Source organism: Arachis ipaensis, chromosome B7, assembly GCF_059453495.1.
Source record: "Arachis ipaensis isolate K30076 ecotype BB chromosome B7, ASM5945349v1, whole genome shotgun sequence".
NCBI lineage: Eukaryota > Viridiplantae > Streptophyta > Magnoliopsida > Fabales > Fabaceae > Arachis > Arachis ipaensis.
Genome location: NC_142442.1, coordinates 5,120,896 through 5,183,156, shown reverse-complemented (window position 1 = coordinate 5,183,156; position 62,261 = coordinate 5,120,896). Strand labels below are relative to the sequence as shown.

The 62,261-nt window shown below is 36.3% G+C and overlaps 3 protein-coding genes, 1 long non-coding RNA gene and 5 pseudogenes across 8 annotated transcripts; 7 read left to right on the top strand and 2 right to left on the bottom strand.

Annotated features, from left to right (window-relative positions):
* The first annotated feature begins 13,729 nt into the window (after positions 1–13,729).
* On the top strand, positions 13,730–16,008 carry LOC107606466 (pentatricopeptide repeat-containing protein At1g71210, mitochondrial-like; annotated as a pseudogene).
* LOC107609564 (pentatricopeptide repeat-containing protein At1g15480, mitochondrial) lies at positions 13,812–24,286 on the top strand. 3 transcript variants are annotated; one of them, XM_088493842.1, is made up of 4 exons: positions 13,812–14,025; positions 22,561–22,645; positions 22,750–23,041; positions 23,237–24,286. In XM_088493842.1, exons 2-4 carry the CDS (start codon positions 22,569–22,571, stop codon positions 24,227–24,229), a joined length of 1,362 nt encoding a protein of 453 aa, XP_088349968.1. In that variant the 5' UTR covers positions 13,812–14,025; positions 22,561–22,568; the 3' UTR covers positions 24,230–24,286. The 3 variants fall into 3 exon arrangements, with proteins under 3 accessions (XP_088349968.1, XP_088349967.1, XP_088349969.1); XM_088493841.1 differs by lacking the exon at positions 13,812–14,025 and adding an exon at positions 22,439–22,493 and having other exon boundaries at positions 22,580–22,645; XM_088493843.1 differs by lacking the exon at positions 13,812–14,025 and adding an exon at positions 22,474–22,508 and having other exon boundaries at positions 22,580–22,645.
* A 53-nt stretch (positions 24,287–24,339) lies between these two features.
* Positions 24,340–25,919, top strand: LOC107606467 (putative receptor-like protein kinase At1g11050 pseudogene; annotated as a pseudogene).
* Positions 25,920–27,585: 1,666 nt separating this feature from the next.
* Positions 27,586–28,826, bottom strand: LOC107610077 (urease accessory protein F pseudogene; annotated as a pseudogene).
* Positions 28,827–29,019: 193 nt separating this feature from the next.
* Positions 29,020–29,596, bottom strand: LOC110264809 (uncharacterized; annotated as a pseudogene).
* A 9,984-nt stretch (positions 29,597–39,580) lies between these two features.
* Positions 39,581–41,788, top strand: LOC148550213 (uncharacterized). Of its 2 annotated transcripts, XR_015892281.1 has the most exons (4): positions 39,581–39,745; positions 39,837–39,886; positions 39,980–40,108; positions 41,493–41,788. It is a non-coding gene; the product is annotated as an uncharacterized LOC148550213 (long non-coding RNA). The 2 variants fall into 2 exon arrangements; XR_015892280.1 differs by lacking the exon at positions 41,493–41,788 and having other exon boundaries at positions 39,980–41,108.
* A 1,539-nt stretch (positions 41,789–43,327) lies between these two features.
* On the top strand, positions 43,328–47,177 carry LOC107608975 (uncharacterized). Its single transcript, XM_021107078.2, has 6 exons — positions 43,328–43,544; positions 45,272–45,315; positions 45,441–45,500; positions 45,590–45,652; positions 46,526–46,609; positions 47,082–47,177. Exons 1-6 carry the CDS (start codon positions 43,328–43,330, stop codon positions 47,175–47,177), a joined length of 564 nt encoding a protein of 187 aa, XP_020962737.1.
* Positions 47,178–49,584: 2,407 nt separating this feature from the next.
* LOC148550212 (Pentatricopeptide repeat (PPR) superfamily protein) lies at positions 49,585–52,698 on the top strand. The gene is made up of 2 exons (XM_088494091.1): positions 49,585–52,392; positions 52,625–52,698. Exon 1 carries the CDS (start codon positions 49,742–49,744, stop codon positions 52,349–52,351), a length of 2,610 nt encoding a protein of 869 aa, XP_088350217.1. The 5' UTR covers positions 49,585–49,741; the 3' UTR covers positions 52,352–52,392; positions 52,625–52,698.
* Positions 52,699–52,875: 177 nt separating this feature from the next.
* LOC107608974 (putative disease resistance RPP13-like protein 1) lies at positions 52,876–57,443 on the top strand (annotated as a pseudogene). Its single transcript, XR_015892342.1, has 3 exons — positions 52,876–56,605; positions 56,735–56,928; positions 57,021–57,443. The product of XR_015892342.1 is annotated as a putative disease resistance RPP13-like protein 1 (transcript).
* Positions 57,444–62,261: the final 4,818 nt, after the last annotated feature.

The window sequence follows — 62,261 nt, the reverse complement described above, 5'->3', positions numbered from 1 at the left end:
GAGAAAAGTAGGAGGGTAAGGTCCACATTAAAAGACCAAAAACCAGTGAAAACAAAATATGTAAAATAAAAACGTCTGCATGTGCTTTTTTTTTTTTACTCATGAGTTTGCATATATTTTAGATTTTCTATTTGGATAGCTCCAACTAAACTACGGAATCCCCGACAAAAAAAAAAAAAAACCTACGAAATGAACACATGTCCAAAATAAAACCTACAAAATGAACCAATAGAAGTTATAAGTCAAGCTCAAGACCAAAAAAGGAAAGTTATAATACTAGTTCTAAAAATATGATAAGATAAGACAATGATAAAAAATATAAAGGATAGAAACACAAAAATTAATATTCTTATATTTTGTTTGGTAATAAACTAGAATAAATTATAAATGTTCAATTTATTTTCATTTTTTTCATTCAAAAAATTTGGGAAGAAAAATATAATTATAAAAAATTAACAAAAATAATAAAAAAAATAAATAATAAGTTGTCTCTTAGTGTCTCTGTGTCTTTTGTGAATACAAAATATATTAATTCAGTATCTCTGCATACAATGTTTTTGTTTGTTAAATATAATTTTGCATCTTTGTGTCCCTATAACAAACACAGCTTAAGTGACAGGTGTCCAGCTAGATTATTTAGTGAATTAAAAATATTATTCGTATACTAAAATCAGCCACCAATATATTTGTGTATAATATGTGTGGTTTAATTTAATTTCAATGTATATTTATATTTTAATATATATTTAATATTGATAGTTAATTTTGGGGGTAAGTACGATTTTGGTCCCTTAAGTCTAGTGCCAGAATCGAATTCGTCCCTCTTGTTATTTTGCCATTAAAGTCGTCCTTAATGTTTTTTTTCGTATTAAAATCGTCCTTTTTATTTTTTTTGGACAAAAATACCCTCACCACTACCAACATAATTACCTCCTCCACCACCACCACCACCAACACTAACACCACCGCCACAACCTCCACCAACACCACCGCCACAACCTCCACCAACACCACCACCAACATCCCCACCCCACCACTCCCACCCCCACCCTGCACCCTCACCGCCACCCCCCCACAACTCACTGCACCGCCACACCCATCACTCCCACCTCCATGCCCACCCCCACACCGCACCCTCACCGCCACCCCACACAACCCCGACATCCCCACCCTCCCACCCCCGCCCCTACCGTGCACCCTTACCACCCCCACCCCGCACCCTCACCCTCACCCTCACCGCCACCCGTACAACCCACGGCACCACCACAACCCATCCCACTCCTCCACCCCCACCCTCACCGCCACCCCCCATCGCCAGTCCCGCCTCCCCTTCCCCCCACCCCCAAACAGAAACAGAGAAACACAAAGCCAAAGAAACAGAAACAGACAAACACAGAGAAACATAAATTCAAAGCACAAAGAACAGATCTGGTTCGAAGAAAGGCAGCGGCTGCAGCGGCGGGACGGCGAGACTGCGGCGGCGGGACGGCGGCTTCTCTTCTCTCTTCATCGTCATCATCATCAGAGTTCTGGAAGAGGCGGCGGCGACGATGAGGTCACGGCGGCGACGACGGAGGCTCCCTGGCGCCGTCCCCCTCCCCCCTTCCCCCTTCCCCTCCCCCCTTCGTATACCCTTTTCTTCCCCCACCCCCAACGCGTTTTTACGCGTTTTCTTTTTTTTTTTTAATTTTATAATTTTTATTATTAAAATAGGATAGGGGTAGTTTAGGAATAAAATAAAAAAATTTATTGAAAAGGACGATTTTAATACGAAAAAAAACATTAAGGACGATTTTAATGACAAAATAACAAGAGGGACGAATTCGATTCTGGCACTAAACTTAAGGGACCAAAATCGTACTTACCCCTTAATTTTAATATACACCTAACATAATCATAAATTATGGAAGCAAGTATTTCTACTGGAATTTGAATATTTTTTAAATAATATATAATAGTGATTAACATAAGTTGATTACAAAATCTTTTAAATTTGTCACCGATAACGTGTGTATATATATATATATATATATATATATATATATATATATATATATATATATAAAGTTTCATAATAGTTTTTTTTGAAAGGTCAATTTCAACTAATTATGTTAATAGTGCTTTTATATATACATAGAGAGAATTATAAAACCTTTTTTTGAAAAACATAAAAAAAATGTATGACTTATTTTTTGTAGTAATAGGATTTGGTTGTTTAAATAGAATTTTTTCATTTTTTTATCCTGAAAATATTGTAAGTTTTCTTTTACTTTGGTTGAAGTTCAAACATTCACAAAAATATTTATTGGATTAAATTTAATTTCTATAATTATTTTGTTTGACTTTAGTCTTTGCATCAAAGTAATGTTAAGGGATAAGTACGATTTTGGTCCCAAAAGTTTTGTGCCAGAATCGAAATCGTTCCTCTTCTAATTTTGGATTTAAAATCGTCCTTAATGTTGCATTTGTATTTAACTTCGTCTTTTCTAATTAAAATTTTTTTTTAATGACAATTCTACCCTTTTCATTTCGCGCGAAACACTTGATTTCTTCACTTGGATGAAAAACCTTTAACGTTTATAACAGCACCCTTTATTCACAACGCACACTAAACCAAATCCATTACATTGAGCCCTAACCAAGAATCGGAAAGGACCGTAGATGTTGATGGACTGAAACTGAAGAGAGGAGGCGAGATCGAGGAACTGGAAGGAAGGGACGTGAAGAGTCGCTGAAGCATTACTGATAGCGTTTGCGTAGGTATGATTTTCTTCCTTCTTTTCAGTAAGGTAGCTCTCGCTGCAGTGGTTAGTGTCGGGTTAGATTACTTAGGGTTTGGTGGTCTGTTTATCGTTGAAATGAGGCCATGTGTGTGGGGAGTAGGGATTAGCATCGGTGTGAAATAGGAAGGTACGTGTGTTTCATCTTTTATATTAATTTCTATGTGTTGTTGTACTCTGTTTCAGGGTGTTGTAGAAGACGATGGGTTATTTTAAAGTGAAGGTCTACCATGGAGGATGGTTTACGTATAAGAACGGTCCAATAGAGTATGTGGGAGGAGAAACAATGGTGATAGAAGAGATTGATGGTGATCGGTGGTCTGTATTTGAAGCGTATGCTGAGTTAAAGCAACTTGGTTACGTCAAGGAGAATATTCCATCGTTGTGGTTCAAGGATCCAGTTGTTGAAGACATGGAAAAAAATCTGAAATTGTTTAAAACTGATGCGGATTCCATTGAGATGTGTTGAATAGCAGAGTTGAGAGACCATGTAGAGTTGTATGTTGTCCATAAGGTTCAGGACGAAGAGTTGTTTCCTGATGATGGCTACATTGATGTTGGGGATAAAGATGGGATGGGTGACATTAGTGAGGGGCAAGAGCTGGTTCTGTATGGTGGAGTAGATGAGGGGCCAAAGCAATCTGAACCATTTGCTGCTTACTCTGGGGTAGAGGACGACAATGAAGTTGAGTATGACCACTCTAGTGATAGTAACAGTCTCGATTCAGAGTATAATCCATCTGGGGAAGAGGACGATCGTGAAGATGATGTGCACTTTACTGATAGTGACGATGAGCTTGATCTTGAGGTAAGTGGGTTTCAACATGTGAATGTGATGAGTAAAAAACCTAGGGTTGTGAAAAAGAATGCTGGAGCAACTGAGCAGTTTGAAGAGGATGAGGGAGGAGACAGTGATGACTTAGATTTCGATCACCAGGTTGGGGCTGATGGGTCTGATTCGGAGCATGAGAGTTTCAGATTTCCAGTTAACAAGCTTCAAAAAGATATGAGTCAATACAAATGGGAAGTTGGCACACTGTATGGATCTCGGGAGGAGTTCAAGGACACTGTAACTGCGTATGCTGTGCATACGGCAAGGTCAATCAGGTTTAGGAAGTGTGATTTGCAGAGGGTTAGGGCTGTTTGTTCGGGTGATTGTCCTTTTTGGGTGTATGCTGCAAAAATCAGAGGTGAGGAAACTTGGCAGCTATGCAGCATGAACTTGACACACACATGCACACAAGCACACAGGGTGGGGATCTTACACTCGAAATGGCTCGGCAATGCGTTTAAGAAGAAGGTTGAATCAAATCCGAAGGTGAAAATAAGGGAGTTGGTAACGAAGGCACAGAAGAAATGGAACTTGACTGTCACTAAGTCATTGGCAACTAAGATCAAGCATATTGCACTTGATCAAATTCAGGGAATCTTCCGAGAGCAGTATAAAAGAATTTATGATTATGGACAGGAGCTGATGAGGGCAAATCCAGGATCCTCAGTTTGCATACAAGTGCAGAGGTCCCCAGATCTTGATAATGAAGCACCAGCATCATCCAGGACCACTTACTGCATCTTTCAGAGGATCTATGTGTGCTTGGAAGCATGCAAGCAGAGCTTCCAGCATTGCAGGGATTTCATTGGCCTAGATGGCTACTTTTTGAAGACACCCCAGGGAGGACAACTGCTCACTGCAATTGGTTGGGATCCCAATGATCAAATGCTGCCGATTGCATATGCGGTTGTCGAGGCCGAGACGAAAGACTCATGGAGTTGGTTTCTAAGTCATCTTGCATATGATGTTGGGCTGGATAAGATGGGAAGATCTACCTTCATGTCTGACCAACAAAAAGTAAGCAAATTTTCCTAATTTTACAACATGAATGACATCCATTCAATTTTCCCTAATTACAAGTTCCTTGATTTCATGCGTGCAGGGTTTGTTGCCAACATATGAGGAGGTTATACCTGGTGTGGATAATCGATTCTGTGTGAGACACTTGTACAGCAACTTCGGAAAAAGGTTTCCAGGGTTACAATTGAAGAAACTAATGTGGAAGTGTGCTAAGGCAACTCACTGGAGGGATTGGGAGAGGCACATGGCCGAGTTGAAAGCTGTGAATCAGGAAGCCTATAGGTACCTTGGTCTAGATCTAGGTTCACCTATAACTCTAAGGTAGATACATTGGTTAATAACATGTCCGAGAGCTTTAATTCTGCCATTGTTGATGCCAGAGAGAAGCCTATAGTCACCATGTTAGAGGAAATCAGGGTTAAATGACTAGGTGGGCAGAAAATAGGGAACTTGCACATAATTATTCAAGGACAATCTTACCTAGGATTAGATTCAGGTTGGAGAAGAGATCTAGGTCAGCTGGGGATTGGCGGCCATACTGGTCTGCAGCCTCGAAGTATGAAGTGATGAACGGTTTAGACAAGTTTACGGTCGACTTAGGATCCCATGAATGTTCATGTAGAATGTGGCAGATGAGTGGCATACCCTGTGTCCATGCTATCAGTTGCATCAAGTTCAAGGGACTTGACTTAGAACCTTTTGTGGCTGGGTGTTATAAGAAAGAAGCTCACATGAGGTGCTATGACTCAATCATACATCCCTTGAATGGAGTAGATCTTTGGGAGAGAACTTCACACCCTGATGTTATGCCTCCCCCCTATCGAAAGCCTAGTCACAGGCCAATGAAAAAGAGGAGAGCAGCTGCTGGAGATGAAGAACAGAGCAGCCGCACTCACCTATCAAGGAAGGGAGAGAAACAAAGGTGCTCTCTGTGTGGTTCTGTTGGGCACAACAAAAGCAGATGCCCTAAACCTATTGAGGAGTTGGTATGATTTTTAATTTGTCTTCCTTCTATTAATTGGTTTGTCATATGTTATTGCTATCCCATTATAAAATTGTATATGTTTGTGTGGCCCAGCAGTCAAAGAACAAAGGAAAGCAGCAGAAGGGAAGCACCAAATCAAACCATCTAGCTGCCAAGGGAGGAAGGAAGACTGCCTCTTCCCATCCCAATCCCAAGCAATCTGTCAAGAGAAAAGCTATTTCAGCAACACAGCCACCATCTGCAGTCCAATCCAACAATGCAGCACTGCCAAAAGGCCTAGAGGCAGGCCCAAGAGGACTTCTAAGCCCAAGTGCTCAACCCAACCTGCTCCACAGCCCAACAAGGTTCCCAGCCCAACAAGTTCAGCACCTCCTTCATCCTCCTCACAGCAAGCCACCAGAACTCTTCCTTCATCTCAGCCTACCCTTACCACATCTTCAAGTCAACCTGTTGGTCACTTCTCTGCCAGGCTTTCTGGAGCACCTCACATTTCTCCAAAGAAACTGAAGTTAATGGCAAAGTTGCCTCCAAGAAAATGGGAAATGCTTTAGGAAAATGGAAAAATTAGCATCCTATTGTCATGATTGTATTTTGTGCATGTTGTCTTATTTTGGGTTATGTTTATGTAAACTTTGCCGGAAAAGTGCAGTATGACTTGTTAGCTCCTTTTTTTTGGTGATATTTTGCCTATGAGCATCTATGTGTTGTACTTGATTGCTGGATTGGACCAGCCAACCCTTTTGGGATTACCTCTGTGTCTAAAACACTTTTTATTATATATGTTACTATGATTTACCATATTTAGTTGAGGTTGTCTTTGATTCAATTTTGTTATATTGTTAGAAAATTAGTCAGTAATGGAAAACATGTATTTACCAAGCAGAAATCATACTCACATTACAACAACCAACCATGCATACATAATTGTCATTTATACATGTTGAGAACCATTTCAACAGAACACATTCATACCAGGTACATAATTGTCACCTAATAACTTACCATCAAAACACTTTTCACCAAACCACATTCAACAAAACCAACCCTAAAAGAATTTATCAACAACAACAACATCATCATACCCAAACACCCTTTTCATACCAGGTTCAATGGAATTACACACTTAGGCCTAGACATAGAAAAATTCTGCAGCAGCAGATACATGAACCCAGCCCACCCAACAAACCCTAACACAGCAACGACCATTAACTTCCACTCTGCCGCTTTCGTCCTTGATTTCAGGGAAGCAACCTTCTTCTTCATCCTTGCAATTTCTAGATTTTTCACCTCTGTCTCTGGCTCTGCCCAACGAAAGAAGTTGCAGCCTTCATGCACCTACACATAATCACCGTCTTCACTCTCCAGTCCTCAACCCAAATAACTCAACTCAGAAGAAAAGAAAGAAAAACAAACCCCATAGTAAACACAGCCCCAGAATCTGCGCCCATAGTTCTCCTTCGTCCCCGAGGTTCGCAGCATATTTGGGTGTAACACGAAGATATTTGGGTGCATTTTTATTCTGATAAGTTCTGCATAATTCAAAACTCTTCCTCTTCCTCCTTCTCATCTTTTGCTATTTTTTTTCTTATTAATTTTTCCTTTTTGTTTTACCTTCTCAAGTTTCTTCTTGTTTTACTCTCTTAATAAGAATAAAAACAAAAAAAATCAAACAAAGAAGAAGGGTTTGTTTGGATGAGCTCTAAGAAAAGATCTTTTTTGAATTATCTTTTTTTAAAAGATCTTGTGAAAAAGTAAAATCAATTTTATGTTTGGGTATCTCATGTAAAAAGATATTTTTATCTATAAATTATGTTTATGTATAACAATATAAAAGTACATTTTTGTTTATTTATTATATGAAAAATATCTTTTTTTTAAGGAAAACAGATCTTTTAAAAAAAGATGTAAATTACAGTTTCTCAAAAAAGATGTTTTTTTAATTTTTCTAGTGTTTTTACTTTTACTAATAAAAATTTGCCAAACACCCGAAAAAATAAAAAAAAAATCTTTTTTCATTGAAAAAAGATATTTTTTATCAAGATCATGGCGCCCAAATAAGCACGAAGAAGAAACACATAATGCTGTAAAATTACTTGGAAGAGGATGAACTTACATTCATTTAATTAAAAGAAAGAAAGAAAAATAAAGAAAAAAATGTAGCATTAGAGAAATTTTTTTTCTGTATTTGCAGCAAATTTGGATGTAACACGAAGATATTTGGGTGTATTATCATAATTTTTTTAGGAGAAAAAGATCAAACAAAAAAGAAAAAATACATAATGTTGCAAAATCAATAGAAAGAGAACGAGGAAAAAAATACAGCAACAACAACAGTAGTAAAAAAACGATGAAGATGAAACACGTGAAGAAAAAGGAAGAGAAACGCAAAGAAGAAAGAGAAGAAGAAGGAAGAGGAGGAGGAGGAACGCGAAGCTCGTTATGGAAACCATTGAGTAGCGCGCGTGTTGACACGCTCGTATGCAAGAGTGTCCTTTTTGTTGGGTTTGATTCGATTTGTATGACTTGTAAACCAAAATGACTTGTATGTGTAGCACATAAAAAAAGAGGAGACTTGACGGATTTAGCCTGCCATACCGCAGTTAGACGAGGCGGAGTGAGATTTTAGGACCGACTTACTGGGAGGGGCGGGGCAGGCTTTCGGCGGGGTGGGGGCGGATTTCCCTGCTTGCCACCCCTAGATAAACCTGGGTTGGAGAGTAAAATCACGTTTGCGTTTAGAAGAAGAAAAAACAATCAAACTAAAAAATAAAACTTTCAAAAAAACTAAACGTAAAGTTAATACTCCAAACGCTAAGCCAAATACATGCGTAATATTGAGAACTAAGTTAGGTTTGTGTAAAATTAGAGCGATTTTGTTAGGTAGTCAATGACTCTTTTAAATAATGTGAATAATGGGCTCTACAATTGATCCAATAAAATAAAAAAATACTCCACCCCAAATTACCTCTTAAATCTTAACCATATGCACCTTTAGTGAATTGAACATCTAGCTATTGTTAATTAAGGGTGTTCGCGGTGCGGTTTAGATCGGTTTTGAGTAAAAAACTCATCCGATCCGAACACTAATTTTACTTGTGGTGCGGTTTAGATTGGATGTTTTTTAAAAAAATTCCCGATCCGATCTGATCTAATTTCAAGCGGTTTGGATCGGATTGGATTTACGGTTTTATAAATTAAAAAAATTTAATACATATAACAAGTCTCAACATTAAATTTTAAATAATCAACAATAACATAATAAGTCTCAATAATATCTTAAAAAGATAACAATAACATAACAATAGAAATAAAATTATAAATTAATTAAAATAAATAAATAATATTTTAAATATAAAATATTTATTAAATAATAATAATACGAATAATATAAAAATATATAAAAAAATTAAACATATTATAAATATAATTATAAATATAATAATAAAATAATAATATTATAACATATTATACGATTTAAATTAATTATAAAAAATAGATCTACTGATGTGATCTATATCTACAAAAAATAAAATTCAATTAAATTTGAATTAGTGCCATTTGAATTGAGGAAGGAACATCCACAATGCTACGGCCACTAAAACATGGTGCACACTACAATACAGATCTAAATTTACAGAGATTCTCGTAGAGTAACTTTCCTTGCGACACGTGCATTTTGTGGAGCAACTTGGCATGCAGCGCTGGCTTAGCTAGTTGGCTAGGCATAAGCATTTTCTTTCTTAACGCAGGGGAAGGGGTACAAAGAAGGGTGTGAACCTAGGCTAAAATTTTTATATATGGATAATTTTAATGTGAAATACAAAAATATTTGATGATTTTGGTGTTCTACAGGGTTGTGGTAGTAGCACAAAACGTTACTAACGTTTTGTAATAAAAAATTTTTTTTAATCATCAAAGAACAAAACGTCACTGACGTTTTGTAATAAAAAAAATATTATTTTAATTATTAAAACACAAAACGTCGCTGACGTTTTGTTAGAAAAATATTATTTTAATTGAAGAAACACAAAACGTCATTGACGTTTTGTAAATGGCCATAGTTGTGTTCAACACACAATTTGGTTCATGATAAAGGATTTCACCTCTAGTAATACAATATTAAAAAGAAAAAGTTCTGTGAACCTACAAACAGTGGAACAATATTTTTCTTTTCTTTTTTATAGTGTAACCTAAAATTTAAAGAAAAATATTTGTTGTTTATTCTAATTCTTAGTAAAAACTTAAAAGTAGAAATAGATAAAACACTAATACTTGAACTAAATAAGTATATTAAACAAGGCTTGATTTTGTCTAAGATATTTTGTGTGATTATATGTAATTTTAAATATTTTAATTTTGAATATTTTTTTCTGTCAAGATTTTTGTTTTTTTAATTATATTATTTTTATTTAAAAAGTAAAAAAAAAACGTCACTTTATTTTAAACAAGTAACATGTTTTTAGAAAAGTCAAATTCAAAAAGGTTTTAATAAAGAGAAAATGATGCTTTTTTTTGTAAGATATTTAAATGTTCAAAAATATTATTTATACACTAAAATTAGTCATTATATATTTATATATAAATATATTATTTATTTTATTTTTAATATATATTTTATATTTTAATATGTATTTTATATTGATAACTGATCTTAGTGTACATCTAATATGATTATTAAATAATATATTCTTTTTCTATAAAAATTAAATAACATTTATTTTAGTCTCTTTGATTAAAATTCACTTTTATAACTAACATTTATATGATTAATAAAAGATTTCAAATAAAAAAATTAACTATCCAAATTTATTTAACTTTTTTTAATTACTTTGAACTTTTTACCAATTATAAAAAGTATAATTCAGAATGCACTATATTAGCTATAATTTTTATATTAATAAATTGTATTTAATGAGTTAAAAAAATAAATTAAAAAAATTCTCAATTTGTCATGTCAGTCTTATTATTAAATGTATTACCTCAATTTTTACATAATATTGGTGTATACTTGTGTATGTACCCGTGTACAAAAAATATTTAATTTTTTATTTATATCTAAAATATTTTTAATAAAAATTAATATATTTAACTTTAAATTAAGCTCAATTTATTTTTTTATTAATGTGAATACTAACCAAAAGTACATAACAAAGAAATTCACAAAATAATTAAAATAATTAAAATATATATATAATATACAATAAACTAATGTCTTAATTTTTATTAGAAAATGTGTGTACCTATTTTTTTTAACGGAAAAGCTCAGCATCCATGTATTTTTTACATGGTTGTTAACCAAGTGATTTTCTCCACATGCGCGTCCCCCACCCCTCATTCGTTTGTCATATATGTGCTACATATAACGTGCTACAATTTAAAGCTCTGCTCAACGTAAATTTTCTGCTGCAAGCCTGCAACGTAAAGAAAGAGAAAAAGAAAAAAAAATACAGCAACAACAACAACAAAAGAACGACGATAAGGAGAAAACACGTAAAGAAGAAGAAACGCGAAAAAGAAGGAGGAGAAGAAGGAGGAAGAAGAAGGCGAAGAAGAAGAAAGAAGCTCCGTGTGTAAACAAGTGTGAGAAGAAGAAGAAGAAGCGTGGGGGAGAAAAGAAGAAGAAGAAGAAGCGTGGGGGAGAAGAGAAGAAGCGTCGGGCAAGGGCGATTTCGTGTGTATTGGGCGCGTGTATTTCACGTTTCATTTAATGGTATTGGATTTTTTTAGTGTTGGGCCAACTTGATTACATAGTTACATGGATGTGTAGCATCCTTGTTTTTTTAAATAACAAAAAATTTAATCTATGTCTTCAAGTAAATAGAATTGTTTCAAACCTCTGGAATACATCACTATGAAATCAGAATATGATATCCTTTTTTTTTTGTCCAATAACCAGTCTTCTTCTCCACCGTGCTTGTTTAGCATTGTGCCTATTTGTGTCAGCCGTTATACTTAGGAGTGGCAGTGGAACGGGTAAGGGAGGATTTTCGCCCTAATCGATTTTGCTCCACCCTACAATAACCCGCATAAAATCTGTCCCACTTCTACCCATAGATAGTAAAATGTTAAACCCTAACCCGCTTTACGGGTATCCACTCCATCCCTACTCGTTCCTATAATTATTAAAATCCAACAAATAAAATTATATTTTAAAATTTATATAACTATGATTACATACATAATATAAATTAAGATAAAAATTTAAATATGATACAATATTATTAATAATTTATTTTAAATAGATTATATATATATATATATATATATATACCGGAGCAAGTATTACTTAAACTTGACCCTGTCCCGCACCGTTCCACTAAAAATTCGTCTAGAGCGGGAGTAGGGACGGGAGTGAATACCCGCGAATTCGAGTAGTGTTGTCACCCCTAATTATACTCTTAAAATTTTCTTGTTGTGATACCATTTGAATTAATCTTTTATAAAAAAAAAAACAAAACAAAATTAAATAAATCAAAATATTATCTAACTCAAAAATTATATTAATTATAGCCATTAATTATATCTTTTAAATTTTTCTATTTTATATCTGTAATTATTTTTTTATATATAAATTTATATTCTTGGATTAATTATAAATTTCAAACTTTCCTATTTTATACTTGTATTTATTTGCTATTTTAGCTTTGACGTTTGTTTTACATGTTAGAATATATTTAATGATTATTTTTATACATTTTAGAATATATTTAGTTCATATATATTCTATATTATTATAGTTAAACAGTTATGATTATTTTTTTATATATTATTATATTTTAATGTTATTATAGCACTGTTTTCCACCTACTAATGACGTGATCTCATATTCTCATTCTTCTAACATATCTTTCATGCGCTGCACAGCTCAACTATGGAGCCATCTACTTCTACTTTGTGACTTAGAAATCTGTCCCTTGTTCTTTTTGCTATGTGTCAATCTTGCTTTTATTTTATCTCTATAAAAATATTTCTGTACCATATAAATCACTTTATTAAAAATACTTTAAATATAAATAAAAAATTAAATATTTTTCGTACATTACACGAGCACATACACCAGTATTATATAAAAATTGAGGTAATACATTTAATAATAAGATTGACATGACAAATTGAGAATTTTTTTTAATTTATTTTTTTAACTCATTAAATACAATTTATTACGGTGAAAATTATAGCTAATATAGTGCACTCTGAATTATACTTTTTATAATTTGTAAAAAGTTCAAAGTAATTAAAAAAAGTTAAATAAAATTGGATAGTTAATTTTTTTATTTGAAATCTTTTATTAATCATATAAATGTTAGTTATAAAAGTGAATTTTAATCAAAGAGACTAAAATAAATGTTATTTAATTTTTATAGAAAAAAATATATCATTTAATAATCATATTAGATGTACACTAAAATTAGCTATTAATATAAAATATATGTTAAAATATAAAATATATATTGAAAGTAAAATAAATAATATATTTATATATAAATATATAATGACTAATTTTAATGACTAATTTTAGTATATAAATAATATTTTTGAATATTTAAATATCTTACAAGAGAAAAGCATCATTTTCTCTTTATTAAAACCTTTTTGAATTTGACTTTTCTAAAAACATGTTACTTGTTTAAAATAAAGTGAAGTTTTTTTTTTTACTTTTTAAATAAAAATAATATAATTAAAAAAACAAAAATCTTGACAGAAAAAAATTCAAAATTAAAATATTTAAAATTACATATGATCACACAAGATATCTTAGACAAAACCAAGCCTTGTTTAATATACTTATTTGGTTCAACTATTAGTGTTTTATCTATTTCTACTTTCAAGTTTTTACTAAGAATTAGAATAAACAACAAATATTTTTCTTTAAATTTTAGGTTTTACACTATAAAAAAAAAAAGAAAAATATTATTCCACTTGTTTGTAGGTTCACACCCTTCTTTGTACCCCCTTCTCCTGCGTTAAGAAAGAAAATCGCTTATGCCTAGCCAATTAGTTAAGCCAATTTTCTGCGCCAGCACTGCATGCCAAACTGCTCCACAAAATACACGTGTTGCAAGGAAAGCTACTCTACGAGAATCTCTGTAAATTTAGATCTGTATTGTATAATTCACCCTAAAACATATAACCAAACGCAGATCCCTCTTCTCTTCTTTCCTCGTTCACAACGACCACCCTTCTTCCTTCTCTCCTTCGTCATCTTCTTCTTCTCATAACTCCTACACCGTCTTAAGAAAAATAAACCAAAACGACGTCGCATCTTCCATCAAGGACTGGTTCAACACGCTTGACCCACTCATCACCCGAATCTTTCAGATTCTCTCTTCGACCGACTCCTCCTCCTATAACGACGACGCCGCCGTCGATGCCTCTCTCTCCGCCCTAACGCTACCCCGTCTCGACGAGTCCTTCGTCCTCACCGTACTCCACCATGGCACCGCCGCCGCACACGTCTACCCCTGTCTCCGCTTCTTCCATTGGGCCGGCCGCCAGCCCGACTTCCACCACACTCGCGGCACCTTCTCCGCCATCTTCCGAATCCTCGCTCCCGCCCCATCAGTGGAAGGCCTTGACGAATTCCTCCAATCCTTCAATCGTCGTGGCCCCGCTTTGTGTGGGAGCAATAGGTTTGGTCATGCTGTTAGGTTGGTTAGGGAGTTTGGGAATTTGGGACTGGTGCCGTTGGATCATGCTTATGGGGTTTGTATAAGGGACCTTGTGCAGGGTGGCCGGTTAAATGAGGCCTTGAAGTTTTACAGACAGAAGAAGGAAGATGAAGGATACATTCCTGGTTTGGGGAGTTACAACCTGTTGATTTACAAGCTCTTGAGGGAGAACAGACTCATCGAGGTGTATGATTTGTTTACAGACATGTCTGAGACTAATGTTCCGCCGAATACGGCTACCATGAATGCTGTGCTGTGCTTCTTTTGTAAGGCGGGGATGGCGGATGTAGCTCTTGATCTGTTCAAGTCGAGGTCAGAGTTTATGCTGTCCCCAAATCATATGGCTTATAAGCACTTGATACTTGCTTTGTGTTGGGACGGAAACGCCAAAGAAGCATTCAGTGTGTTCAAGAGCTCGATCGATCACTGTTTTATTCCAGATACAGGGACCTTTACTAGGCTTGCTAATGTTCTGTGTAGAGAGTGCATGATTGATGAGATGAAAGAGTTGCTCCATTTTGCCTTGGAATGGAAAATTATGCCTAATGCTTCCACGTATGACAACTTTATAACGGCACTGTGCCGGACAGGAAGAGTGGAAGATAGTTATTTGATACATGGGGAACTTAAAGGTGCGTCTTCTAGCAGGGCCTATGCAAATATGATAAAGGGTTTTAAAGAGTTGAACAGGGGAGATATTGCTGCTCGTCTTCTCGTTGAAATGAAGGAGAAGGGTCATAAAGTGACACCGGCTCTATGTAGAGTTGTTGTTTGTTGTTTACTTCAGATGGACAATTCAAGGTCTCGGTTTTTGAGTTTGTTTGAGATGCTGTCTCATAATGATCGTCAACATTATATTTATGATTGTTTCATTGATGCGGCTGGGCATGCCAAGCAGGCTGAGTTGGCTTGGAAAGTGTTTGAGTTGATGCAGAGGAATGGCATTCAGCCTACTTCATCTTCTCTATTTCTTATGTTGAAAGCTTATTTGGAAAGTGGAAGGACTTATGATGCTCTTAACTTCTTTAATAATGTTTGGTCCCGTGGATTGGCTACTAGAAAGTTATATAATTGCTTGGTCGTTTCTCTCTGCAAAAGCAAGAATCCTGAACCTGCGTATCTTCTCTTACAACAAATGTTAAGAGACGGTTTTCATCCAAGCATTGAATGCTATGAGAATCTTGTACTGGCGCTTTGTTCATCGAAAAGATATCATGAGGCAGTGAATCTTGTTAATGTGTATGAGAAAATGGGACGTCAATTAACCTCTTCTCTCGGTAACATACTTCTTTCTCAATCTATGTCTTCACTGGAAGTTTACAATGCCTGTGTTCGTTTAAGAGGAGTGAAAGAGGAGGGAGAAACTGATTGGTCAATGCTTAGCTTTGTGGTTGGTGCATTTTATGATCATCATAGAGTTAGCCATGTTGAGGACTTGGAGAAACTAATAGCAAAGTGCTTTCCACTTGACATTTACACTTACAATTTGTTGTTGAGAAAAGCATGTAAGAGTGATATGGGGCAGGCTTGTGAGTTGTTTGAAAGGATGCGTCGAAGGGGCTTTGAGCCCAACCGGTGGACTTATACCATCCTGGTTTATGGTTTCAAAAGGCATGGGACGAGAGACGAGGCTGAGAGGTGGTTTCAAGAAAGTAAAAGGATATTATCCAACAAAGAAACCAGAATGCTCATTTTAAGGAACAATTGATCAGTATGCGTTAGATATGCATTGGATTTAGTTTTTTTTGCAAGTTTGATGTATTGCATCTTAACCTCATTTGATGGTAATAGTCATTGCCCAAGAAATAAAAAATCAAATATGATACAAACTTGAAGCTTCAGATAGGGGATTGCTGTTCCTTCATTAATCTGCAACATCTTCATTGCATCCTTATTTGAGCATAAGCTATATTGGTTTATCTTCATTTGACAATAATTCTCTCTTCTACTGGCTCTTATTTTGGTTTGTAGAAGAATTAATCTGTCCTTTTTACCTTGGTTTCTTTAATGATTGTGTGCTTGACTCCCTTCCTTATTTAGATTTTGCACTTGGAAGTCATATTTTAGTTCTTACTTCTGGTTGCCATTCATCAAAGTTTTCCTCATATTTCATCAAATGATTAGCCTCAAAATTTTCAAAAACAGGATTCAAGTATGTTGATCTCTGGGTGGCCTCTTTTATTCTTTTCATGAACATATTTGCTAGCTCCAAACTAGTAAATTATTATGAGATCTTAGTATCTATATTTGTCAGGGATTATACAAGTTTATATATACTCTTCTTAGAACTCATTTTGCTAGAAACTTGCTACTTAGAAATACAGATTGAAAGCCAATGTTGTAAGAGTAGTTTGGGAGAGCTTTTCGTATAAGGTCTACTGCTTAGTGCAAAAAGAATCTAATTGAAAACTCAACAAACTGATATTGTTGAAAGAAACTGAGAGACGAGAAGAAAAAGAAAGGAGGAAGAAGAAAACGCAGGGTGGAGGATGAATATAGAGTCCAGCGGTTGATGAGGAGACGTGAGAAGTGTTTCAAAATTTCAAATTGGAGAAAATGAAACACTGGATTTTGCAAAACGTTGAACTATTGCATCTTTTTCTCTGGTGTTTGCACTGCCAAACTTAATGGAGTCATGGTTCAAAGGATCTCATACATTTGTCAAGAGAACGCGTAGCGGTTTATTGAACTCGACAATGAAAAAACTGCGGCAAACACTACCATACATATAACATGTTGTTCCTTAAAATGTTGTCTATGTCATTGGGGATAAACTCAAAGGAACTCATGAACCTTCTATAGAGGTACTCAGCTTGTTTAATTTTGACCCTTGAAATTTTAATGTTGGATGAGATTTGGAGATAGTAGTGGATCATATGATTGACTAAATATTGATAGCCTCCTAAACTTGGTGTAAGTGAACTTCTCCATGAAAATCCTTTTTGAGGCAATGTTGTCTTTCTCTCTGGCAATCTATGCATAGTCAACATCATTAGAATTGAACTATTCTTCTAACCTCATCACTAGACTTGATCCCCTCCCTTTTCTTCTATGGTTTGGTTTTGGTGAAACCTTTCTTCTATGTAGATATTAAGATGTATCACTTATCCAATTCATAAAGGTAAACTATAAATAGCTAGTTAACATATTTGATGTCATCCACCAAAAAATATATATATTTAGTCTCTCTTATCCAAACAGCGATGTTTTATTGTGCTCACCACCGATATTATATATTAAGATATTCTTTTTTTTTTGTCGATGATATTTTTTAAACTGTTAGATTAAGGACTCGTTAATAGATTACTGCATGTACCGGACGAGATTATTTAATTGGACGAGTGAGTAAGAAGTTAAACAAAACACTATTACTAAGAATCCAACTCAAAAAATAATATTTAAATAATCGAAGTAACTATAACTCGTAAGTTTGTATTTGGTTTTATGATTTTGTTTATCGTATTATGCTATGCTTTAATTTTGTTGATTATATATATATAGCTCACCTAAAAAGAAAAAATATGAATGATTTGTGCGTAATGCATAATATTATTAACTCGATACAAGCTTTCAATTTAAAATGATCTGTTCAAATAATGTTTTGATTTTGATTTTTGATTTAACACCCAATTCAACCAGTCTTCACCATAAAATATTTTATTATACTATGAAAATTTTTAAGGTATTCCACCAACAACAAAATTATTATAGCTAAAAACATATACTACACATTCCCACCAACACCACTCCCCATTAACATGCTTAATTCATCACCTTAATATGTTTTCTTCTCTTTTCCTAACTCCATTGATTTATAAGTACCTTAGCATGCTTCCAACTACTATTAAACTTGAGCATTCTATTTCCAACAATCTTTATATTTTTATTATGTCAAATAATCTAAATAAATAGTAAAGAATAATCTACCTCATTTATGTTTATATAACTCCTCTAACATCTTGTTGTATTCAATTCTCAAACTAAATATTAATATTATTAGCACTCATTTATTGCACACATTCCCAATTTTAGAGCATCCATTGCATCGTTTTCCACTTTTGACTCACAAAGTATACTTTTCTTCTTCTATTTTATATGCACAAAAAAATGTTTTATTAATTTCTTTTAAATATTTGATTGCCTCCTAGGATAATATTTGAAAGCTAATTATTAACTGAATTTTTTAAATAAAGTAAAGTATCGTTTTTGTCCCTAACGTTTGGGGTAAGTCCTATTTGTGTCCCTAACGTTTAAATCGTCTTATTTGTATTCTTAACATTTATAAAAGTGATTCAATGTTATCCTACTATCAATTATACTAACAAACCAGATTATATTTTTCAATTATTCTCACTTGGATGTATTCATTCTCAATTAGGTCTCACTTGGATGTGGTCGATTTTAATATTATACCCACTATTTGTGTTTAGATTCAATTATATCCTAGAAAAGTGAATTATGTAAATGTTGTAAGAATTAGTTTCAACATTTGATGAGCTATTTTTTGGAGTAGATCATCGATTCTATCCCAAATATTTGTATTCTAACTTCAAGAAGAGATTTTTAAAATTCAAACTAAAGCGCTCATGATGTATAATTGACGGCAGGATAACATTGAGTCACTTTTACAAACGTTAGGGATACAAATAGGACGATTTAAACGTTAGGAACACAAATAGGATTTACCTTAAACATTGGGGACAAAAACAATACTTGACTCTTTTAAATATTATTATTTATTTATTGAAAAAAATAGACTATCATCGGTCCATGTATCTAAAATATATTTTAGAAGATATTAATTGAAAGTTGATAATTTGAAGATGAAAAATAATCTAAAAAATAATTTGAAATTTATGAATATGAACAACCTTTGATTATTTCAAAATGATAATTATCATGTTAAACTAACCTCAATATTAAATATCAAATAATGCAAAATATAATTTCATACCCACTTTAATAACTTTACCATATATACAATAATGTTTCTCATAAAAATAAATTATTTTAAAACTATTTTTTGTTGTTAAACCATCCAAATATAAAGTAATAATTTTGATATAAATTAGCTTATATATAAAAATTAAAGTAATTACATATATATAATTATTAAAATTAGTTTAGCTTTTTCATTCAGTTCCTTTTTTGAATACATTTGAGAATTAATTTCTTTTACTAATTTTTGTAATAGAAAATAAGTCAAATATGTTTTATTAATGTAGTATACACTTTCTTTTTTTAATTTGGAAAATAGTACAAAAATCTTTCAAGGAGTGGACCAAAACGCAAAATTCCAAAAAACTGGCCCATTTATATTTTTATAGTGTACAAAAGTAGAGAGAGAAGGATTTTAACTAGGGTTCATATATGTGGGCTCTTACCGCTCATTTCTCTCAACCGGAGAGCACCTTAGTTCTACGGTTATTCGCCAATGAGCCTTGGCTCTAATGGCATTTCTCCCTCCTCCCCATTTCAAGGTCTAGGGTTCAAATTCTAGAGAATGCAATTGAAGAAAAATGTGATAAAATATGTGAGGAGTGTGTAGGTGTGTTATGTATCTAAAATTGGGAGTTATCCAATCCATTGTGGTACCTAGGATTGGGGGTTGTCCAATCTACTGACAAAAAAAAAAAGGTTACTCCAATAGGCAGACGAAGCTTCGAGTTAGTGACAGTATCTGACTATCTGCTACTTTACAAGAAGCTGCACCTGGATTCAAGTTCTATGAGAAAAAAATAAACTTTTAAATGAATTCATTTAGTGTATGGATGTATAATACATGAGTAATATCTAGGATTTAAAGTTATCTAATTCATCTGACTAAAAAAAAAAATACTCCAATAAAGAGTAATTTCTTAAAAAAATCTTCCACTATACTAAACCAATATCTAACCCACACTATCTTACCAAAATCGATAGTCTCATCTTCAAGATTTCAAACCAACAGATAAGAGATGGAGGGCCCTAGTCATGAGACTGGTTATAAGCAGGAAGCAATGAAATCGTAGCATAGGGCTAACTTTGGAGCGGAATCTATAAAAAGAAAAACCATCACTATTAGATGCAGGGATCAGAATCTTTTTAAGCCTGTATAAATTTAGTTGGAAAAATTATAGCAGAAAAAAATTTCAGTTTTAATTATGGAAATCTAAGTTTTTTAGTTGTAATTGTACTTTTATATATATATATATATGATCTAAGTTATTTTTTTTTTACTTCATCAAGGTTAGCTTTTATATTTGTTCTTAGTTTAATTACATCATAACTTTGAAACTAATATATAAACTTTTTTATGGATTTAATTTGATCATATTTATGTTCTAATCTTTTTAATTAATTTTTCATAACATCTAAAACCATATTAATGTAGTTAAGCTATTGATGTACTTTTTTAATATTTCTTTTGTCTATATTTTCTTCTATTCTATTGTTTTTATATCGAGTGACTTTTGATCTAGTTCTAAATTTTGGGTTACTTATAATTTTATAGTTTCTTTTAGTGAATTCTACTATTTATCCTATGCTGATTTTTTAAACAGTAGTTGTCTTATTTAAAGGATAATTTTTTTTTTAAAAATCTTGAAAGTAATTTTTAAACCAGTCGAAGAAGTATAAATTGATTTTATTTTTTATTAAGTATTCATAAATTTTTTTTCTTATTTCTATGGTTTCTTTTTTAGAATATATAGTAAAATATCATTTTCTCAGTTTTGTATTATATTATGCATTAAAATTTTTACTAATCCAATTTTTATCAATTTCAAAAAGTTCTTTTATTATGATTCCTAAGATTTGAGAGGTAGCGGGTGACTAATTAGTTTCTCTTTCATATAAAGGAGTTGCTATATTTGGTCTAATATTATTTATCTCTATAACCTCCTCGTTTATAATAGAATTGTCTATAAAGTGCCTAGAACTAATTTCTTCTTTATTCTAGTAATCTGGTATTCTAACTGATTGAGATTTATTCATTTTTAATCTAATGTTTGGACCTTCTTTAATAGTTTCTCTAATATCTATGTTTTCTATTTTTTCTTCTTCTACTATATCCTCTAAAATCCATTCTTCCGGGATATTTTTTATTAGTTTTTTATGTTGGAATTTTTTAGGTGTTTGAACAAAAGATCTTCGTAAATTAGCGTGAATAATGATAGTTTCATTTTTGACGATTCTCTTCTAACCCTAAAATTATAGTTTACTCTTATAATTTTATAATATATTATATAAATTACTTCAAAAGGATCATATTTTTCATCGAAAATGTCTTTGGGTGTCTTAATATATAATTTAAGAGTTTTAGAGGTATATTCATTTTTAAGACTCATAGAAAAATTTGGATAACAGTTAAAAAATACTGGACCATCATAACAATTACTTTTTAGTATAGCAATCAGCGAATCTCTAAATTTTTTTAATCTTGTATCTCGTAAAATTATTAAAATAGGGATATTTATTCCTAGCCTAAAGTTAGGCTTGGCAGCTACTTGAAAAAGTCCTATATGAATAAAATTATAACCTTTTTTTTTGTGTTTTCTTAATTTTAGTTTTTCTAGGATGTTTATAATATGGTTATTACTAGTTCTTGGGTAGCTATATTCTATCATATGTATTTTATTATTTATTTGTTCCTAAAACGCTTGTCTTTTGTAGACTTTATTTTTACTTATAAGGGATACAGACAAATTGTGAAACTTTTCTTCTAACTTTACTATTTGTAGTAAGGAATAATGATAATGAAGCCTCCGGTTCATGATCGGAATTACAAATTACAGACAATTGAAATCGAAAGTGAATAGTATTTTAGGTTTTCATTCCTCTCTTTTCTCTATCACCGTAGAACTCTCACTCTCTTAATGAAATCAGAAATGTTTGGAACTTGTTAAGTGTGGGAGAAAGCTTTAATAGTTGGGCTTGGGTCCAATTCAATTGTTTTAGCCTATTAGTCTAATTTTAGACCAAAATTTTTAAAATTAGTATCTTAATTTATATTTTAAATATTTTTACTTTTTAAATTATAAAATTTAATTTTTTAATCTCTTTTGGCTAATAATTAATTTATTAGTTAATTATTTATTAATTAACTGAAATTTACATGTATATGAGCAGAGTAAATTATTTGGATTAAAAAGTTATTGAGATGGGTTTATAAGAGAGCTAAGAATTGATCGTGAGAGATCTTCCTGTGACATGTCGTCCTTAACGAAGTAACCATTCTCATTGTAAGAGATTAAGTCTCAATTGGTGTGTGAAATATGTTTTTTTATTAACTAGTTGTAAATATGCTTTCCAGCGGCGATCTTTCTCTGTTACCTTCAAATATGTGGTCTCTTAGTGGTCGAGCATCTCTTCTTCTCAGGTAACCTAACCCTAATCGTCTTTTCTCTCTCTCTTTTTCGCTGCTATAAAAAAAATTAATTGTGATTGCAACGTAGTCAATTCTGGTACTTTGGAGTCTTCTAGAAGGACATATGATCGTTTGTTGTTGCCGAATACGTTTTACCATTCCGGGCATGCCTCCCTGAAATTCGCTGTGAGTAGGCGCGAACTTTCTTCGCAAGGTGATGCCAATAGCATGATAGATCAGGATGGTTTGGAGGAATCACACTGCGAATTTACAGAGAAAGAAGGACTTCTTGGTTTGCTTACGGATAAATTTGATAAAGAAAGGAAAGAAAAAATCAGACAAAATATCTCACGGGCATGGCGCAAGATTAACCTTAACCCTCACAACCCTGAGTGTAAAGCTGAACTGGTAATTAAATTAATTTCTCATCAGTTATTTGTTGTAAGTATGTTCATGTGTTAACTTTGGCTTTTTGTATGTTTATTCTACTTATTTATAGCTAGTTGTAAATACTAAATACTTATCTTTTGTTTTTCATTTTTACATGAATAATGTCTTACCGTGTGTGCTTTCATTTATCTTTTTATGGTTGGTTTTGTGTAGATTGAGAAGTTGGTAGAAGCAAAAAGTCTGAGTGAATTTAGGGAGAGATATCTTCCTACTTATGTTAGTTTGATTGCTAAATTGTCTGATTATGAGCTACATGAATTAGAGAAGTACTTTGAGGGTTATCCAGAACCTTCTAAAGGGAAATTTGCTGGAATTCTTTTATCAATTCGTGGCGCTCAGGCCAAAAGAAATGCAGTTTTAGTTGAACACTATATAACCGTTGGGTTAAAAGAAGATGCCAAAGATTTATTGAAGAAGATGGAAGATGAAGACCTACAAAAGAATCCTCGGGTTGGTAGGTATTTACTTCTGTCTTATGTGAAATTGGGTGATATAGATGAAGTGAGAAGAATTTGGGAGCTTTGTCAAGTTAGCCCTCGAAGGGAAGTGTGTCTGGCTGCAATTAAGTCTCTTGCTGAATTGAATAAAATTGATGAAGCAGAGGCGGCTTTCGAGTTTATGTCCAAGAGAGGGCTGCTTCTACCCAAAAACTACTCACTTATGCTGAAGATTTATGCAAATAATAAGATGGTAAAAAAGGGCACCGATCTCGTTATGCAAATGGCAGACAATGGGATCCAAATAGGCCCATTGACATGGGACGACCTAGTTAAACTTTATATCAAAGCAGGGGACGTTGAGAAGGCAGAAACCGTTTTACAGGAGGCAATCCTGCTGAACAAGGAGAAACCATATATCAAGTCTTATACTGCTATTATGGAACTTTATGCCAATACAGGTGATATCCATAGTATAAAGATGATTTGGCACAAAATGAAAGAAGTGGGCTACAAGTTTAGTTCGAGGCAATACGAAATTCTACTACAGGCATATTTAATTGCCAAGCTTCCGGCACATGGAATGAGGGACATGATGAAAGCCGATAACATAGTTCTCAACCCAGTTCTTCGGCGTTTGTTGGTTCAAGTTGATCCTTTTCATAAGATTGAAACCTTAGATTTGCGTATCTTTAATGTACGAAATTGAGGAAATTAACAGATTCAAGTTTTTTAATTATTATTAAATTTGTATGTGCTTTATTATGAGTTAATAGTCAATTTCATCCCTAAAAGATATTTCGATCTCCATTTTCGTCTTCGAAAGTCAAAATTAATCAAAATCATCCTCCAAAGATACCTTACCTGATCACGTTCGTCCTTCCGTCATCTCCCTAACTGAGTTGGCAAACGTCCGCTGACGTGGGCCGTTAACTGCCAAGGTAGCAGAGAACAAAAACGACGTCGGTAGAAAGCATTCTTAGGATTGAAATGTCGCCGTTTTATCTTCAGGGGATGGATTCAAACGTTGCAATCCGTTACCCCCGTTCTGTCTTTCACCATGGCAGCACTTTCACCTTCACCTTCTCCTTCTTCTCCTTCAACATGCCCCATCTACTTCAGCTATGTTAAGAGAGTTCCATGGAACCTTTCAGCATGTGAGAATTTCCACTCTTTATCATCAAACTTGAGCAACTGTTGCACCTCGCTCTTATCTCTAATCGGAATAGGGTTCACGCAGTACCATAAAAGCAACTACAAATTTTAACCTCCCAAACCTTGAAACCTCAACCTCATGCGTCCATGATTTCCAGCTCAATTCCTTGTCTATCCAAAACAACCTCGTTGACTTGTGCTTTGACCCTCACCAGTTCGTCATGTCCCGAAACGTCTGCGCAGGAATTGAAACCCTAACTAAAAGATTGGGACAAGAAGCTTGGTCAAATCACGCCTCTTGATACTAGTTGCAAACAAAACCTCACTGATCTTTCGCTATGTGATGTGTGTCTTATTGCGGGGTTTCAGGTGCAGCATAAACTTGTCTCCATTGATGATAATGCTTCTCACTCTGAAAATTATTTCAAATTTACTATTTTATATGCTGCTGCGTTTGTGAATCAGTATGGACCTGAAAGCAATGGTGCCATGAGTTGCATCTTTGGTATGTCACTTTACCCACAGGGTGGTGGTTCTGTTGGAAAAAGTCACCAGTGTTTGGTTTTTGGGTTAACTGGTGCTGGTGTTGCTTTGTTAGTTATGTCTTGTTTGTTAGGGGTTTATATTTGGTATGATAGGAAGGTTAGGAGGAAGAAGCTTAATGATGATGAATTTGATTTTGATCCTGAGGAACAAGGGTCTAGGCGTAGGTTGAGGCCGAATACGGGGCCTATTTGGTTCAAGATTGATGAGCTTGAGAAGGCTACTGATAATTTCTCAACCAAGATTTTCATTGGCATGGGTGGATTTGGCCTTGTTTTCAAGGGGGTTTTGTCCGATGGTTCGGTCGTGGCGGTTAAGAGGATCTTGGAATCTGATTTTCAAGGGGATGTGGAGTTTTGTAATGAGGTGGAGATTATTAGCAACCTGAAGCACCGGAATCTGGTGCCTCTTCGAGGCTGTTGTGTAGAGTGTAGTGGTGATGATGATGAAAAATTTAATGACAGGGGAAGCCATAGGTTTTTGGTTATGATTACATGCCGAATGGAAACCTTGAAGACCATCTGTTTCTGGTGAGTGAGCAGCAAAAGTTGAAGAAATTGCTGACTTGGCCTCAAAGGAAGAGCATAATCTTGGATGTGGCAAAGGGGCTGGCTTATCTGTCGTGCGATGCATGTGTTCACGGCGATGTATTTATCGTTCAAATTGGGATTAGGGTTTATCCACTCCAGGGACTAATTTAACGTCATAAACAAGAGTTATCTTGTCATCAACAACATGCTACAGCCTGACGTTTGCCACCTTGGCAGTTAACGGCCCACGTCAGCGGACGTTTGCCAACTCAGCTAGGGAGATGATGGAAAGATGAACGTGATCAGGTAAGGTATCTTTGGAGGACGATTTTGATTAATTTTGACTTTCGAGGACAAAAATGGAGATCGAGGTATCTTTCAGGGACGAAATTAACTATTAACTCACTTTATTAATATTATTCAACTTGCTTGCACCTCTAAGGCCATAAGAGCCTTTTTTTTTTTTCATTCTTTTTTTAATTATTATAAGATTTAAACCCAACATGAGTCATACTAATTTTATCACCACTCGACCAACCGTAGATTTATATAGGTGCGTGATTTTTATAAAGAGTTCTCTTCCATATTTTCTTATTGACTATTTACCAACAAGAAAAACTAGAAATACTTTTTCATATATTTTTTCCTTTCAAAATAATTATTCTTTTTAATTTAGGCGTTAGGATTTAGTTTATATATATATATATATATATATATATATATATCTTAAGATTATTACTAATACAAATTTTTAATTTTTTTATTTTGATAATATAAAATAAATATATTAGAAATTAAAGTTTATATTTTTAATATTTTTTTAATTGATAACTTTAACCTATGTTTGCTAAACTCTACGTTTTACTTCCAATTTAATGTATCAGATACAAACATTACATTGTTAATAAAACTAAAAATAAAAGAGAATTATTCTAAAACGATGCCTATTATTTCTTTTTAAAATTAGAAATATTATTGACCCATTTGCTAACAAGTAACAACAAATAAACTACATCAACGCATGTAAGTTATTGAGCTTGTAGTCTTGTTCTGATTACACATATCTCTTTATTTTAATTCCAAAAAATTTTTATAGCTCTTTCAGTGATTTACTATTCAATTCAAGTTCAACATGTTAGGATCTGGATCATTGTTCCTAATCTTAACTACTATATAACCAGTTTTGATACAAATGGTCTGAGATTTTGGCACAAAAGAGATACAACCACACACACGACATTTCTTTAATTTATTTCTGTAATTGGTTAACTAATAGATCTTAACATGATATTCATTTTTGTAATCTTATACTTAAAAAATCATATTAAATATACACAAATCAGTCACTAATTAATTATTATGTATAAAAATACGTATTTGATATCTACTAGACTACTAGATTTAAGCGAGTTTGATTTTTTATCTATTGGAAGTTTTATATTTCACTGTGATATGTTTGATTATTCTAATAGCGGATTATTTAGTTAAAAGAAATATGTAAATTAATATATATAAATATATAAATATTGATAACTGATTTTTTTATGTGCAATTAGTATTTTTTTTCTTTAAATTCTAATTTTGTATTTTTTTTTTTTGGAAAAGTCTAGGGACCAACAACTTTGTTAAATTCTGGCCAGCATATAACCAGCAATGAAAAGTGAGTCATTGGATAAAATTTCACACCAATCTCACACCATTAAAACCATCATTGATGGCTACAAATCACAAAAGTTGCTGCCCCTACCATTCCTTTTTTTTTTCCCTCTAGTGTACATTTCTTTCAAATGTCACCGTTAAAAAAAATGGAAGATAGGGAAAAGAGATTGAGGGCATATAAAAAAATAATTACAATTTTCAATGGCATAATACAATACAACATTGTTATAAATATATATCGGAGCATATAATTTTTTAATGGCATAATAATTGCAAACACACCCTAACATTGTCTCTTCCATTCAAAACTCTACCATGTCTATGTGCTTCATATTATGAAAAATACAACATCAGTATTATGTTTGTGCCTTCTAAGACGAAAAGAGCCTAAAAAATAAATAACCATGGCAACCCTGCGCTGTATCTAGCAGAGGTGCAACTTGGCATGCATTGTCAACGTCGCGATTCTTCCATTTCTCTAGTATATCTTCAGCATTAGGAGCAAGTTGATGCTGCAAAACTGCAGCACCGAGAGAACCTATCAAATTCAACCTTGTAGCAGCAGAAATAACATCCCTCATTGTGATGTACATATAAGCTCTTTGAGAATCAGTACTATCTAATCCTAGTGTGCCACATATAAGTCCAAATATAGGAGCATGGTGAAAAGATACAGTACCTGATCCCAAAGAAGCATTTCTCATTGTTTTCAGAAAAGGGAGTTCCGAAACACAGCCAAACCCACCCTCATTAGTGCAGACCCTTGTGAGATCGATGCCTTTCGGCTGACTTCATTTGTCAGTGTGGCATCCAATAGTTTGTTAAGATTGTGCCAGGTTTCCAACTTGGGCAACACAGAAGCCGAGTGCACGAAAGGAAGGAGTAAGCTTCCTGTGTTCTCCAAGACATGGATAATTAATGTCGAGTTCATCTGGATTTGAGACTAGGTTGGACTGAACTGCTGCTTCAAGGCCGAAAGAGTGAGCAAAGCCGCCGGTAGGTAGAAGAGAATCAAGCAACTGCCATTGGCTCCACTGTGAAATGGAGTCTGCAAGGCGAGGTCCGTTGTCACACCCTTCACTTATTTGCATTGTAAATGATACTCAGCTGGCATCGACGACAAATATCAGATTCCCACAAAAGCCTAGAGGAAGAAACCAGGCTTATGCATTCAAATTCTTCAAGGAAATTGAAATACTTGCAGACATCATTTGAATATGAATTACATATCATACAAGATATAAAACTCAATGTCTTGACCAAAATTGAGCTCCCAAAAGCATGATCTTGAGGTCACACGGAAACAGCTCAATCGTTGCTCCAAACCTATCTTCAAACAAATGCTTAAAATCTAGAAGAACCGTGAAAATTTCCTCGGTTCCAATTCTTTAATTATTCTGAACTCTCTATGCCATGCTTGTTAAATATTAACCATAATTCACTTACGGAGGGAGTAGGACATTTATTTATCAGATCTCATTATGAATTTGATCTCACTATCTTGTTCTGTGTCCAAACAAGGATTTGCAAAAAATGTTTTTTCAGTCCAATCAGAAACATATCTTTCACCGTAACAAATCAGCATGTTAAAATCAAATTGCACAAGGAAGAGTTGAACAATCTATTAATGATGATTCTACATTGTGTTATAAAAAGACAGTAGTTCCAACTTAAAGACAATACACCTATGCTATCACATTATCTATTATCTCTGTCCCTAATATCATTACCCAAAAGAAAAGATAGAAGAGAAAGGGGGGGGGGACTAAGACTTGTTTTCTTGGGATTTATCATCGTCCCTGTTCATGAAATGGAATCCCATAATATACCTATGTTCTCCGGTACCAAGGCAACGGGAGCAGTAACCAAGACCGCTTCCGCCACAAGTTCTACGCCATTTTGGCCATTTGCCTTTCGGGAGCATTTCCAAATGAACCTGGTTTGTCCTTCCCTTCCCACAACACTGGTGGCAATCGACTCGTCCACTCTCCTCACATACTACACAATGCGGATCCGGCTTCTTTTCTCTTCTTCTTAACATTTGACTCTGTTCTCATAATCCAAGATGGCTTAGTGAGTGAGATGTGACTATGTGGTGACAACTTGGAGCAGCAAAGAGGAGGTAGGCCATTGAAACTCCCACTCTCAAATCGAACCATTGTCAATAAACTCAGGGTCCCAATAGCCATCTATCTAAGCAAGCAAAATATTTCCAGTATCTACTCCACCATGACCCTTGATATCTGAAACAAACGGGCTTCTTACTCACTTAACATTTTCTCAAACATCTGGTGGGCATGATTGTGACTGTTCCTAACAGTGTGTATATTGAAACAACATTACATCCCTTTAACTCGATGGTACTCCATTTATTCTATTGTACTATACACTCACCTAACGAATGCATCATCTGTGATTATGCTGATTGAAAAAATGAAATATTCGAGGATTAAATCATAAATTTGCAACAAAAAATAAACCAAAACAAAATCGAAACATTATTGGATAATATCATAGTACTTAATATTTTCTATTGGTAACAAATACTTATTGAAGTAAGGAAAATATGCAATTAACTCCAGAATTCATGACACAAAAAGTATTGAGATTCAATTAAAATTCACAAAAAAGAATCAAAAGGATATGTAAAGTTTACCAGGTGAAAAAGGTGGTGACACTGAATCTGAGGCCAAACCAGAGAGAGATCACCTGCTTCAGCTGAGCGGCCATGCCTAATTAAGTTTACTATAACAAGAAATTTAAGTTTTATTAGAATGATTACTAATTTATTTTAAGGAGATTAATAAATTTTCTATTAATATATGACCAATACTCATGTTCTAAAGTGTTATCTCAAGGGAACAGAGGTGAATGGATTTGGAGTATAAGTCGTCCAAAGTTTATGAACAATAAAAGTGACAGACATGAGAGGTATCTCTAAGAGATCTCAATGTCAAATTTAGCGAGTATATGAGCAGAGTAAGTTATTTGAATTGAGAAGTTACTGAGATGAGTATCTATAAGAGAGCCAAGAGTTGATTGGGCGAATAATTATCGCCCTTAACGAAGTAACCATTCTCATTGTAGAAGATTAAGTCTCACTTGGTGTATGAAATATTTTCGTTAGTAGATACTTGCAAATATACTCTCCAAGTCGAGTCGAGTACCAGACTAGAGAATTGATTTCGTATGGTATTTTTTAACCGACGAACTAAAAATTAATATGTTGCGAATTAAAATTTCATTTAAGAATTTGTCACTTTGTTGTTGATTAATAGGTTGTTGTATGCACAAAATAGAATTTGAACTTTTGACACTTATTTAAATAAATTAATAAATTAATAACTAAATTACCTAAAATTGGTTAGGTATCGAAATTATATCAGACCAAGTGGTATTTGGCAACTTGTTGCGATCTGAAATAAGCTCAAAGCATCTCCTAAGTCCTTGTCAAATCCCTTTGCCTTTGGACGGATTGCAGAGATTGGATGATACAATGAGTGAAATTTGGACTAATATGCGATAAATTAGTTATTGGTCTGTTGGATTGAAAAGTACTATGAATAACAAAAAAAAAATACAATAATGTATAGTTTTTAATTTATTTGTTTGTCAAGTAAAAAAAATATCAATTTCTATGTGATATAAATGTAAATTATACTGATTTATTATAATTTAAAATTTGATATAATGACTAACCGTTAAAAATTTTTTTGGATTTAATCTGAAGTTGGTTATCTTGACTGTGCTTATAGTCTAGTTGATGTCTGATTAAAAACATAAATAAAAATAGAACAGTCTATCTATCTATACAAACTAGAAAACAGTAGGAATCATCAACGACGTGGAAACTTTTGGGATTTTAGAATTTTCTCTAAAATAAAAAACAGACAGCACATGAAGTGGGCGAAGTCAAAGAGAGTAGGTGAGTTACTTCAGAGAAGTGTTCACTCTCCTCCTTCTCTCTTTTTTTTTTTTGAAACAAAGGAAACTCAACACTGTAAAGTGGAGCAAACAAGTTAAACAACAAAACTATATGGAAAAACATAACATTTTAGTCTAAGTCAACAATGCCATCAACAACCTGCAGAATCACTAGCAGTCCATTCATTGTAACTCTGGATTGTTCTCTTTATTACGAAGTCAACACCTGTTTCCTTATCATTAAAGATCCTAGCATTTCGTTCCACCCAAATATTCCAAATCACTGCGAAGAACCCAGTCAGCCACCTCTTCTGTTCTTGTTTTCGCTTATGCCAACCAGTCCAACTCTCAAACAGTTCTCTAATGGTACCAGGAATAACCCAATCTTCACCAAAGGACTGCAACCAACTGCACCACACCTGCCATGTAAGGTCACAGAGAAGAAATAAATGCTTGACCGATTCTACCTCCTTCTTACAGAGTACACAGATATTATCAGTTGGCAAAATAACGCCTAGCCGACTCAATCTCTCCTTGGTATTAACTCTACCAACAAGCACAAACCATCCAAAAAGCTCAATTCTCGGAGGTACCACTTCTCTCCAGACTGCACTTGTAAAACTGTAACTCGTTACCTCCGCTGACAGAGTCTTCGATTGTAGGACCTTCACGACAGAGTTGGTAGAGAATATCCCTTTACAATCAAACTTCCAAACTATATGATCCTCTTGCCCATCTGCCAATGTCACCGTCCTTAACCTCTCATGAAGCTGGTTGACAAGCTCCAACTCCCATTGGAACAACTCCCTTCTCCACTGAAAATTCCATATCCACTCGAGTTCATCCCAAAAACCACAATCCCCTATCACATACCCTTGTTGGTTTGAAATAGAAAAGAGTCTTGGAAAAGTCCGTTTTAGGGGCTCACCTTGCAGCCAGTTATCTTCCCAAAACAGGGTGCTCCTCCCATTCCCTACCTCCCTCGCCAGGCCAGTAAGCAGTTTGTCCTTTAGCCGCTGCTCCTTAATGTTCAAATGACAAATGTCTTTCCATGGCCCTCCTCTACTCGGCAACTGCTGATTTGTTAGCATTTCATCAGAGTTCAGGTTGTTACACGAGCATACAATCTTTTTCCACAATGGGCATTCCTCCTTTGAAAACCGCCACCACCATTTGAATAAGAGGGCTGTGTTTCGAAGCATTGCATCCCCAATCCCCAAGCCCCCATCCTTTTTCGGTGCCTGAACCAACTCCCACTTAACTAACGGGATACCATCATTACCATCCCCCTTAGACCACAAAAATCTCCTTTGTAACACAATAAGTTTATCCGCAACCGCCTTTGGCATCCTGTACAAACTAAGGTAATATATTGGTAGGCTATTTAGCACTGATTTGATGAGCACCAGCTTACCCGCTTTGTTCAGGACCTTCGCTTTCCACAGGCTAAGTTTCTCTTCCACCTTATCTATTATCGGTTTCCAAGTTTTCACCATGCGCGGATTCGCACCCAATGGGATGCCAAGGTACCTCACTGGTAAAACCGCTTCATTGCACCCCAGCATACCACACGCCTGATCTACCCATTCCTGATCACAATTCACTGATATCAGATTTGACTTATCAAAATTAATGCTGAGCCCCGACATCAACTCGAAACACCGCAGCAGTCTCTTATAATTCACAATTGTGTATGTGACTGGTGGACAAAACAGTATCGTATCATCTGCAAATTGTAAGTGTGACAATTCAATATGCTCTCCTCCGACCAGTAGCGGAGCAATGCGTCCATTCCTAACTGCTTCTCCCAACATCCGATGCAACACCTCGACCACTAGCACAAATAAGAAAGGAGAAAGAGGATCCCCTTGTCTAAGGTCGCGCTCCATGTGAAACGGCTTGGAAGGTGACCCATTTATCAGAACAGACATAGTGGCAGTACTAACACACTCCTTCACCCAATTCCTCCAGCGCTGTCCAAACCCCATTTTCTGTAACACTATATCCACAAAACTCCATCGAACTCTATCATAAGCTTTATGAAAATCCAGCTTGATGATTGCTGCTTTTTTTTCTCCGCGCCTTCAGCCAATGAACCGTCTCACAGGCGATGAGAGCACCATCATGAATTTTTCTGCCTTTGACAAACGCAGTTTGAGTCTCCCCCACCAACCCCGGCATAACTGATCTCATTCTTCTGACCAGGACCTTCGAAATCACTTTATACACACATCCCACCAAACTGATCGGTCGAAGATCCTTGATCTCCTTCGCACCCACAAATTTTGGGACCAGGGCCACCCATGTGGTATTCACCTCCGTTGGTATCTTTGAACTGTGGAAGAACTCCATCACCGCTGCAGTGAACTCAGGACCAATTTCTTCCCACCATTTCTTAATGAAGTTCATATTGTACCCATCACTCCCTGGTGCTTTAGAAGAATCACAATCCCAAACCGCCTCCCTGATTTCCTCTACCGTCGGTAAAACCTCCAAAGCTTCTGCCTCAGCTCTGCCAACTTGCTTTAACAGCCCATCTCGAACCCCAATCCGTGGAGCATCCTCCTGGCGATACAACTCCTTGTAGAATCCCCTTATTACATGCTTTATTCTTGTCTGATTCCTCACAAGCCGTCCATGAATCATCAGGGCATCAATCCTGTTATTCCGCCTTCTAGCCGAGGCAATGTTATGGAAATACCGGGTATTCCTATCCATATCCCTAGCATGCTTAGACCGAGACATCTGCTTCCAATGGATTTCCTTCCTTATGTACCACTTTTCACAAAACCTCACCAACGCCTTCCGTCTGGCCTCTGTTGTACCATCATAAATCCCATTACTAACCTGGTCGTCCAACTTTATGATCTCATCCTCAAACTTTTGCAGTCTGTTATCCATATCACTAAAGTTTTCCTTGTGCCATTTTCTCAAAGGTATCGTCAATTCCTTCAGCTTACCAATAAACGGACCACCTCTCAAATTTTGCCATTCATTCTTTACTGTCCTTAGAAAACCCTCATGGGTAAACCAGGAATCCAGACTCCTGAACAGTCTAGGGCCCCCGCTTGCTCTTGTAGTCTCCATAATCAACGGGCAATGATCTGACAATCCCCGTGGACCACCTTTTAGTCTAATGTCAGGAAACTCCTCCACCCATTCAATAGTAACCAACACCCTATCAATTTTGCTACAAGATTGACCCCTGAACCATGTGAATTTCCTATCATTAAGGGGTAGATCCACCAGTTCCATGTCTTGAACCCAACTCTTAAACTCTTCCGCAGTTACCGACAAACTCGTCGCCCCTTTGCGATCCTCAATTTGCAAAATCTCATTAAAGTCCCCCAACAAACAGAATGGAACCTGACACAAGCCTGCAACATAACTCAACTCCTCCCATACCACCCTCTTTTCCTCCCTTCCATGTGCCCCGTACACCAAGCAAACAGCACACTGAAAATTATTCTTTGTTAATAAACCTTCAATGCACACCCACCTGTCACCTTTATGACAGTTACTTCTCTTAAACATCATGTCATCCCACATCAACAAAAGCCCCTCGGCTGTCCCAACAGACTCCACAAACTCCCAACCCACAGAACTAGTACCCCAAATCCTAGCAACATCATACTTCGAAATAACCTCCCTTTTCCTCCCCATCTTACCCTTTCTTAATTTTTTTTCTCTAAAACTCAGATCCCCTTTCTTCATTCAATTTTGAAACCTCGCGGTCCCAATTCTTTTTCTTCAACCTCTCGCAGAAGTTACTTCAGAGAAACGCCGCATCTTCATTCTAACTCACTTCGCGAATTCACGCTCCGTTGAGCTGCTCGGTGTCTCTGTTGTCGAAGGCGATCACGAGGAGCACGGGCAACCCGACGCCATGACGAAGCTGGTGGAGTTTCCAAGTGTGGAAGTGAAGGAGAATGATGTCTGTGTAAAGATGTATGCACACCCATAAACCCTTCGAACATTAACAGAATACAAGGCTTGTATTCTGTCAGGCCAAAGCCACCCACAGTTGGTGTATGAAGGTGTTGGAGAAGTTTACTCCATCAGCTCCGCCATCATTTCTCTCTCTCCCGGTGACTGGGTTTAGGGTTCTCCACCCTCCTTTGGTGTGATCTTTTCTTTCTCCTTTCCTCAATGTTAATTCACTTGATGAATAAATTCTATTGTATTTTTTCTGTTTGGAAAATTCACGAGTTTTTTTATTTTATTTTGGTTAATTTTCAGTTTTATAATTTCTTGCGTAATTTTTTAATAGTTTGTTTCATTTTTACCAGGTTGAGACCAGATTGCAGAATTCTTGAAGAAGTTAAAGAAGTATTACATTATTTTTCCAAATGAACGCGTCTTTGACCCAGGTCATGTTAAAGAAGTTAAAGAAGAGTATTACATATGGTTTTACCTCTACCAAATGGGGATGTGGATATATCAATGCTAAAAGAAGCTGTGCAGATACTCAATGAAAAATTTGAGATTGAGGTATTCATGACTAAATTTGTTTTTAGTTCAATTGTGTCATCCTTTTTGAATTATTGTGCAACTAAATGGTTAGGAATATTTGCTACTGATTTGATATTGTATATGTCAATACTACTATTTCTTATTTTGATTTTGAGGTGGTTTATGATCTTAATGATGAATGCAAGAGGGCTTTGCTGGAAAAAGTGTTCTTTGATGAAAAATAGATAACCATCATACACTACTACTAAGTTATATATTGAAAAGAAAAAGATTTCCAGAGCATAATATGTGTATCACATTATTCTCTTATAGTAATGTATGCTTCTTCAATTATAACTTATGCTTTATGATGATTATTTATTATATCTTAGGATATGATTAGTGAGTTATCCATCCATCCATACAAACTAGAATTCATGTAGTTTCATCGCCGATGTTGAATTTTCAAGCGTTTTAGGGTTTCTTCAAAATTGAAATTCGTCAAATCCCAGGTTTCTCTGGGGGATCGCGTGTTGGTGCCAATTTCAAAGGCTTGATTTTGGTATCCGCGACCTGCGATTGGTTAGTCCGAAGTCATTCAAAACATTTGGGATCAGCTAATCTCTTGCATTATCGTGGAGTTGAAACCCATTTTGACCCCTGAAATTTGGAGCTGGTCTCAATTTCAACCCCCAAATTTTTAGTTACCCAATTAACACCCCCAAATATTGGATCGTGCCTCACGTTTGTCCCTATAGTTATCTCCGTTAACGGAGAGCTGATGTGACACGTTAAGTTGACACGGTGTGCATCTATGTGGCACCCAACTTGCCAGAATGGATGTGTGATGAGTGAATGATGTGATAAAAGTTGTTTTCACTCAATATGAGTCCATGCAAATTAGGGTTTTAACATATACGTAGAAGTCAAATTAAGTGAAAACAACTTTTTGCCACATCATTCACTCATTGCGCATTCATTCTGGCAAGCTGGGTGCTACGTAGATGCACACCGTGTCAACTTAACGTGCCACATCAGCTCTTCGTTAACGGAGATAACTACAGGGGCAAACGTGAGGCACAATCCAATATTTGGGAGTGTTAATTGGGTAAATAAAAATTTGGGGGTCGAAATTAAGGCCGAGCCCAAATTTCAAGGGCCAAAATGGGTTTCAACCCCATTATCGTGACATCATTGGTAAGTGGTCTGGTGTGGATGAGGTGTTGTGATGATCTTCTCTCAGTAGTCAGTACTTTGTGTTAATTTGTTTTAATTTTGTTTATTTTTAAATTGCCGCGAGTTTGGGGGTTCTGGATCTTTTTTTTAGTCATGCGCGTATTAATCGGTAGTTTCAACTATTTAACTATTTCATTGCAAAATCCATTTTATTGTTTCATCAATGGTGGTTTATATATTGAATTTCATTTATGCAGAATTTTGCTCATTCATATGTTCTGGAATGCATTTGTTCAAAATTACTTCTTTAGTATATCTATAAATAATTAGCAACATCATCAATTCTTCACTGAGGTGAATTCTTCTCCCACTTTGAATTTTTCTTCAAAAAGGAAAAATGAATTGATTGTGCTTAGGTGGGGAAAGTAATTCTCTTATTATTACTGACATGGAAAATCAAATTTTGGTGGTCTGGTGGGAGAAGTGACATCATCTGCTATAACAAATAGTATCAACTTCTATTATTCTGTTAGAAGAATTATTTGGTCAACGAGAGTAGGTATCGTAACTTGTGGCTTACTCTCACTCGCACTCTCCTTTGTCGTTTTTCCTTTCTTATTATTACTCCATGATATAAAAAAGAATGTGAGAAGAAGATTTGTGTGATTGGCGAGTGAAGTGAAGATGAATGGAAGAGGTAGATAGAGATATGGTGTGCCGAGGTACAGCGCCAGTGGAGCACTTCTAACAGCGTGACTTTTTTTTATTTTGCTGCTCCCTTTGGGTAGAATTTTTTAAGCATTTTTCTGTGCTCGAGGTTATTTGTCGAAATCATTGTCTTGGATCTTAACTGTTTAGAATTAGTTTGCTTTTATTAGTTTTGCTATCCATGGTGGGACAATTCTTAATTGCTTAAATTAAGGAATGCTAGTTTGTTTTTCATAATGGTTATTCTGCACTAGCTCATTATTGTTGGGCTTGCCGTTTTATTGTTTTGCTTTATGAATGACAATGTGTTTTGGAGTCATGCACTCATGCTTAGGTGGTAGATATCCATAAATCTATTAAGGATGGGCATACCAATTTGAATATATGTCTACTTAAAAAGATAATCTTTGTTTTCTATTTATATACAGGAATCATTCAATAATATCAAGATTTGAAGGATTGGATCCTATCATGAGGCTCAAACTTGATTTGGTTGAGGTTATTATTTTTGGTTTATTATTTTTTTTAGACTATTTTTTCATGTAACTGATATTTTGATATACTTACATATAGAGGTGTGGAGTTGAAGTAGGTTAGTAGGTCACATAAATTTATTGAAGTTGTCTACTAAAGAATTTATTTGCTGTATTAGGATATTTCCAGTGATTCTATCATAATCCAAATTTTGGTAAAGAGTGTGATCATTTTTGCCCCACCAAGAGCATATCCTTGATAGTAGAAAACTCCACTGTTGGTTGTAAGGCCCACATCGGTTGGAGAGGGGAACGAAGCATGCCTTATAAGGGTGTGGATACCTCTCCCTAGCATGACGCGTTTTGACGAGTGAGTGTGGGGGGGCTTCGGCTAGCATCCCTATCGTCAAAAGCAAAACCGTGAGGCCTTGTGTGCCAAAGCGGACAATATCGTGCTAGCGGGTGATCTGGGCTGTTACAGATGGAATAAGAGCCAAGGCTGCCGAGTTGTGTAACGCCAGCTTGTAACCCAAGTGGGGGCAATTAAGGTGATGGAACAAGTGCTTCTGGCCTGCTAGGTTGGGCTTGCAAGGGCAAATTGTTGGTCTGCCCACTCCAAGTTGAGAGTTGGGCCCGGTAGTCTGGGCGAAGGCCCAAGGCTCCTCGGCTCCTAGAATGGAGGGCAAAACCGTGAGGCCTTGTGTGCCAAAGCGGACAATATCGTGCTAGCGGGTGATCTGGGCTGTTACAGATGGACAATATCTGGGCTTTTATAATTTTCGTCCCCGTTATATTGGACCGTTTGAGATCCTGAAGAGAATTGGGCCAGTGGCTTATAGAATTGCCTTACCGCCGTATCTTTTGAATTTGCACGATGTGTTCCATGTGTCACAGCTTCGGAAGTATAATCCTGACGCAAGTCATGTTCTAGAACCAGAACCAATCCAAGTGAGAGAAGATCTAACACTCCTAGTAATTCCGGTGAGGATTGATGACACCAGTGTTAAACGATTACGAGGAAGGGAAGTATCATTGGTAAAAGTAGCTTGGAGACGAGCTGGTATCGAGGAACATACCTGGGAACTCGAATCAGATATGCGAAAGGACTATCCACATCTCTTTTCAGGTAACTATATTTGAATTTTGAGGGCAAAATTCTTTATTAGGTGGGTAGGATGTAAACCCCGGTTAAATTAGTAGATAATTAGTTAATAAATTATTTTTTAATAAGGAGGATTAGAAATGCGAATATTATATCAAAATAGGGTAGAGCTCATCGAAACGAGAATTTTGACACCAATTTTGAAGAAAACGGTCCAAAAATGGACCGAAAGGACCGAACCGGTTAAACCGGACCCGAACCGGGTTGTCGGTTCAACCGGACCAGCCCTATTAAATGAACCCAAGCCCTTCATCCCCTTCATTCCAACAGAAGCGAAGCTTTCAGCTTCCAGGGGAGGGAAGAACGAGAAAAAAAAAATCCCGTAACCCTCACGTTACTTTCCAAATCCCGTAACTCCTCCGTTCGAGCTCCGATCGCCGCACCGTTTGCGGCCACGCGTTCACCGCGTCGAGCTCTACATTTCTACCGGAACAATTTCATAGGTAACTTGCTATTTCACTCTCAGCTTCATCTTCCCCCAATTTTCGAATTTTAAGTGGGAATATTGAATTTCTTTGATTTTTGATGTTTTAGGATCCAATTAGCTTGAGAGAAACGTTCACTCTTGCTTGTGTGAAGCTTGGGTAAGGTGAGGATACGATAATTCTATTTTATTTTCATTAAATTTGAGCTTTGAGTATTAAATTGGGTATATATGTATTATGAATGTGTATTAGGTTGAAAATAAATAATTGGAGCTTGAAATTGTGAATACTGGAACTTGGAGGAAGCGGATTAGTTGAGTTTTGAGGGGTTGTCTTGGTTTTGAATAAATAGCTTTGGTCGTTACGTGGAAATCGGCCAAGGTATGGTTTAGGTTTCTTGCATTTAATATATAATGTTCTGTGAAAACTTAGGCTAGATGACCATAGGATAAGTTGGAATGCAGGTGTATGCTTAATGTTTAGTAATTTGTCGATGAATATATATATTTGGTTGAAGTTTATTGGATAATTAGTTATTAACTAACGATTTGGTGAATTATTGATTTGAGGTATTTGTGTTAAAAGCCTAGGATTTGTGAACTATGATTCTTAGTTGAATTTTGGTTGTTGGATTTGAATATTGTATGAGTTTAATTGTTGATTTGAAGTAGATTTATTGTGGTGATTGTTATGATGATGAGGAAGAGTATGTTGAATTGAAAAGAAAGCAGGTTTGGACCCGAAAAGGGTGGCAAAGTCCGAGTTTTAGAGGAGGTGCTGCCGAAATTTTATAAAAATTAGAGATTTTGTTTAGATGATTATTTAAAAGAAATTTAGATTTAAATGTTATATGGTTTGATTTTGAGTTATTAAGAAAGTGAGTATGTTTTAAGTTTGAAGTTTGATTCTTAGAAAAGAATGAATTATGTTTTGAATTGAAACTATTGATGGACGGAATGGGAGGTGTGATAATGAAGGATAAGGATTGAATATGTTTAATGTATGATGATGAATGAGATGCAATTGAGAATGATGTGGATGTTGAGGAATTATAATTGAATTATTTATATGGCTTATGAATTTGAATAATCTGAGATACGAGATTCCCTGGATTAAGTGCCGTGGCTTGCCACCACGTGTACCAGGTTGAAAACTCGATACTCTGTTGACCCTACGACGTAAGTGTGACCGGGCACTATATAAATTCCCGGGAATGTTACCCCCATTGAGCAATATTGATTATTTGAGAAAAATCTATGCATAGACTCTTGGGGATGCACGTCGGGGGACAGTCTAAGGACAATTCAGACTTGTCGGGTTGGCTGGATAACCGACAGATGAGCCTCATCAGCCATAGGACAGGCATGCATCATATGCATATTACTTGAATCACTTGCTTGTGCTCTAATTGGGTGTGCCTATCTGTATTTTCCATGCTAAATGTGTATTTGTTACCTGCAGTAGTTGTAACCTTCTTGTGTTTGCCTTTATCTGTCTATTTGTCCGTGAAAATGCATGATGGAGTTGGAGGTATGGAGGAATGGCAGTATAGGACTTAGATTTAAGGTTAAGTTAAGTTAGGATTAAATATTTTTAGGAAACCACCTTTTATGGCTTCTGTTTAATACTTTAAGCTCTATAATCTGAGTGTCGGCGTTTTAGGATTGCCTCTGGCATTCCCAGGACCTTATATATTATGTGTGTGGCACCTTTACCATACTGAGAACCTCCGGTTCTCATTCCATACTATGTTGTTATTTTTCAGATGCAGGTCGAGAGGCATCTCGTTAGGCGTCTGGACTCTTGAAGCGGAGTGGTTACTGGGATATTTTGTTATGCTATGATGTATATATATGTACTTAGTTTTCTCTCCGCATGACTTATTCTTTTTGATCCTCTTAGAGGTTTATGGAGAGGCAGGATTGTGTATATGTACTTTTGGGTTTTGGATATGTATGTATATATATGTGTAAATATTCTCCGGCCAGTCTTGACTTCGCAGGCTGAGTTAGGAGCTTGATATTTTGTATCTTTGGCACTCTATTCCCACTTCTGTTAGCTTATGTTTGATAGTTATGGTTTTCTTAGCACGTAAGTTAACTCGTTCCTTGAGCGTTGCGCCTTTATTATGCGATTTTTATTTCCCCCTTTTCTTCAAGGCTCCTAGCATATTATAAATCTTCTGCTATTATATGTACTTATTTTATTTTAGAGGTCGTAATACCACATCACCTCTGTTTTACGACTTAAGCGTAAAGCTTTGTGTGGTAGGGTGTTACATTAATGGTATCAGAGCCAGAACCCGGATCGATGTGCCAGCGAGGGCGCTGGGCTCCCTTAGGGGGGTGGATTGTAAGGCCCACATCGGTTGGAGAGGGGAACGAAGCATGCCTTATAAGGGTGTGGATACCTCTCCCTAGCATGACGCGTTTTGACGAGTGAGTGTGGGGGGCTTCGACTAGCATCCCTATCGTCAAAAGCAAAACCGTGAGGCCTTGTGTGCCAAAGCGGACAATATCGTGCTAGCGGGTGATCTGGGCTGTTACAGATGGTATCAGAGCCAGAACCCGGATCGATGTGCCAGCGAGGGCGCTGGGCTCCCTTAGGGGGGTGGATTGTAAGGCCCACATCGGTTGGAGAGGGGAACGAAGCATGCCTTATAAGGGTGTGGATACCTCTCCCTAGCATGACGCGTTTTGACGAGTGAGTGTGGGGGGCTTCGGCTAGCATCCCTATCGTCAAAAGCAAAACCGTGAGGCCTTGTGTGCCAAAGCGGACAATATCGTGCTAGCGGGTGATCTGGGCTGTTACAGATGGTATCAGAGCCAGAACCCGGATCGATGTGCCAGCGAGGGCGCTGGGCTCCCTTAGGGGGGTGGATTGTAAGGCCCACATCGGTTGGAGAGGGGAACGAAGCATGCCTTATAAGGGTGTGGATACCTCTCCCTAGCATGACGCGTTTTGACGAGTGAGTGTGGGGGGCTTCGGCTAGCATCCCTATCGTCAAAAGCAAAACCGTGAGGCCTTGTGTGCCAAAGCGGACAATATCGTGCTAGCGGGTGATCTGGGCTGTTACATTGGTGAACTAAAAACTACTGGAAAAGTCTTGCAATCCTAAAGAAATAAAAGTAACAATTTTCTCATTGCCCCCGCTGAGAAAAAATGCTTCAGGCATGCATTTCCAGAAAGATTTACCTCAATAAAATAGGAACATTAGAAGTGCCACTACCATGTTCATTCAGAGTTAGTTAATTAACTATTAACTATAACCATGTCCCCCATCTACCCTCCAAGCTAACACCTAATTTAATTTCTAAATGTACTTAGAACAAACATAATGATTAATCCATTGTTGTGTCCCACTATTACCGATGAATTGTGAATAAAAGATTTTATTACTGTTAATGCATAAATTAAACTTGATTCCTTAAAAGACTTTTAATTTATCTTTGTTTTGAAGCAATGAAATCCTCATAGCAGATAGGATTCAAGGCCTTATGCTGCAGTAGTTGTAGGAGGCTTAGTATGTCTTCCATAGGGGAAGCAAAGAGTTCATTAGCCTCTGATTAGTTGCCTTCGGTGTCAAGCGTTGCACAAGCCATGGTGCAAGAGAGACTTGAACAATTGATTAGGGAGAGAAGGTTGGAAGAGAGATGCAGGAGGCAGCAGCAAAGCAGAATCAGAGAAAGAACTAAATTTGTTGTTATGGTGGCAATAGAGAAATGCTCTTATGATCCAAGAGAGAATTTTAGGGAGTCCATGATGGAGATGATAACAGCAGATCACATTAAAGAAGCCAGAGATTTAGCCTACTCAGGTATTATATCTCCATGAACTCCAATGAGTACCATGGTCTTATACTTGAGCTTTTTCATGAGGTTTGTACTAATTTATTCTTATAATGTAATGGCATTGGTAATAACCATTCATCAACCTAAAGCTATTGTGTTTGTTAGCCTTTAATCCACTCTCGCTTAATTGAAGTAGAAGCCACTACTCATACTCGTGCCTTTTATGTGTTCGACAAATATTATATTAGACACATGCGGCTGTATATTCAATGAATTATATTAGATTAGAATTAGATAGGTTTTGCTTTTCTTTATCTTTTATTTTTTATATTCTTAATTTCTTATCTAAAGACCTCTAATTTCTTCTTCTACTTTGTTTGATTTGTACGGATACATTCACTGGCGATGTTGTTGATTTTGAAGATGAAGATAAATCATTGTTGCGCCTGTAAACTCTACTGCTGTTTTTAAATTTTTTTTGTCTTTTTCATCTGTTCATTTGATTTTCATTATTTTGGTTATATTATTGGTTTCAGTTTTCTATTTTACTTATTGTGATAAGATATATTAGTATTTGGTAATCAAATATCAATTCTTAATAGATTTATTTTCTATATATTTTAGATTATGTTTCTCTCATGCAATTCGTATGCCATTTGTACATTATATTGATATATATTTCCATTTTATTGTGCCATTCCTGCTGTGAAAATAATAAAAGAAGTTGATTGAATGAAAAAAAAGTAGGCTTATTTTAAGAATTGTTGCATTTTTTTTAGTTTATTTTTCATTGAATCCATGATCTCAAATGAGCTTATGCTAATGCTGGTCTTCTTCCAAAACAATGGATTAGATTAGAGGTTAGCAATGTCTTCATATGCTTTTTCAAACTTCCATGCTTCATATTTTATTTTTTCTTTCATGTTAACTATGATTAATTATAGTTTGATTTTGAATTTTCGATTCTTTGATTAATTTATGGGTTATGTTTATATAATCCTTTGCCTTCCTCTGTTTTTTTTTTCTGTTGTTCTTACTATGTTATTTTACTGGTTTAATTTATTTGAAGGTCTAAATAGTTGCCTTGTGTTATCAATTTTTTAATATTCTTTTACACACCAAATAACATAAAAACAAATAGAGGAGCTTTTCAACTAATTTATTTCTATTTTTACACATTAGTTCTAAATTGATTTTTGTCCAACTTTTCAATTGTTACTTCAAGTTATAATCATCAGAATTTTATATCATATATGTTCCTTATATTTTTCTACGTTCTTTAATGCAGTTTTGAGGAATGTGGAATTCCTGCTAAGTTTGTTATAATTGATGATGGATGGCAATCTGTTGATATAGATCCTAATAGTATTGAATAGAAAGATGATAATTATACAAAGTCAGTATTTCTTTTCTTAATTTTTTCCTTTCTAAAATTTTAAGCTATGTATGCTTATTTGTTTACATTAGTTGATCAAAATCTGGAATGGGAGGAAGCGGGCTACTATTGACTTAGTGATTAAATTCTATATAGATTGATTATTAATGTAATTGAATGAGCTGTAAATGTTAATATTAGATCCAATGTGTTTTTGGTGGAGACTTATAGCCTTTCTTTATAAATGTATATACTAGAAGCAGGGCTTTATGCCTTTGCTATGTGGTTATTTTTCATTACTTACCTTTGTTAAGAAGAGAAATAATTTGATGCAAAAACAATCATTTAATCATTTTCTATTATATGATTTTGTTGCAGCTGGGTCTTCATTCATGGAAGCCTTGGAGGGCGAATTGACCCAAGTAATCAGAAATTTTTTTTATCCTGAATTTTATAGAATCATTCTATTTGATTAGGTTAAGTTTTGAACTGCTTTTAGCCAAAGAATGCTCCACTCTTTTGAATAATGAAATTTATTGTCTGTCAGCTGGGTGCAATTGACGACATTGAAAAGCTACGAGAATACTTGGAGATTCTAGAATGGCAGGTCTCTTTTCACCCTCTGGTTGTTAATCATCATACATTTTATCATCATTATGTAATGGACTATGATATTTTTCTCTGTGTATTATGTAGGTATTTGGAGGATCATATAAAAGCACATTTGCTCTTGCTTACAGCCAAGCTCACCCAGACAAGGTGTACTAATTTGTTATTATTAATCATATTCTTTTTTATGAAGAACCAATTAGGTTGGTAATGTATAATTTTTTATTTCCCCAATATTTTGTTGTTAATCTTTTAAAATATCTTTTAAGTTTTACTGGCATGATCCTCAGGAGAATTTTCCTCTTAAGGAAGAAAGATATTGACTGGTTTTATGAAGGTGGTGCTGTTGCAATATTCCGTGATATTTGGTATATTTAGAGCATTCCTTTTTATTTATTTATCTGGGATTATGTTTAAATATCTTTAGCACAGTGAACTTTCATTTCGAAGTGAAGACAATTTGACTTATTTAATATATGGAACTATGTTGAAACTTTATTTTATGCCACTTTCATTGCATGTCAAAGATTTCAATTTTTCTATTGAGGAAATTTTTCTTTAATGATTTTACACATTGATTCAATCACATGACTTGGTTGTTGTTTAATGCATGGTTAGTGTTTAAGGTGGTTGGACAAAACCCTTTTTATTATGAATATAGCACATTGCTATTTGGATGGCAATGCTGATGCTGTGGAATTCTGTTCATAAGATTCGTACCACCATGTTCTAACTGTCTTTACATACAATCTCCAACAACGTGGTCACCTCAGTCAACATGGAAGCATTTAGTTTATAATAAAAAGCTTTTTTGATAGATTTTGAAAATGTAAAATCAATAATATTATATCCCAAGATTAGGCTTGTCCTAAAAATGCTATCAATTATTAACCTTTGTTTTAGTATTTATGTTAACTTATTATTCCATATACAGCTTGATTGTTTTTGTGTGATGGTTGTGGTTGAAGCATGTGATTTTCATTTTCATTTTTATTTTTGGTGTTGGTGTGTGGCATTCAATAGATAGATCGGTACCAAAAGGTAGACAAGTCAATGGCAGAAATGCCAATGGATAAAAACGAGATCAGTATCACAAGTCAGGGAAGGGTGAGCAACTACATTACTTATGCCATGACCTTGCTTCAGGCTCCTTATCTTCGTCCTTTCTATTTACTCTTTCATTAGCACATCTTGCAACAAACTACTATCGCCTCTGTTCGTTTAGAACGTTTGGTGTTGTGATTATACTTCTTTCTTTTATTCCTTGGATAAAATAAAAATTACCTTGAAATGATCTGGGGAATTTACAAGAAGAAAAGAATCATGCTTAGCTACTACAGGGCGAACATTGAGTGTTTTTTTTTTTTAATTTAAAATTCAATTATGAATCTAAACTAAGTACATGTTTGGCAAATAGTTCTTTTTATTTTCAGAACCTGTTTCGGGAACACATTATATTGTAAACATTTTTGGACCTAAAAAATGTCAAAACAAAATCAAACTTAAATTGTGGAAAATGTATCTAGATGAATTTGACATGTTATGTATCTATTGATGTTGTGAGGACCATTTTGTACAGGTTTTTGCTCAGATTATATTGTTTGCCTCTTCATTGGAAAGGTTTTCAATAAAATTATTTTCAAAGCAATGGGTAGAGCTATCAACAAAATTGTAACAATTGTGGAGTTGATCAACGTCTGATCATTTTGTAATTGGCTGAGCTGGGCTATGTAATCTTCATACATGATACTTTGTTTTATTCTGATAAGTCCTTTATGTTTTGTTTTTTATTTATATATGTTGGGTTTGCTTCTGCAGTTGGGGAGTAATCAAATAATACACAGAAGAACACACAAATTGGATCCGGTAACATCATTGGTACTTGGGAGCCTCTAGACGAAGGCCTCCTTCTATATGTGCAGTTTCTGAATAGTATTTTAATTAAAATGTTCAGTATTCCATTTAGGTTTTACTTTTATTTTATTTTATTTATTTATTTGATACTGTTCATGATGCAATTTGGGGACCACAAGGCATGTACCATTTGATAACAATAACCCTTTCAAAGAAGGAAACAATACATCATCTGTGGGTAGGTTACAAGAAGTGGTTATGGTGGATTTGTTCAAGACAACATTTTGGAAGTTCCTTATTTTGACTATAGTTGTTCATGCACTTTGGTTTTATCAACATGCAGAGGACTTTGGATATTTAACAGGTATTTAACACAAATGATCAATTATTGTTTTAATTTGCAGTGAAAATAAGTTATTTTATATTTTCTGCGTTAGTTGTTAATTAAGTTAGAAAAATATGTGGATTGACTCTCTGCACTTCTTTAGCTGTTTCCAAGATTTCATGTGTTGAAAAAATTTTATCAATATAAATTGAGTATTTGGTATGATCTTTAATTTGTTGTGCCATTTTAGGTATCGATCACCATTACCAGTTGACTAAGTGAAGGCATCAAGTATTTTGATTATGGAGGTAGGTTCATATGAAAATTGGTGTTCTCGAAAAATAAATGCCCTTCTCTCCATCTATATGACCTTTATGTTCTGCAGAGAGTTCACCAAATGGCCGAATTCAAGGTCGTGGTGGATGAGGAAGAGAAAGGACCAGAGGTATATATCATGTTCTTGCATTCATTTTTATATTCCATGTTATATTTATAATTATAACTTCGTAGGTTTTGGTGTCTCTTAGATAAATCATTTGTTAATTGTAATGACCGAGTCCTTTAACTTAGTTACTTAGACCATTATATTTTTCTTATCTCAGTTTTTCATTTTCAATCTAAAATTAATGCCTTAAATGTTATGTATAACACTTGAAAAAGTGATGGCTATATGCATAGAATCTGGGATTTTCAGGTAGTCATCAGTGCATCTAGATAACTTGTGCGTGTTTCAATATCCTTTCATGTAACTTTTGCACAACCAATTAATTACATTAAGAGATGGTAGGGAAACATGTCTGAAATTTTCCTTTAAAAACTGTTAGGAAGGATATGTGAATTGAATAGGTTGACAGAATATTTATTCTATGAACATATTTGGTATGGTTGTTACATTTTCTTTCAGGTATTGATTTTATTGCAGCTGATTACGAGGATGGAGGCTGGGATCGCAACATGGAAAATGCTAGGGGTTAAGGGGCAGAAGACAAAGAATTATATATCTTGCAGTGTTGATTATTTTGAGGATTGTCGTAAAATACTTGATAGTATATTATATTTAAATCTTGCTACATATTGCATTTATCAAACTTTATGTCAATACTTTTGTCTACTCTTTATGATTCAAGTTCATAATAATATTAATGATGAAGTAAGGGTGTTGCCACAAAAAAAATCAGTTTACCCTTTTACTTTTTATTACCTTTGTTGTTTCATTATTTTATTCTGGAAGAAACTATAGGCACAATTTTCTGTAATGTAGAGTAATTCATAATTATTACTTTTTATTTTTACCATTTCTTCGTATTGCTTCATGCCTATTGTGTTTGATTTAGATTTGATGTTTTTTATGTTCTCTCACATTTAAGAATGAAAATTAACACTCATTTGTGAGTTACTTGATTCTATCAAAATTGATATTGACTTGACTTTTTCTATTTGGTTAAAAATCCTATACAAGGACATTTTATTTTGACAAGCCTAACAAAAACAAAATTTTTAAAATATCTACATATTTATGATATTATAACAATTATGTAATGAACATAAAAAATAGAATTACTTTAACCAACATAATTTATGTTTGTAATTATTTTGTTTTTTATTAAGTGATATTAATACTAATTGTGTTCATAACTTCATATTATTATCAATCTGATATTATGCAAGGAAAATTTTTTATCAAGGTTACATGTACAATGCATTTCAATTTGACATTATTAGATGTGAATATTAAAGATTTTTTTAATTTATTTATTGAAATAGAGTATATGATTCCGTGCAAATGCACGGGGATTTGACTAGTAGAGTTAGGAAAAATATAGGAAACTTCCTAATTTTAATATAGGAAAAAAATAAATAAGGTATTGATATCAATTAATTAGAAATTTGAAAATTAGGATTGTAACTGCTGGGAGTGTTTGCAACGTGAAGCAACAAGAGTCACGCTACCCCAATCCTCCATTACCTTCTCCGTTCATCAACAGCGTCCTCGAACTGAAGGCAGTGAATCAAGGATGATATAATGTTGAGAACTTAGGTTTGAGGAAGGAAGATCAACAATGCTACAGCCACTAAAACATGTAACCAAACGCAGATCCCTCTTCTCTTCTCTTCTCATTCACATCAACAACCCTGCTTCCTTTTCTTCTTCTTCTTTTTCATCTTCTTCTTCTCATAACTGCCACACCGTCTTAAGAAAAATAAACGAAAACGACGTCGCATCCTCCATCAAGGACTGGTTCAAAACGGGCGACCCACTCATCACCCGAATCTTCCAGATTCTCTCTTCGACGGACTCCTCCTCCTATAACGACGACGCCGCCCTCGATGCCTCTCTCTCCTCCCTAACACTCCCCCGTCTCGACGAGTCCTTCGTCCTCACTGTACTCCACCATGGCACCGCCGCTGCACACATCTACCCCTGTCTCCGCTTCTTCCATTGGGCCGGCCGCCAGCCCAACTTCCACCACACTCGCGGCACCTTCTCCGCCATCTTCCGAATCCTCGCTCGCGCCCCATCAGTACTCGACGAATTCCTCCAATCCTTCCATCGCCGTGGCCCTGCCTTCAACCCCCGTGTGCGGTTCAAGGATACTCTCGTCATTGGATATGCTATTGCGGGTAAGCTTGAGATTGCAGTCCACCTGTTTGGTAAAATGCGGTTTCATGGTTTGGACTTGGATTCCTTTGGTTACCATGTGCTTTTGAATGCCCTTGTTGAGAAGGATTATTTCGATGCTTTTAATGTCATTATTAGGCAGATTAGGATGAGGGGTTTTGAGAATCGGTATACCAATGTGCTTGTTATGAAGAGGTTGTGCAATCAGGGGAGGTTGGATGAGGCTGAAGGGTTTTTGTTTGGCTTGGTGGATGGTGGCAAGGAGCTTCATGGCTCCGAGGTGAGTGTTCTTGTCAGTGCTCTGTGTGGGAGCAATAGGTTTGATCATGCTTTTAGGTTAGTTAGAAAGTTTGGGGATTCGGGGCTGGTGCAGTTGGATCATGCTTATGGGGTTTGGATAAGGGGCCTTGTCCAGGGTGGCCGGTTGGACGAGGCCTTAGAGTTTTTCAGACAGAAGAAGAAAGATGAAGGATATATTCCTGGTTTGGCGATGTTCAACGTGTTAATTTACAGGCTCTTGAGGGAGAACAGGCTCAAGGAGGTGTCTGATTTGTTGATGGATGTGTATGAGAATGCTATTCCACCGAATACGGCTACTATGAATGCCGTGCTATGCTTCTTTTGCAAGGCTGGGATGGTGGATGTCGCTTTTGATTTGTTCAAGTCCAGGTCAGAGTTTATGTTGTCCCCAAATCATATGGCTTATAAGTACTTGATACTTACTTTGTGTTGGGACGGAAATGCCAAGGAAGCATTCAGTGTGTTGAAGAGCTCGATCGATCACCATTATTTTCCAGATAGACGGACCTTTACTAGGCTTGCCAATGTCCTGTGTAGAGAGTGCATGATTGATGAGATGAAAGAGTTGCTCCATCTTGCCTTGGAACGGAAAATTATGCCTGATGCTTCCACATATGACAACTTTATAACGGCACTGTGCCGGGCGGGAAGAGTAGAAGATAGTTATTTGATACATGGGGAACTTAAAGGTGCGTCTGCTAGCAGGGCCTATGCAAATATGATAAAGGGTTTTAAAGAGTTGAATAGGGGAGATATTGCTGCTCGTCTTCTCGTTGAAATGAAGGAGAAGGGTCATAAAGTGACACCGGCTCTATGTAGAGTTGTTGTTTGTTGTTTACTTCAGATGGACAATGCAAGGTCTCGGTTTTTCAGTTTGTTTGAGATGCTGTCCCATAATGATCGTCAACATTATATTTATGATTGTTTCATTGATGCGGCTGGGCATGCCAAGCAGGCTGAGTTGGCTTGGAAAGTGTTTGAGTTGATGCAGAGGAATGGCATTCAGCCCACTTCATCTTCTCTAATTCTTATGTTGAAAGCTTATTTGAAAAGTGGAAGGACTTATGATGCTCTTATCTTCTTTAATAATGTTTGGTCCCGTGGATTGGCAACTAAAAAGTTATATAATTGCTTGGTTGTTTCTCTCTGCAAAAGCAAGAATCCTGAACCTGCGTATCTGCTCTTACAACAAATGTTAAGAGACGGTTTAAATCCAAGCATTGAATGCTATGAGAATCTTGTACGGGTGCTTTGTTCATCGAAAAGATATCATGAGGCAGTGAAACTTGTTAATGTGTATGAGAAAATGGGACGTCAATTAACCTCTTTTCTCGGTAACGTACTTCTTTATCACTCTATGTCTTCATCGGAAGTTTACAATGCCTGTGTTCGTTTAAGAGGAGTGAAAGAGGAGGGAGAAACTGGTTGGTCAATGCTTAGCTTTGTGGTTGGTGCATTTCATCATCGTAGAGTTAGCCATGTTGAGGACTTGGAGAAATTAATAGCAAAGTGCTTTCCACTTGACGTTTACACTTACAATTTGTTGTTGAGAATAGCATGTAAGAGTGATAAGGAGCAGGCTTATGAGTTGTTTGAAAGGATGCGTAGAAGGGGCTTTGAGCCCAATCGGTGGACTTATACCACCATGGTTGATGGTTTCAAAGGGCAAGGGATGAGACGAGGCTCAGAGGTGGTTTCAAGAAAGGAAAAGGATATTATCCAACAGAGAAACCTCTTTAAGGAACAATGATCAGTATGCGTTAGATATCCAAAATGGTCCACCCAATTTTAGTAAGGATATTTTTTAGAATTGCATATTTATCAAAAGAAAAAAAGTTATCTTGGATGCATTGGATTTAGTTTTTTTTTTTTTTGTTTCTGTATCATTTATTAATATTACATCCTGTGCAATCCTTTAGAAAGAAGGTAGCATTAAGTATCATGATTTCATGAAGAGTTTGTTACATAGACTTTCCTAAGCATGTAACCAATTGTGTATCTTTATTCTTTCCCCGTTTGACAGATCTTGTTATAAGTTATATCAGATCTTAAACCAGGGAAGCAGATCCCAAAAACATGCATTATTAATGAAACGAAGATCATGAGCTCATGAAGTCAACTTCACTCACCGCACATAAAAGCAAACACTTTCCTTAGCTTCTGTTTGAGAAAATCCAGAGACTACATTGCAAACTGCAAACCCTTCTCTCTTCCATCAGCTTTCTTTCTTCGTTCTGATCCAATCTGATCTGCTGCTGTATTTGAAATTCAATCATGGCTGCAAAACTTGATGGTGGAGCTTATCTCACTTCTTTCGTTGATGCTGTTTTAGACAAGTTGTCTTCAATACTTGAAGATGACTCTGTCCTCGACTCTGTCCTGGAGTTGCTTGAAAGGTTGCAGAATAGTCTGTATGATGCTGGACCTGTTCTTGATGATGCTGAGCAGAAGCAGTTCACTGACAAGAGAGTCAAGAAGTGGCTTGTTGATCTCCAAGATGCTCTTTATTTTGCTGATGACTTGCTTGATGAACTCTCCACTAAGGCCGCCATCGCGGCCACTCAAGGGGATTCAGGTAACTCTTCTTCCTGGTCTCGTCTTGTTGATTCATACATTGATGATAGTGGTGTCAATGTCATCAAAAAAATAGTTGGCAAACTACAGTCTCTTGTAGAACGAAAAGCTAAACTTGGTCTAGAAAAGAGTGCCAAGTTGGACACATCATGGAGAATTCCATCCACATCTCTCGTTGTAAGTTCTGACATATTCGGTCGGGACAAAGAGAAGAGAGAGATAATCAAATTGTTGCTAGATGATTCTGAATGACCTCTTACTCTGATCCCAATTTGGGGTATGGGTGGAATAGGAAAAACTGCTCTAGCTCAACTGGTTTACAGTGATGCCAAAGTAGTGGGAAAATTTGACACTAGAGTATGGCCTTATGGGTGTGTGTTGCTGAAAATTTTAATCCTATTAGCCTTACAAGAACTAGACTAGAGAAAATAACTTGTAGTTCTTATAAGAAGGATGATTTTGATTCACTTCAAACTCATCTGAAACAAAAGTTGATAGGAAAAATATTCTTAATTGTTCTAGATGATGTCTGGCATGATCAACAAGACATTTGGGAGGATCTTCTAAAACCTTATCGCTACGGCAATCACGGAAGTAAAATCCTTTTGACAACCGTAGTGAAAAGGTTGCTTCTGTGGTTGCAACTACCGATCTACATTACCAACTGAGTTTGTTGTCTAATGAAGATTGCTGGTTAGTATTTTCAAAACACGCAAGTCTTTCTGCTGATTCTATGATGAATCCAACTCTGGAAAAAGTCGGCAAAGATATTGTAAAGAAGTGTGATGGATTGCCCTTGGCAGTTCAAGCACTCGGAGGCTTATTGCGTGGAAATTCTGAAGTCAAGTCTTGGAATCATATATTGAAGAACGAGATCTGGAAATCCTCCAATGACAAGATAAAAATTGTTCCAGCCTTAAGAGTTAGTTATTATTATCTTCCTTCGTGTCTAAAAAAGTGTTTTGTTTATTGTTCCATATATCCCGAGAGTTGTGAATTTGATAAAGATGAATTGATCTTGTTATGGATGGCGGAGAGTCTCTTACAACCAGTAGGAGAAAAGACTCTAGAAGAAGTTGGTGACGAATATTTTGATGAATTATTTGTGAGGTCATTTTTCCAACCTCATAGTACTAATGACAAGACATTTGTGATGCATGATCTTGTACATGATTTGGCAATGATCTATGCTGGAGAATTCTGTTTTAGAGCAGAAGAGCATGAAAATGCTGTTGAGATTGATATTAAAGCTCGTCATTTATCACATAATGCTACAGGCAATTATCCAATCTCAAAACTTCTAGGAGTTTGTGATAGAGTAGAACATACAAGGACATTTCTTGAAATCAATTTGTCACCAAATATCCCATTTGACATGGAAAACACACCTTGTATCTTGTTGTCAAAATTGAAGCGCCTTAGAGCTTTGTCATTCAAATGCTTTCCTCTTGAATCACTTCCTGATTCAATAGGTGAGTTGATTCATCTGCGTTACTTGGATCTCTCTGGAACCTACATTGTGACATTGCCCGAGTCTTTGGGTAATCTTTACAATTTGCAGACCTTGAAGCTGATTGGATGTGAAAAATTGAAAATGCTTCCGGATGGCATGCAAAATCTTGTAAATTTAAGGCATCTTGATATTAGAGCAACTTGTTTGCGCGAGATGCCGAAAGGCATGAGCAAATTGAAAAGTTTGCAGTTTTTAAGCGACTTTGTTGTTGGGAAGCATGAAGAGAACAAGATCAAAGAATTGGGAGCACTTGCGAATCTGCGCAAATCAATTTCCATTGACAAATTGGAGAACGTGGTCGACAGCAGTGAAGCTTGGGAGGCAAGAATGTTCGATAAGGATGGCATTGACTCTTTGAAGTTGATTTGGTCATCAAATAAAAGTAGGGATGGAGTTTTTGCTTTTGGTGTCAAAAAGAAGGATGCAGCTGATTCCCAAATTGAAAGAGATATACTTGACAAGTTACAACCTCACAGTAATTTGAAAGAAGTAGAGATCAGTGGTTACAGAGGCACAACATTTCCAGATTGGTTGGGAAATTCTTCCTACCACAACATCACCACACTAACCCTGCAACATTGCAAGAAATGTTCTGTGCTTCCTTCATTTGGACAATTGCCTTCTTTGAAGCACCTTACAATTTCAGATTTTAAAAGTCTGAAAACTGTGGGTGCTGAGTTTTACAAGGGTGGATCTTGTTTGGAGACACCATTTCCAGTTCTTGAAACTTACATTTTGCTCAATTAGTGACTGGGTGGAGTGGCATTCAATGGAGTTCAATGCATTCCCTCGACTTGCGGAGCTTACCTTAAGTGACTCTCCCATGTTGAGAGGAGATTTGCCCAATCATCTACCATCTTTGCAATCACTTACCATTGACAATTCCAAGTATCTCCGTTGTTGTCTTCCAAGAGCTCCTGTGATGACCTCTTTAAACATAGTTGGTGCTGGAGAAGTGAGAACTAGGGAGCTACCTCCTTTACTGCGTAAACTATCAGTTCATGGAATTGATCAAGTGGAGCCGGTGGTTAAGGCCTTTCGGCATATGCAACTGACTTGCCTCACATCTTTATGCATCTCAGATTGTTCCTTCCACATATCATTTCCAGTGAGTAGTATTCCTGCATCACTACAAGAGTTGACAATATCAGATTGTGTAAAATTAGAACTCGAAATGGATGGGCATCACAAGTCCCTGCAGTCACTGAATATAATTAATTACTATGATTCAGCTACATCCTTCTCTTGGGATGCCTTTCCAAATCTCGTGCGTCTCCAAATCAAGGAGTGTAAAAGCATGGAGTCTATTGTGGTGTCACAGTCTCTTTCATGTCTTCGTTCTTTATATATATCCGGTTGTTGGAGTTTGAAGTCAGTGTCGACGCTATGGATGGCAGCACCTCAGCTAGAGGATCTCACAATACTGGAATGCCCAGAGATTGAATTGTCTCCTACAGGGGATGGGGATCCACATTGTAGCCTGAAATCTCTTACTATCAGCTACTCCAAACTAATCAGTTGTGCAGCATTCATGAATTTGCAATTAAATGGACTTACTCATCTTCGCATTTTCGGTGAATATAAGGAGAGTGTGAAGTGCCTCCCAAAGGAAGGTTGGTTGCCTGCCTCACTCGAGTCTCTCACACTTTTTTACATTCAAAGTGTGGAGACATTGGAGTGCAAGGGACTTGCTCACCTCAACTCCCTACAACAATTAAGTATTCATCATTGCTCCAAGTTGAAGAATATTGAGGGAGAAAAGCTGCCTGCCTCTCTAAAACAACTCATCATCAAAGGAACTCCTTTGCTGGGTAGACGGTGCGAGAAGAAGGATCCAGAGGTTTGGCCCAAAATCTCCCATATCCACGGCATTCAAGTTGATAACAGATGGATTTTGTAATCCAACAACTTCAACAGGTAACTGTTTCTTTATATATATTTTCAATCTTCATTCTGTTTACAATATTCTTATTCTTCATTCTTATTATAATGTCTTATATCATTCATTCCTTACTCACAGTTAACACTTTGTAACTTCTCATACAGCGTATCCATGGAACCAACATCACAACTTCTGCAGCTATGGTTTTTCTTTTGCTGCATGAAGTATATTCAATCGTTGCAATATGCAGTGGGGGAATGCTGAGAAGTAAGACAAGAAATTTGCTGACAAGATTCAAGGCCCCTGCCAAGATAGAAACTTTCACACACAATGGACTTCTCACTATCATTGCTTCCATGTAAGTGCTTAAGAAACCTCAATTCCCAGAGAAGGAATAATGTTCGAATAACATTGATTACTCAAATGATAACTTAGATGTGATGGGAACAGGTGAGAGTGAAACTTTCTTCCAGAAAACTATTGAGCAAACAAGGGAGAACCACAATCATGGACACAATCCAAGATATTCAAGAGAGGCATGAGAGTGATTAAGAAAGGAGCCCCAATGAGCTTCATCAAGTGTTGTTGGACATGGCTGCAGGGTCAATCAGCTCCAGCTTGAGGAAGTGCCAAAGGAATATCAGGAACAGACCTCATTGCCATCATAATATTGATCATTATCATATTGATATAGTCCTTCTTATTGGCAAAATAAAATTTACCTTTAGAATTTCGGTTCATGTGTATGTTACTCTTTAATTTTTTTTTTCTAAACCATTTGATAAGAAATTTCAGACACATGAACTCATGTTTAGCAGATAAATTTATTTTTGCTTTAGTTATTGGGGTTAATACATAGCACACGCTTACATACACGTATTATTGGGGTTTAATTCATCATTAGTTATGATGCACGGACACTGACACGGATACGGGACATGACACGGAACACGCTGACACGCGATTTTTAAACGGATACGGGACATGACACGGAACACGCTGACACGCGATTTTTAAAATCTTACATGACACGGGACACGCATACATATAAAATATAAAGTATTTTTTAGATAAATCGTGATGATATTTTGATATTTTATTAATATTAAAATATAAATTAAATTTTTTATTTTAATGTCTTTTTTTAATTATATCAAGTATTTAAAATATTTTTTGTTTTAATAAATAATAATATATACTATATCTAAATTTATTTTAAGAATGTATGTTAAGAATAAGACTGGACACGCTGACACGTGATGCTATTTAGGTGTGTCCAGGCGTGTCCGGAGAAGAATTTTTTATTTTTTATTAAGAAACGGTTGGACACAGCAGACACACGTATTGGACGAGTGTCGGTGAGTGTCGTTTTTCGGACACGACAACTCAGTGTCTGTGCTTCATAGATCATTAGCCACTCTAATCCCTTGGCCATTATTCTTTTGCATACACGTATTTATTTTTTTTCCCTCTATTTTATTGTGCATTGTTGATTAAGAATTGTATGTTTCATTAGAAAAATAAAAGAAAAAATAGTCAATAATGCAGCAACAACTATGTTTATCCCACTAAATATAAGTGAAAACTGAAAAGTTAAATAGTAACAATAAGATCTTTGACAATGAATAAAAGTTGAAATTTCCTCCTCAAACCATCGAATTAGAGAAGAAATAAAAAATTGGAAGACATGTGAAGGCAGCACTGAGTATCATGAAGAATTACATATTTAGATTTCTTTCCTAAGGATGTAAATCACACACTTACAAGTGCATCAACCAACTGTTTATCATTCAAAACAACATCCCATGGAATTTATCATCAGAAAATGGTTAATATAATTCACAATTCGTAATGTTATTTTTTTTAACATATGTTTTAACATTACTTTTTTTTTAAAGAAATTGTTAACAGATGTCTAAATTTTCTTAATTTTGTACACTTTCTGTATAACAAATATTTTTAGAAAATTGACCAAATATAGAGATGGTTGGAGACCGATCAAGTATTTTCGAATTGTAAAAAGACACTTTGTCATTCGAATAAATGGTCAAAGACCAAAAAAAATATTTATTCTTTTTATTTAAGATAATAGATATGATAAAAATTACTATAACTCAGTTGTTAAAGAATTAGTAAAAAAATTAAAAGAATCAGGTTTAACTCTATCCAATAATTAAAAAGAACAAAAAAACCAAATATAAGAGAGACTAAGAAAAACCAAAATAGTTATTTCGATTTTCGAATACTCACTATAATATGTACAAATTATTATTATTATTATTCCACACACACAATAAAAGCGATAAACTTTGAAATGCTGAAAGTATTAACTTCTTGAACAAATTGATCTGGTCGATGGACTAGGCATGATGTATTGGAAGCATGATAGAGATAATGTGAAACCAGATTCTGCTGTCAAAACAGAATTGGTTGAAGTTAGTTATGAATTTCCGGATATATAGTAATTCAGTTATGTTAGTTACTATGGCAGCTGAAGACTAACTGATATATACATATGCTGTAGAAGACTCAAGACTTGTAATAATTTTCCAAATACTAAATCAAACTTCAGATTCATTTTTCATTGCTTTCTGTTATCTTCTGCCTTTTCTATTCTTCTCTTCTTCCTCTGCCATTTTGTCTAATATTTCTTCAAACCAGAAATAGCCAACATTTTCTGCATCTATCTATTCTTAATATATAAAAGTAGATACATAAGTTTACCCATATTACTTTTGAAACATCTTTTTCTTTCTATTAATGGCAAGTCGGCAACATCGCTTACTTGCAAAATATTAGAATCAACCACTCAATTTTTGCCAAATCAACTATTATTTCCAAATCAGCAAAAATATATATATATATATATATATATATATATATATATATATATATATATTGTTCGGTAGGTCGGGTACCGGACGGTTCGGGTTAGGACCCTGAGGTCAACGCTTGGGATGGTGGAGAGGCTCGTCTGGTCGTGGTTTCCTGGTCCCGGGTGTGCGAGGTCCCGAGCACTTCGTATGTAGAGGGGGGTGCCACCTGCAAAGACACTCCGACGCTCTTGTCAGAATATGTGCAGGCGGAAAGGAGGTGGTGTAAGAATGTGACGTACCTTGGGGGGAGAGCCAGTCTCCCCCTTATATACATGTCAGTAGTGGGCCCCTTCAATGGTCAGGCCCATACCCTCAAGGGCGCTGTCCTTCGGCTGTGTCCGGGTCGGGTGGAGGGCGCATTACTGGGCCGGCGAGAACTCGGGTCGGGTTGACCCGCGTGAGTTTGGGCCAGGTCGTAACAGTGCCCCCGACGCGTCAGCGATGGCCGTGGGGGCCATTGGTGGCGCGTGATGTTTACACTCGTGCATTGTCGTCGGGTCGGCTGATCGTGGGAGGGACGCGTCTCTTGCGCGCGTGTCTCTTGATCTGCTGTAGCATCTGTTTGCCGTTTCGTTCTCCGCGCTGGGCATTTAATGCTCATAATGATTTGAAAAAACCCGTGCGCAAAGACTATCTTGCCCCTGCTTCCTTTCGCGCTTTTGGGGGTGGTTTTTAAACAGTTTTTCTCCCTATCCACCTCCCACTCTCACTATTTCCAACTCTTTTTCTCCCTAACATCCAAAGCTTTCTGTGCGAACTCCCTCTTGCTCCAACTTTCAGTCCAGATTTCCTTCATCGTTCCAGGTAATCTTCTGGTTTTTTTCTTCTGGTATCTGTGTTATGTTCTGTTGTTGTGTGATTTGCTGTTTGCGTTTGTTGCATGGCTGGTTTATTTTTGTTGAGAGGTTTTTCAGTGCTGGGGTAGGTGAGTTAGGGAAGGGGTACCATTCCAGGATAGGCTTTTTTGGGTGGTTTGTGAGGTAGGCGTAGTTTTTAGCCGTATCTGGTCATGATTGAGTTGAAAAGGTGTAGTTTCTGAGTTTTTTCGGGCTCCCGACCTCATAGACTAACGGAGTGGTACCCCGCTGTAGGTATGCCTCGCGTTGTCTCCCGGTCTTCCGGATCTGCTGCGGCTTACAACCCGTATGCTTGGGTGACTGACGATATAAGGAGTTCACCCAACCAGATGGACTTGGAGGAATTGACGGAGTTCCGGCAAGCCGGCTACTTGTGTGGGGGTACTGACGAGGAGGCCAACTACGAGGCCATTGTTCCGCTTCCTCATGAGCGTATTTATGAGCTCAATTTTCATTCCCCCCGCGTCCCCGATTGGATCTGGTTTTATAAGTCCATGTTCACGCAAGTTGGCGTTCGGATACCGTTCTCCGAGTTTCAAATGGCGCTGCTGAACCGGATATCCGTCCCCCCGTCCCAACTTCATCCGAACAGCTGGGCTTCGATCCGCTGCTTCGAGATGGTCTGCGAGTACTTGGAGCTACCGCGTCGGTGGACGTTTTTCTCTTTTATTTCAACCTTACCAACCCTTCCAAACAGGGGAAGGCGAGAAAAGGGTTTCTTTCTTTTCGTGCTGCCCAGGGTAGGAAGATTTTTAGCCTTTTTGAGGACTCCTACCATGGTTTTAAGGATAAGTATTTCAAGGTTCGTCCCGTCAAAGGTCGTCACCCCTTCTGGTTGTCGTTAGAGGGGGAGCGTCTCATCCAGACTTACTGGAGCTTTGGCGCGGGGTCGAATCCTTTTGTTAAAGTGTCGTACAAAAGGTTGTCGGCTGTAGATAAGCAGATAGCGAACGTCCTTCTTGCTATCTTTGAAAAGAACCCCGTGAACCCCCATCTTCTTATGGGTGAACGGGAGGCCGCCAGGAGCTATATTCGTGAGTTGTTCTCCTTGTTTGCCTATGTTTGTCAGTTGTTTTCCTTGTTTGCCTATGTTTGTCATTGTTTTTTCTCTTTCCGATCTAACGACTAGTCGTGCTTGTTGTTTGTTGCAGTGGAAATGTCTGCCACCGTGACCGGTCTTGAGAATCTGATGAAGACCTTTTTTGAGGTAAGTGATGACGAGAATGTCGAAGAGAAGGACGTCGGCAAGTCGGAGGGTCCTTCAGGGGAGAAAGAGGGTCAGGCTTCTCCTGTCCGGGAAACCGAAACGTCGGAAAAACAGGCCGCAGGGGTCAGGCTTCTCCTGTCCATGAGGAAGGGGGCGCTGACGGGCACGTGACTCTCACCCCTCATCCGGATAGTGACGTGGAGCTTATCCACACTCCCAAGAAGCGAAAGATGTCTTCCAGCCCGGAAGGGGCCCTTACCGTAATGGAGAGGAATTTTGATGCTTCCAAGTTCATTGACTCCCAACTGATACCCAGGACAGAAGAGCATTTTCATGCAACCGAGCTGTCCGGGCAGGCGAGGTGGATGTATCGCACCTTGCTTCGTGGGGCCGTGATAGCTCGGAAGGCCGAGTTTGAGTTATCCGGTATGGAGGCGCTTCGGAGGAAGCTTGAGTCTTCTGTTAAGGCGAACAATGACTTTAAGGCTCAAGTTGAACTCCTCCAGGGTCAGCTGTCCGAGATGGGGGGAAAGCTTAATGCTGCTGAGGAGAAGTCGTCGTTTGTTGCGGAGAGGTTGAAGGCGTCCGATGAGACCGTGGCCCGGCTTCTTGAGCGTGAGATGACATTGGAAGGTCAACTAAACGCCGCTCAGGGTCGGGTTGTCGCCTTGGAAAAGGAGCGGGAGCAGGCCGTCTCGGAGGCGAAGGCCGCTAAGGCAGAGGCCGTTGAGCTTAAGAAGAAGCTTAAGGT

Excerpts from the sequence above, each read along its gene's own strand:
- LOC107609564 (XM_088493841.1), top strand. Across the intron at positions 22,646-22,749 it reads CGAGCATCTCTTCTTCTCAG|AAGGACATATGATCGTTTGT; the intron begins GTAACCTAACCC and ends GGAGTCTTCTAG. Across the intron at positions 23,042-23,236 it reads CTGAGTGTAAAGCTGAACTG|ATTGAGAAGTTGGTAGAAGC; the intron begins GTAATTAAATTA and ends GGTTTTGTGTAG.
- LOC107608975 (XM_021107078.2), top strand. The coding sequence starts at position 43,328 with ATGGTGCAAGAGAGACTTGAACAATTGATTAGGGAGAGAAGGTTGGAA. Across the intron at positions 43,545-45,271 it reads CAGAGATTTAGCCTACTCAG|CTGGGTCTTCATTCATGGAA; the intron begins GTATTATATCTC and ends ATTTTGTTGCAG. Across the intron at positions 45,501-45,589 it reads TGGAGATTCTAGAATGGCAG|GTATTTGGAGGATCATATAA; the intron begins GTCTCTTTTCAC and ends TGTATTATGTAG.
- LOC148550212 (XM_088494091.1), top strand. The coding sequence starts at position 49,742 with ATGCTACAGCCACTAAAACATGTAACCAAACGCAGATCCCTCTTCTCT.